The sequence below is a fragment of the Phlebotomus papatasi genome, chromosome 3 (assembly GCF_024763615.1).
Source record: "Phlebotomus papatasi isolate M1 chromosome 3, Ppap_2.1, whole genome shotgun sequence".
Taxonomy (NCBI): Eukaryota; Metazoa; Arthropoda; class Insecta; order Diptera; family Psychodidae; genus Phlebotomus; species Phlebotomus papatasi.
Window position 1 is genome coordinate 76,493,580 of NC_077224.1, and position 60,948 is coordinate 76,554,527.

The following is a 60,948-nucleotide window of genomic DNA, read 5'->3' on the forward strand; positions in this document are numbered from 1 at the left end:
CTTAAATTTTCTTCAAGAAGAAAATGGAAATTCAGTAGCAAATTTTATATAAGTTGGGCCCGGGGTCTTCCGATAATTGAGTCGAAAATTCGGAAGCCCATTTTTACTGAAAAAAATTCACCGGATACAAAAAATTGCACATCAATATTTAGATAGAGCTCTAATCTATCTGCTTAAATCGTTTGTACGACTGGGTATTAGTTTTAAAATCACTTTTATGTAATTTTTCTAAGCCATGTTTTTATGACATTAGGGCGCTAGCGAAAACCATTTTTTCACTTTCAGTCCATGAAAATGTCACTCTGCAACCTTAAAATTCAGGCAACAGGGTTGAAGGTTATGTCAATTGTCGATAAAATTGGCGGATTACAATAGATATAATTATGAAAGAATCACATCTAATGATTATTATTAATCGTATCGAGACACTTTATTTGGTATTACAATGTAATCATTACAAGGTGCCTCGTGTTGGAAGAATCTGCTGATCGTAGATCACCCAGGAACGCCTTCCCCGCTTTTTCCGTGCTTCTGAAGGTTTGTGGGCAGAGGCGGTGCATTTTATTACGTTTTATCACAGTGAAAAATGTCTTTTTCTCAACATTCAGTTGATTGCACCGGGCGGGACTCGAACTCACAACTTTGAGAGTCGAGTCAGAGATCTCGTCCGCCCAAGACCAGCTGTCTTGCCTATTGCACCACTGAGATCCCCACATCTAATGTTGCCACATTAAAATTATCATTCATGAACCCTTTATAAAATATAGGATGGGCACAGGTAGAATTTATGAATTTGTCACCACCCACAAAAACAGTGTCCCCAAGTAAAAATATTTTTACATAAATATTAATACTGTTGAACCCTCTATGTGCCTATGATAGTAGTTTACGTGAACAGCGACATTAATTAAGAAATACTTATGAAATATCATGTATCGAAATTACAGTTTTGGACCTATTTTTGATTTTTGCTTTATGAAACAAGGAAAAAAGAGCTAGGATCCTATTTTTTTTTTAGAAAATGTGAGGCTTAGCACCAGCTATTCAAATATATTGCGATGAGTCATAACTATTGATTAACGTAGAAAAAAATAGTTATTATTAAGCTTGGATCGTATCATGCATGGCCACTTTCTCCTACACTTCAATATCAAGATTTTAAAGTCCATTATGAATCGGTTAAAATCGGTTTAAAAATGTTTGTTTGTGGAATAAGTGCAAACTGATTGAGCTTTTGAATACGTTAAAGGGGACTGGGAACTGGGGCACAGTTACCCAAGGTTAAAATTAAGCTGGCTATACACTAGGACTAGATAAATTATGCCCATAAAACAGTTTTTTCTACAAAAGCGTAGGGAATTTGTTTCGATATGGACATAATTTTTTCTAGTGTGGAGAGGCCATAACATTGAAATGAAATTTTTAGTGTTTAAATCAATTTTAACTTTAGTCTGCGGTCTTTAATGGGCTATAAGCCAATAAGACCTTATAGGTAAGGTGGGGAAAAAAAATCAATTTTAACTTAATTAGAAAAATGGCATGGAAAAGATATTTGAAGTTCTTTCCTTTAAATTTGAGGTTTGAGCGGTTTGAGAATCATAACATTCCTGTAGGGGAATTCTATAATATTCTCCCAATGCCATATGACAAATTGCATACGAATCTCAAGAGAGGTTTTTTCGAAAATGCAATTCTGTAGCCGTGATATTGCCATTTCTGCTCACGTATCGTTGTCAGAAATAATATATTTGAGATTTCTGTCAATTCAAATTGCAATTAGTTTTATTAAAGAAATCAAACAAGACGGATTGTATTTGCGTAATATCAGTGAGTAAAGAGATTTGATTAAAAAAATCAATTAATTGTGTGGTACCTATGCTACAAAGCTATATCTTCTAATTCCAAGGAATAATTACAAACAAGCATTATCCTTTGAACTATTTATTTCACTTATGCTCTTATTGTTGTTACATTAATAAACTTCTCAAATTCCCCTGCTGTTATATTATATATAATTTAACTGACTCTTTTTAACAACTTTGGCTTGATATTTCATACATTTTTCTGAATCTGTACAAGACGCTCCTTGGAAATTACAAGGGGCCTACTCAATCTGAGCCATTTTTCAGGAGTCAGCATGAAAGATTCAACTTTGTATAAATAATTATCTCAATTAAGTATGTTAATAAAAATAATTTAATTCTTTTCTATTTGTATGAGCATTATTATAAACATGGAAACATACATATTTTTACCTTTCAAAATATGTTTTTTATGAGTTAGCTCTTTGTCATTCTAAATTATGTGCAAATTTTGCTAAAATTAGAATGACAAGGGATCAACTTGCTTGAGTTTGTCCCATGTTTCATAAAAAATTGAACGATAAATCTATTTTGTGCCCCTTGACTTCAAACAAAATCGCGCAAGCAATCATAAAGAGTGAAATTTTGAAAAAATTTCTAATAACGAAATTTATTGACTCATATCATCCGAAATTTTATTAAATTCTCTGTCTGCGTGCATTAAAACCTTAAAATCGCCAAAAAGTGAGTTGGCCCCTTGTAATTTCCAAGGAGCGAAGAGTTCTTTTTGAAAATTCGATATTAAGTTTGAATTTTCGAACATCATGGACATTTTGTGCCAATAGAGTTCAATTTGTTCTTTAACCAACTTTTGGAGAATCAGGGTGTAGTTATAGTTGCGAATAAACGGAGTGATACTATAAATTCCCGCTTGAAGGTTAATATTATATTTATGTTGTGTTAACCGTTAAAATTGAAATATCCAGCACTCGATATGTGAAATGATTATCCCTAATTGGGTGACCCTGGATGCTTGGCTCTTTTTTATCCTCCACCTTCTTTGGGGGGTTTCAGGAAAATTCTGGCGCTCTCAATTCAACACGAGGAGAAATTTGAATTTCTGGGATTTTTTTCTGTGGTGATTGTTCGCCATAAATTAAAATTGTACCGTGCCAGAAGGCTGGATAGCTGAGCATGGGAGACGACGAATATGCTGCCAGAGGGTATTCTGGCGTAATGTGGTGTGAGATGGGTGAGGAAATTTTGCAAGCAACTCGACGCTATTGCCACTCAAAGTGCCTCATCCTACCACGACTTGGACGGAAGTCCGCATTAAAAAATGTTTGCTCATACAGCCAGACGCCACTTCTCAGCACTGAGGCCAAGCCACACACAGAAAAAAAAACCCGGAGCCAGGGCAGTAGATTCCAGAGTGAAGTCTGGTGGTGTGTCCTTTCCCACCCACTTTTCTCTGCACACTGTCCACCCGCAATTTTTTTCCCGCATCAAACTTCCTCCTCTGACCACTCGTGTGCTAACCCAGAGGAATCGATTTATTGTACCACTCGGAGAGTGCCATTCGTCTCGTGAAAAGCGAGTTTCTTTCCAGCTTTGAGGGTTTGGGAATCCATGGCAGAGGAGAGCCAATCTTTCTCCCTTTGTCGCTTTTGTTGCTCACTCCGGATGGATCTATTTTCGCATGCCACGTCCTTCCACAGAACGGCTTCTGTGACAACAACACGCTTTGAGAGTCAGTAGCAGTGAAAAAAATCCCTAGACGTGCTACTCCATCCATTGTGTTCTGAAATTTGAGGGATAAAATTCTAGAAAGTTTCCGTAGAAAATTTCCTTTTAGGCTTTGCTCAAACTTTTGTTAGGAATACGTTGCTCATTTATTCTGATGATCGCGAAATGAAATTCAGGTTCAGTTAAGGTATTTGGATATTGACAATAATTCTGAATTTGGTTTAGTTAATTTCAATAGTCCAATTTATCAATAATAAACAGGCAAATGATTTATTCCTAACGCTCACAGCCAGAGTCTCTCTAAAAAAACATAGGGGAAACTGGAGCACCATCAAACACGGGGTACCACCAAACACTAATTTTTATTTCTAAACTACTTGGACTATCTCTACCATTCCTTCAGTGAACAAGCATCCCTATAGTGCCTATAAATTCCTATCGGTCTTATCCTCTGATATCCAATATCCGATTAAAAAATCGCAGTGTTTGGTGGTACCCCGTGTTTGGTGGTGCCCCAGTTTCCCCTACATTTGAAGATCGGGTTCCAAAGTCAAAGATTAAAAGACATTTTTAATTCACGTGTCGTCCACGTAGTGACTAAAGCAGACCTGTGCTCGTTAAAAGTTGTGTAATATCGGAAATTATGTGTTGATAATTGTAATGGAAATTACAGATAGCCATACTAACACTAATCCGCTCATTCACGGTGCCACGATAAATATTTTTGCGCCAAAAAGACATAACTGACATAAAAACTCATATAGAAAAACATTGCCTTCTTGACATATTTGTCGGAAGACGGATAGCTGTTCACTACACACCCTTTTAATTGAATCTTGAAGACATACAAAGAAATTAAGTGCAAATATCACTTCAAATGGAAAGTTCTTAAATCGCGCGCAATTCAGCTGTGAAGGAGAGATAGAGACACAAATAACTCACTTGACAAACGTCTAGCGGTGCTGCGGTTGCAAAAAATCTCTGAAATGCGACAAAATATTTTCTTCTCCATTTTATCCTTATTAGCAGGTCGTGTCCCTTCTTGTAATATGTACTTTTGCATTCCTTATTAACCAAAATAGTGTTGTACAAAAGGGTTTTTCTCAAACCTATCCTGAATTTTGGGACAGCTCAAAAGAATATGAGTCTTCCAGCTCAAAATTTCATCCCAATGTTTTTGTTGTAATATCGACAATTATTCACAAATAACTCAAATAACTGTATTCAACTAAATTATTAAAAGGATTTTCTTGTGAAAATGACTTAACTCTAAGGAATTAAACAATCTTCACATTAAAAAACCTTTCATTTTCTCTACGAGAATTTTCGCGGCATTTCGAAGAATGCCAACAGGCACCACCAAATTCAATTCGGCTTTTCCTTTAGCTCAGGCCTGGACTAAAGCGTTTAATATTCAAATTTCTAAATGTCTCGAGTGTCAACGTGGCTCGCAATATTTTTATCTCAATATTAAATTTCTTTATTCACTCTTTCCATTAACAGCTGCAGTTTGATTCCTCAGTAATGCCTTGGATAAAATGTAAATGAAACTCTATTTGAAGAAAAAACCGTTGATGTTCGAAAGTTTCAAATTTTCAAAACCAAATTTTTCGCACATGGTTTAGAAAATTTATAAAATAACACTAAGAAGGCCTCAAAACTAATATTATTCAGGGATTATGAGAGAAATTATAATGAAATAATCCTTGTTGCTTTGATTTTTCTCGCACAACAAGACTAAAAACAGATATATTTTGACTATCGAAATACTTTGAAATTATAACATTAAGAACTTCGGCCACCAACCGGAAAATACGAGAAGTAAAAGCTGAGATTTACGTTGAATTGCATCCAGTGAGCTTCACTACACTTGATTCCACGGGCATAGGACTGACAACCTCATCCCGTACAAGAAAAAATAATAATGCATGTCTAGAAATCCCCTTGTGGAAAGACCTAGTTCCTTCATGGAATGTTGTGCCAACATTATTATTATATTATTATTATTAAAAGCTGAGATTGTAAAAAATCTCAGGTAAAAATGTGAAGAAAGTAGGGGAGACCGGGGTACAATTAGCCAGGGGTAGAATTAGACCGTGGATTTTTCTCATTTCCCTTAAAATGTACATTAAAACAAAGTATTTTTTAATGAAAGCAGGAACATATCCCCATATTCCCAGAAATATTTATAAGTCTGATCCTATTATCCTACAATTTAGAAGCATTTTTATAAAATAGTTATAAAATTGTAATTTTGATACAATTTTTGGCCCAGCATTTGATTTTCTAAGTTGTTAGTCAAGATCTCATAGTTTTACCATGTTTCTGGTTTAATAAAGTTAATTTAGAGATATTTTTCACTTGGATAATAATTATCTCTTTTTTATAAACACTGAAACATCCCTCGTAGGCCCATAAGTGACCCATGCCATTAGCTATTAGGACATTAGCTATAAGTGACCCAGGCCGGGTCACTTATAGCTAATGTGTCATACTTTTTTCATTATCCTCTCTAGAAAAAGTCAAGAACTTTAGAGCTTTGAACTAAACTGTTTCATACCGCCATTATCCTAATGCTACTTATGAAACATAAAAACATTAGACAAACCTTATCATTTTTTCACAAATCATACGCGAAAGAAAAGCTTCATTTGCTGGCTCAAAGTACCCCGGTCTCCCCTATCTGAATATCTCCTTCCATAGGTTTTCTTACTCGGTTCGTAATAAATTTCTATTATAGAAAGATATTAACTTTTTAGCCGAGACACTTATAGAGTATTAAACTTCGGCTATGAGCGCCAACGATTATCTAAAATTCAATTGTAATATTTTCACTTATTTATGGACAGACTTTGGTAGACCTTTTTCACATTTCACCTGAAAAGTTTAAATTTCAAGCAGTTTTTTTTTTAAGTAATAAATTTCACGAAATAATCCATCATAAAATAAATCGGGCATTGCAACGAAGAAAGAGTCCCTCGGATGAGCATCGTCGAGCACTTTGGCTTCCTACGGGGTTCTTTCTGTTTGTTCCTCATGTGTTTGTGTTTGACTGCAAACAGAGAACCCATCCTCTTGAGGGTGGCAATGGAAATTGCTCGATTCTGCTCTATCTCTTGGTCTTTCTTTTTTTTTCCTGCCCCAGCACCCTCCATAGTGGCAATTTATGGCCATTGCACTGGAGAAAGTATAAATTTATACACAAGCCAGAGTGGTGAGAAAAAAAATTGCGCGAATTTTGAGCTAATTCACTTGGGTATTAATAAATTTCTCCAGCAATTTATGCTGCGAGGAGGACGCTAAAGTCTGCACACGAAAAAAGAAGAAGTCTCTTTAGGAAATCCCGCGCGAAATTAGTGTCAGGAATTATTAATCGTCCTCTACAGGATGAGGGAGGTTTTCATACTTCGTCGCAAAATGGTCAACTCCTCTCAGTATATTCAGACACTTTATGTGGGTCGATTAAGGACAAGGAAGTTGCAGATTATAATTTGCGGACCCCTTTTAACTTAGGAAGTAATGTTTCCTTCTGGGTAATCTCCTAATTTTTCATTTCCTGATAAGGTAAAAGGTGTCCTTTGTTGGTATCCTTTTCATTTTAAAATATTTCGCTCCTTTTAAAAGTTGAATAAATATCATTCCTCTAGCTTATGTATATCAATTGAACAATTAGATAAAAATCTATTTCTATTATCTTTATAGATTCAAAAAATCAGAAAACATTGCGATTTATTTTCAAAGAATCCATTTAAGTCCTGTCTTAAATCTACTCACCTATTTTAATTTAATGAACAATAGAAGTAAAGGAATAAAACCTAGCCCCCTTTTATTTAAATATTGACAAATCTATTATTTTAAATCAATTAAAATAATAATAATAAATAATAATTTTGAAATTAACTCCTAAACTCTATGGGCACGAGTGAAACTTGAGAAATCTCCTTTTCGTATTTTATTAGTTTATAATCCACCCAAAAATGTCTTGGATAAAATAGAAAACTACAGTAGAGTTATGCCTTAGACACACTTACGACTTAAGCCGAGAGACGACTTAGTGGAAAATGATGGAAATGATGTTTAATCATTATTTCAAATATAATTACGCTAAACCATCTCTCGGCTAATCCTTAGGTCTGTCAAGGCCCTTACTTAAATCTAAATCACGGTTATGTTGAAAAATTCGTATTGTGAATGATCGAAAATCATATTTCTCTGTGCTTCCTGAATATTTACTGAATATTTATTTAATGTAATATGATATAAAATAAAAGGTAAATAAGTTACCACGAAAATTTGTGAGGAAGTACAGGCACATGACTTAAAGTAAAATTTAATCTCACATAATTTCCGTTAGTTTTGATAACATAGTTCCAATTTGGGGTGATACCCTCGGTGATACACCCAGGGCCCCAAGCGTTCAAATTTAGAATATGCTAAGATTTTTATTTAAAATAAAAGAAATTGTAGGAGCCGTTTTCGAGAAAAACAAAAAAAACATGGTTTTAGAGGCGTTGTTGGGGGTGGGGTAAAAATGAAAATCATAGTAATGTTCCTTAGGTTGACTGATGGGGGGAGGAGTTCTCCGAAGATCGGAAGTTCGTATCTTTTACCGTTTCGCCTCTAGATGGGTAACAAGTTTACGGACAGAGAATAAAAATATTTAAAAACGTTTGGTCATTTACGAGTACTTCACCGGTTCAATACCGATTTTGACCGACGTAATCGGGTTGGAAATTCCAAGACCCTTCCGAAAAATCCAAATTTAACCAAATCGGTTGAAAAAATAGACACTCCAAAGTAGTAAAAACTTTTTCTTTCAGAAATTCAAGATGGGTTTTTTCTAGGTCATGTATACCTCTAGAACGTATCCAAAAATAAAATAAAACGGGGGAGCCGTTATCGAGAAAAAACAAAGAAACATGGTTTTGGAGGGGTTGGAAGGGGGTTCGCTTTGTCCGCAGGTGACTTAAGTATTTCCTTTTCTTATTTCAAAATATCTATAGTATTAATGTGCGTCAGTTAGTAATATTCCTGTAACATAATTCCCTTCATAATTGGTAATTAACCTAGTAATTGTTTTAACTCTTTAACAACGATAGGGTCAAAAACTGGTGAAAAATAACTTTTTCTGACATCTTAAAGCAAAACAAAACTTTAGAAGGCGATAGTAAAAAAATGTTTAGGACACCGGTGTCTCTATTGTCCTTAAAGGGTTAATAGCTTCATTAATGCTGTAATTCACAAATTTATTGTGAGAGTGTTGAGCAGACTTTTGTTCGCTTGGTACGTAATCCCAAGAAATTTTTGTGTTTGTACACAGAGAGGCGACAATCAGAACTATTGATTCCCAACTCACAAATTTAACCCAAATAGAGACAGGAAAAAAATCCTGCGTCCACCCAGGATTGAACAGGGGGCCTTTCGCTGTCTAGGCGAATGCTCTACCCGCTCTACCATATGTGAGATATGGGGGCACTGTCTCTAATTGGCTTTGTCACTGATCTTAACCAATTGCCATGTGCACTTCAAATCTTTTTTGACTCACTACGAGCCTTAAGAAGCGGTATCATCATGTGTACAATTGAACCAGCAGCCCATGTTTTCCATGGAGAAATAATTTATTGTGAGAGTATTGTTATTATGATTCATAAATTGTCCCAACCTTGTGGGAACAGGTCCCGGTCAAAATCCCGAAAGCCAAAATCCCGAAAGCCAAAATACCGAAAGGGCCAAAATCCCGAAAGCCAAAATCCCGAATTCTTAAAAGTGTTATAGCTACTCCCACGATTGTACCCGCGCTTGCTGGAGGCAAAGGGAAATCTTCTGTGTCTTGGGAAATTATTCTAAACATTTTCCTTCATATAATTTCATTCCTATCAGGATTTTGAACATTCGGGATTTTGGCTTTCGGGATTTTGGCTTTCGGGATTTTGGCCTTTTCGGGATTTTGGCGTTCGGGATTTTGGCGTTCGGGATTTTGGCTTTCGGGATTTTGGCTGCCACCGGTGGGAACATTTAGTTTGAAAATTCGAAATTGAGTTTGAGTTCTTGAAACATTTGTACATGATTATTTACCTTTTAATAGAGACACTTCTAAAGAATTAAACTCCGGCTGTGAGCGCATCAATTACGGTCTCACTATTCTAGGAAGCCCTCATTAACCCTGAAAAGAAAAATATCCACTTGTAACGAAAATGTCTAAATAAAATATAATCAAAAAGAAATTTAAAAAGATTTAAAAATATTTTTAAAGAAAAAATTAAAAAAAATGCTTCCGGAAAGAAGGAATAAAAATCAGAGTAATTTTCATAAATTCATTTATATTCATAAGTTGATTTGAAAACTGAAATTTGATATTTGACACAGTTTGGCCTCTAAGTCTGGAAAATATAAATAAATAAAGAAAAAAACTAGGTTTATAAAATTATATTAAAACCGAAATTTTTGTATTTTTTAATGCTACATTAAAAAAAATGTAATTTAGCGTTGACTTACCTTACTAAATTTGTAAGTCTGAAAAGATTTAAAGGTTATAAATTTAAAATTACGAGGTCGGTTTTGGAGAACCATGAAGTGATTTCGATTGCACTTCAAGAACCTTTCTTTTCCCTCTTGCATTTCCTAAAACTCATGGGAGATATGAAGAGACTGAGACGAAAATGTGAGGCACCGAATCCCAATTTATAGTGCATAACAATTCCCAGGAATGGTGAGGAAAAATGGGAGCAAACTCTTCCACAGTTGAATGTCTCACACCAACCTTCCGACGACAATCATCATGGTTTTCGGAGCGAAAGCGAGAAGCACCCAACGAGTCAGGGCAACAAAAAGTGACGCCGGGGTGCGAGGGTGTGAGACAAATTGTGCAGAGAACGACGCTTGAATAAATGAACGGATGACGACCACCGCCACAATCCCGTACCCCCTTGAATGCTTGCTGGAGAAATGCTCCACTTCTTGCACTCCATGCCAATGCAGACATGCCATGTGGCCCCGGTTTCTGCCATCTCACACCACCCTTTGATGGAGTCTCGAGATTTCACCCAGGAGAGTCGGGAATCGATCTTTCAGACAACTTTCCCACCCATTCGTCCTTTTCTGCCATCCCGAGGGAACTCGGGATTGTGAGTGGTTGATTGCAATTGTTGCCACTTCCTGATGAATTGGACCCCTTTTCAACTTTAAGCACCCAATTGTCTCTGTTTGATGCTTCTGAGTGATTTTTCGAGGGGATAATTGATCACTCCTCAATATCAATTGTTTTCAATCATGAACAATTCAAATAAATTTAAAGAATGCCCTCCATAAACCTTAGGGGTTATTTTGTAAAAGTCCGGAAGCCGATCGAAATAAAACGGACTTTTTGAACTTTTTTATTTGAAACTCTTAATATAAAATGAAATGGAGCAGCTTCACTAAAAAAATTTTTTTAATTGTAAGTCGGATTAATAATGAAGGTAATACACAACTTCATTTATCAAATATTACTGATATTATTGGTAGTACTCTGGTCCATCTCTCTAAAAAGGACAATACGAAACACCAAACTCCAAAATTCGAACTTGAAACTACTCTTATCCTTCCCTACTCATCAACGAGGCCCTTCTCAATTGATGTTTTAATTATAAAAATTCACTCAATTTATAGGAAAATCGGGAAAATCCCTTATTTTGTTGACAAAACTCAAACCCTCCCTAAACTCACCTTCTCGAGATGTGATCCATTTGCCGATAGAGTTAAATTTATTCACCCCTCGACCCGCACGATTGTTCGATTTTGATAAACTTTTAATTATTTTGCGGGACATTTTTCCCTTGGGCATTAATACTTAACCCCCTTGAAAAATTATTTCGCTGTTATGCCATGAAGGCATTCGATTTGTCCTTGTGGATTTTTTTAATCTGACCCTTCAGACGGGTTCAGGACCTTTTGTGTCCCTTTTTCATCTGACAAAAAATGTTCTAACACCCATCCCTCTATACACTCCCATATTTTGGGTATACGAAGAGTGTCTACAGCGTATAATATGGCCACACATCCATAAAACATCCTCGACATAGTTGTCAGGAGCTGGGAAAGTTTGAGGATGGGGATGACCTCCCTTGCTGCTGACAATTTAGTCAGGTGCAGGGTGAGAGAGGACGGAGCTGTAAGAGTGTCGAGACACAAATTGCACAAACCCTATGGGGGCCGAAGAGTCAGCCAGAGAGAAAGTTGGGTGAGATCTGAAGGAATGAGAAGCGTGTGTGTTAAAACCAAGGGGTGAACCTCTCTGCCACAAACCTGTCGCTTTTCATTAGACTCACAACTACGATGTGTCTGAATTAAATGATGCTTTTCACAACCTCACAAGTTAATTCCATTTAAAGATTTTCTTAAATTTGGGTATTAGAATTGAGTTAATTTAAATAAACGAAATAGTCTTATATATAACGTTTTAGTCTCAATATGAGACGCTAAGGACATCCATCTGTCTGAATAACAGAAGTCAGACCGTAGGACATCAGAGAACGTATTGTTAAAGTGTATTTTTAATACGAAAAAAAGTGTGGTAATAAAGCGTTCCCAATAGAGTGTCTTAATGGGCACAGGGGCAACTAAGTGAATTGGACCACTAAAGAATTTTAAGACAGGAGGAACTAAGGCAGTAGTAAACATGAGATAGTTCCAAACACTGATTTTTAAATCTACCCTACAAGGATTTATGTCGACTATATCCTAAGCGGACAAGGATTCCTATGGAATCTATGAATTCATAGTAAGGTGCGATGACTGGATCATTTTCCGTAGAGTGTTACTTAAACTCTTGTTTTTGGACTGATGAAATTAAGGGTATTACGTTGTTGAGTATCGCCTATAAGATATTCTCCTCTATTCTGCTTGGTCGAATAGCCCCATTCGCTCGGACCATTATTGGTCCATACCAATGTGGTTTCACTCCAGGCAAATCAACAACAGACCAGATCTTTTCCCTTCGGCTGTCTATGGAGAAGATGAGAGAGAGAGAGCATGACCAAGCACTTCACCAACTCTTCATCGATTTCAAAGCAGCCTACGATAGCATAGTCAGGGTAAAACTGTACGAAGCCATGGGAGAATTCGGCATCCCGAACAAACTGATTATACTGACTAGGATGACCATGACCGATGTGAGGAGCAAAGTAAAGGCGAACGGATCACTGTCACGAGAGTTTTGCGTAAACAACGGACTCAGACAGGGGGACGGACTATCGTGCGTCCTCTTTAACCTGGCACTGGAGAAAGCGATCCGTGATTCCGGCGTGAGCATGAGGGGGGTCATACTCAATAAGTCCACGCAGCTCCTAGCCTATGCTGACGATATTGATATTATGGGACGCAATCCCAGAGCTGTACAAGAGGCCTTCATCCAGATTGAACATGCGGCACGAAATCTGGGGCTACAGACAAATGAAGGCAAAACGAAGTACATGGTGGCCTCGTCAGCAGCAACTCCGGCAACATCTACGGAGAGCATTGGTCAAACAGGGTTCCCGATGGGAGACTACAACTTTGAAGTTGTCAACTCCTTCGTGTACCTTAGGTCATCAATCACAGCCAACAACAACATCTCAACAGAAGTCCGCGCACGGCTGCTGAAAGCCAACAAAGCCTATTTTAGTCTATCAAGAGTTTTTCGGTCCAGAACATTAAGCATAAAGACTAAGTTACTACTGTATAGGACTATGATCCTGCCAGTCCTCACGTATTCGTCTGAGACGTGGGTCCTCAGCAAACAGAATTGCGAACTCTTAGCCGCGTTTGAGAGGAGGATCCTACGACGGATTTTTGGCCCCATATGTGAGGAGGGACGATTCCGGAGCCTATACAACCATGAGGTGTATGAGCGCTAACGAGAGGTAACTGTCGTCAAGTAAATACGCCTCAATAGGCTCCGGTGGGCTGGTCATCTGGTTCGCAAGGATGAGGACGACCCAGCCTGGAAAGTCTTTAGGGGCGGACTCTATGCTACGAGAAGGCGAGGCCGACCCAGCCTCAGATGGACCGACGGCGTGGACCAGGACGCCAGCTCATTAGGGGTGCGGAATTGGAAAACAGTGGAGCGTAACAGGCTCGAGTGGCGACGGGTCCTGAGTCAGGCCAAGACCAGTAATTGGTTGTAGCGCCGGATAAGTAAGTAAGTAAGTGGCTCAATTCATGAAGAAAAACAGAGTTTACAAATTCAAGGATTTCGCAAAGTTTTTCCTGTTATTGGGATCCCTAATATCCCGGAATCCCGAATGTTTTTTGGTGTCGAAATCCTTAAAATTGAGATCAAGAAAATTAAGATCATGTTAATGGTTCTTGGAACGAAACACACTTGATGTCAGAAAATCGTATTTGCGTCTACCGCCATCTCAGCATTTTGGTGGTCTACCTCTCAAACAAAACGATGCACTGAGAGAAATCCGAAAAAGTTATAATAACATTCCGGAAATGTTTATTTTCCCCTACAGTATTGATCCGAAATCGGTGTAAATATTACCCTTTTTAGGTTATTATAGGTTAAAGTTGCCCTTATTTCATGTTGATTTTACCCTTAAAAGGTGGAAAATTAACATTAAAAAATGTTGATATATTTTTACACCCAAAAAATGTTAAAGTTATGAGGAAAAAAAGTTAATTGCACCCCCTTTTTTTCTCAGTGTGGGCAAGATCATTCACCGATTAATCCTGAGCTTCCTCCAATGCAATTATCTTCAATCTTATAGGCATTTTTGGCTGTTCATTTAGAGACAGTGACCCCTTGGTGCTGAGAATTGGATCGTGTGTGCCTCTAGCAACACACTCCCTGCTGTATGCTTTGAATCCAGCAACTTTCCTTCAGCAGGCAAACTCGCTGCCCCCATGAGGCTTCCCATGGAATTTCAGGGTGTTTTATGCGCATCATGAACGTGTCGTCTCCCACGTTTCACATGAAACTCTCTCTCTTCTCTTGATATCGTCAGCAACCCATTGATAAAGGTGTGCGAGACGAAGAACTTCTCCCTCAAATTCGTTTGCTTGCTACCCATTTCGCATGTGGGGGTGGAAATTACGACAACGAACACGACAAAGGTGGACGGTTGGATAATTCCTTTTTTATTTCTCTCGCTCCCTGATTTGGACGTGATGGACTGGAACACATTTCCATCTGTGGTAATTCCCAAACAGAAAAAGTCCCCAGCATATAAATATGCTATGAGGAAAGGGGTTGCTTGCTCCGGATTTCTTAGAATATTTCTTTCATTTCTTAGATGACTGAAGGGATTACTCCTTGTTGTTCACTCTTGAGAAGCTGGTTTGCTTTTTTCTTTTATTTTATTGCAAAGAAATTTTAATCGAGAATTTGGATTATCCGGGGATTGTAAATCAAGAATTGCAATGCCAAAAATGTTACGCCATGTATCTCGGTGATGGCTGATAAGTCCCCCGGGAAGCCCTCAGTGTTTCCATTGGAAGCAATGAGGAACAGCAATGAAGCGTCAGGAGTCCATAGTGACACCCTCTCAGATTTGCCTCCATGAGAAAAAAATCCCTCCAATTTCATGTTACAGCAAACTTCTGAGCTGCCACTTTGCCCAAATTGAACTTGATGTGATTTGATTAATTATTTCGAAGACGTATCGGTTGAATAATTAAATCTTATCTCCAAGCTTCCATTTTTTTGCCCCATCCACATTTATTGCTCGAACTCAATGGGAGAGCATATGTAATTCCCCTATTACAATTCACATCCACTTATAGGGTAAGTGTACCAAATTTCGGCATAGTTGCTTGCAAGCACCAAAGTCTTAAGCTTGAAATGCAATATTTTCAATACGAATTGATTTTTTTGTCACTTGATTTTAAGGAATGTTACTTGGAATCTTGCAGAAAGTTTATCGTCTTTATTTTCTTTAAAATCATTCTTAATGCATTTTTAAATGAATAAAAATGTAGACATAGCTTTGGTGCCCTATTTCGGCCACCTTCATTCTCATAGTTCCGTACTCTTCCGGAATTCTTCCAAAATATTTTTTACATAATCTCGATCGTAGAATGGATATTTTTTGCTATTATTTTGCATTGTATATTCTGTAAAATTCGCAAAAACTAAAAATTCATGGAATTTTGAGGAACAAATGACGTGGCCGAAATTGCAAGCTGGCCGAAATTTGATGCACTTACCCTAACTCCATTTCTCAGGAACTTAATTGTGCAAATCGCAACTTTTGTGAAAAATGGCATAGTTTGTCCATTAAATCACAAAACTTGAAACTGTAAGTGTTTGAGATTTGGGGTTTTTCAGAAGTTTTCCACACTTTTGTAGTCTTTAAAATACTTTTCCCAATTTCAATTACTTTAAATTTTTTAATATCGAAATTTAAATATAAATGTTTTTGCGAACTGATTTAAATAAAATTTGATATGCATTTTTGGAATGCTAAATAAATTTGAAATTAATAAAAACTAGAATCTCTTAATATTTGGAGTTTTAGAGTAAATTATTTAGAGTTTATTAATTATTTTATGTAATTATTAAAAAATTTAGAGTAAATTAACAAAAAATTATTCTTGCTTCGGCAGAACATATGTAATGAGCATGAATTTCCTCAAATTCGAGCACTCTGCGAATAATCCTTCGTTATTGTTTCTCACCGCATTCGTTTTATTGTTACCACATGAAGCAAAAAGAAGTGAAAACTTGTCCAAATGGGCACCTCTTGCATCGTGAAATAACGCCTGAGGCGATCACATCGTTTGCCATCATTAGTTTGGAGCTACTTAGTGCACAAATTTGCCAATTTTGTCAATCACACTCAATGTCGACCAATTATAGGGTTGATCGCCAATTTTTAATGTAATTTCATGTAAACGATCCTTGTTATGAATTGTCCGTCGCTGCAACATCACAGGCGCGAGAAAAGTAACAGAAAGGTAAGCAGTTTTGTAGGAAGCGAACCACTTTAGTGGATTAAAAAATGATTCATAATATTCTATGCAAAAATTCATAAGTCGTCATGAATGTGAATGATCGCGGACTGCGATTATGTTTGTACTTAATTATTTTAATACTCAAAATAATTAAACAATCGAAGATCGGTTTTGAAAATCTAGAAAATCCTTTTTTTATTTTTCGTTTCATCCGTGTGGTGTCTGAAGTAGAGGGAAATGGGGCTTCTTTGAATAGGGGCAGCTTGTAAATTGGGATTTTTCTCCTATTTTAAAATGGAATTGAGCCTTATCACAATGTCATTTAGCTTCACAACCAGTTTGTAGAGCTTAATTAAATTTTTGAACTCAAGTCACTGAAGTCGCTGAAGTCAATTAATTCAAACAGTTCAGCATAACTGAAATTTTAAATTTTTAAAATTTGCAAAACGTTTTGGAATTAAGGTACCAATTAAAGTTTTGTGCAATTCACAAAAAATAGGGACAATCTGAAAATTGATTTAAGGTACCTCTATTATGGTCTTATATGCAACCTAAGCATCTATAAACTAATATTATTATTATATTACTATTATTGCTTTACACGAGTATAACTAGATTTTATTAGTTTTCACGACATTTTATGAAGTTTTTGGAAACATTCTTTTTTCGCGATACGCTTCCCATTTTCAAGATTTTTTCATCAAAAATAAAATTTGGCATTCCGGGCAACGCTAAATTGCTATTCAACCAATATAAATTACTGATTACTCTCTTAAAATTTAATTTAAAAAATCAATAAAAAAATTTTCAAAGTTATATTCTAGAATTACATACAGTGCCCGCTTCGTAATCCGGATGATTGGGAGACAATTTGACAGATGACCGCTTCGTAATCCGGATGGATTTTTTGAATTTGTTCAACGTCTTGAAAATATAATACAAGGTTTTTTTCCGAGAATTAGAATAAAAGTTTTAAAGAAGTTTAAAAGAACAAAATTAGAGAATTCTATGCTATTATACTTCATTTATTGAACAAAAACTTCACAGGATAATTCATTCTCATTGCTGAACACACATGCATACATAACCTCAAAATGATTTTAAAGGTAACCGTCGATAACTCGTCCGGATTACGGCGATCCGGATTAGAGAGCGGGCACTGTAATCGTTTTTTTCAAATGATTTATGATTTATCAAAGTCTGAACTGTCAAATTGACTTGTCCGAAACTTCATGCTGTCCGAAATTTCAAATTTTAGAAATTTTAATTTAAGTATACCTTTTGCAAATTTTTCTTAATATTTAAAAATAATAATTTCAGAAGTTCAAATTCGATTTTTTACTTTTTCTTAGTTAATTTTAAATTTTATTTTAGTAACTGTAGAAATCATAACTTCCTAGGGATCTTAAAAAGACCTAAAATCATGTGTATGCAGGTGGGGTCCTCATCAAAATCTCGAAAACCAAAATCCCGAAAGCCAAAACCCGAAAACCAAAATCCCGAAAACCAAAATCCGAACGCCAAGATCCCGAAAGCCAAAATCCGGAATGGCCCAAAATCTCGAAAGCCAAAATCTCGAATACCTTAAAGTGTCATATCTACTCCCACGATTGTTTCCGCACTTGCTTTAGACAAAGGAACATTTTCGGTGGCTTGGGAAATTATTCTACACATTATCCTCCATATAATTTCATCCCTTTCAGGATTTTGAACATTCGGAATTTTGGCCCTTTCGGGATTTTGGCTTTGGGGATTTTGGCTTTTGGGATTTTAGCCTTCGGTATTTTGGCTGCCACCGTACATGTAACCTACCTTAAATCTAAAAAAAAAGAATTAACTAAAACAATTAGTACACACTCTACAATTTTTTAATTTGGTTTTCCAGATTCATTTCAAGTATAAAAGAGCTAGCGGTTTGATTTCCCACCACATAATGTCTAAGGACCTGAAAGATATAACTGTTCAAAAAATACTAAATTGTATTTCCTTTGTAATTTCAGTCTTTTTTCTGAAAGTTAATGACTTCGAAAAATCGTGCAAAGCATTCAAAATAACCAGAAAAAACTTGCTACCAATAACGTGAAAATATATTTTGAGGAACAAAACTCAATGTCACAAACTGGACTCTCTGCAAAAGGACCCGGGCGAAACGCCTCGCGCAAGTTAAGTAGATTGAAAAAGACACGAAACATCCCGCCACTTGATACTCTTCTTTAGCCGCTGAGTTATTAAATTGCAATCAAAAACCCTAATGGATCGTAATGGATGAGCCTTCGCTCAGTATTGGGGTCTAATTACTGGGTGTGTGGCGTGTTCTTGGAGATGCCGCAGCACTAACAAGCCGTGATCGGGAGACCCCCGAATTTTTCGTATGGACGACACAGTGCAGTGCAAATCAGCCTCAGTGAGAGCATCCTCCCAATTGTATCTTCAGGCCCATCCAATATCATTAGCAATAGCCACAAATTTGCCCCCATATCTCGTCAGTGGGCAATCTTTGTGCCATGCCGCCAAATACACGCGAATTGCCGAGATGCAGCTTCCAGCTCTTTGGGGTTTTGCATGAGGTCCAATTGAGCCTTCAGCCTTGGCAAAAACGCCAAAATTTCACACCACACTCGAGGAAGCGAAAATTGCAGCGATCTCCGAGTGAGAATGACCGCGAGAGCTATGCATCAAGTACTCGTGAGCACTTTTTGCCTTGTTAACATTCTGGCATGCGCTTTTTTGTCCATCCCAAGCATCTCTGCCATCTCCACGATTTCTGAGCAATTACATGATAATAAACTCATTAACAAAAAAAGCCTCATATAAAATGCCAGGAGGTGAATCTGCATCTGGTTTTTGTCATTTCAAAAGAAGTCTGAATATTTAAAATTCGGAATAATTGTTGGATACAAGAGTCTTCATCATAAGCTCCCAGTAAAACTAACGAATAAACACAAAGTCATAAAAAATATCATTAAGAAGTAATAACTCATCAAATGTAAATTTTGTGAAATAAAGCAATTTTAGAAGCTCTTATTTTAGTAATTGTTTAACGATTGAATTTTGTGCAATTCTCAAAAATTAAGGACAATCTGAAAATTGGTTTTGTACTGCTTGTTAGAATATTTAAGTAAAATCATTTGTAGTATCGAAGTAACGAGTTATAGTAGGTAATTTGTGGAATTATTCAACCCCAATTTACATTTATCTCTTTTAAGGGGTTTCGTGGGTCATGAAGACTAAAAGACAATATATTTTCCCTATTTTCTCAGTCTAATAAAAAATTTAAGCTCATAAGATTACAGGATTTACACTGTATTTTCGAAATTTTCTGATTTCATTAAAAATGTCAGCTGTTGGGACCTGATTTTAATAGACATGCCCGGCGGGACCAAACTACGTATAAACTGTGTATATACGTTGTACGAATACTCAGTATCATCATACGCCCATACATTTTACTCAGTACTATTTGCACCAAATGAGACCCGAAGTGTGCTTTTGTGTGAGTGTGTCCGTGTGAAGTATTATCTCTTACAGAGTAAATACGTAGTATTACATACATCGTAAATATAATAAACCCCGTATGACAGAAAATGCTGTTGGCAGGCGTGTTGTCAGCTGTTTTGACAACGGGAAATATTTTCCATTGGAATATTCTGTTTACAAATTATGTGTTACAATTATTAGTAATTTCAGTGATTATAATAATATAATAATTATGCGACGCTGTGTTATCTGTAGAAAACAGTGAAGTGATAATACTAAAGAAGTTGCAAACCTAAAATACGCGATTTTTTTTCCATTCTGTGAGTGTTTTTGGAAAATATTTTTTTAACATGATACTTTGTGATTATCTAATTTGTTCACTCGTTATCTCTGGTTGAAAAAAATATATTAAAATCCTTGTGACTTCTATAATTTCGTCAATATTTGGAAATAAAAACGGCAGGTGCATGTGACAAGTTTGTTTGGTCGCCATTTGGTCGTGTGCGTCTGTATGTGTGTGTTGAAAGTTATTTTGCAGTTACAAGTACGTAGTTTATACTGTGTATGTGAATGAATTTGTATTTTTGAATGACAAGTCCTCATCAAATACATAATACATGTGTAACTATGTATTTTTCCTCCAAGAATAAGTCGTAAATACATTGTATGTCATGTGAACTGTGTATTTTGGTCCCGCCGGGTGTTTCAAGTTGTTGGAAAGATCTTGGAATTTCTTAGAAGTCCAGGCGAACCAGTATTTATTATTCGAAATTCAATTGTACTACATCAAAGCTAATTTGGACGAACTTTCGAATAATTTATAAGTCGGTTTAAATCGATTGTGTACCAAATAACAAGGAGATCCCATAGCAGTGTACATGTACATTTTTGTACAAAATCGCGAACGGTCGTTCAAGGGGAAAAATAATGTTGCACGATGAAGTTATGACTCTTCAAGAGTGCAAATTGAATCAAGAGTCTAAAATCACAATAATTAAGCTTATAATTTGTTCAGATTCAGAATAATTAATTAAAATAAAAAAATAATTTGGCCAAAAGCTCCAATGCAATGGTCAAAGAGGTTGATCATGGTAAATGATAGGAAAGTACTTCTGAAGTTTCACATAGCATGGAAAACTTTGCCTCCCCTTTTGTATAAAACCTCAAATTTTCTATATTCCTATTTTATTTAAAATAGGATACTTACCCCAGTATATAAATATGGGTAAGATGAGTCACATTTATTGAAAAATAATAGGAATGATTTAGTCATTATGAATCTTGGAACCGTGCAAAGCATGGGCACTTTTCCCTACAAGCTGCCGATTTTTCGTCAATCAGAGAGTGATCCGATGACGAACTGTATTGAATTATGGTGCTATTCCAATGAAAAAATGAGCATGTTTTTTTTAGCACATTACTGTTTTCAAGTACTAAAAAACATCATGACTGTTCCCATGTTATTTCAACGAATGTCAATGGCATTGTGATCGGGTGAAGGCTTGCTCGGTGGTGGAAATATTCGAATACGGATTTCGGTTGGAAAATCGACAACATTAATTTAATATTTTTATTCTCATAGTGTTTTTTACATTTCCTTTATCATGAGGGACATGATGATAGGTTCTTCTCTCCATACAAAATCTTCATATTTTCCACAGTCCACGTCTTTTGTATGCATATTTTTATTCATTTTTATTGAAAACACTTCAATACACAAGTTATTAATCAAAACGATTGCTTTTTTTTTGAAACTTTAGCACAAATTTTTCTTTGTGAAATAACATGTGGGAACAGTTATGGTCTGTTTTAGTACTTGAGAACAGTAATACGCTCATTTTTTTTTCATTAGAATAGCACCATTACTCATTAGTCTGTAATTTTCTTTTTTTTTTAATTTTTAATTACTTTAAATATGTATACCTACACTCAGCTCTTTGTTATCCAGATGATTAATCAATTAAATTGAACTGATTGGAAGACAAAATGACATAATGATTTTGGAATCTGATTACAAGTTTTTATTTTTGTGCTGTGTGGATTTATTGTCTGTCACAGAATAACAGAATTTTCTTAATAGTGTGTTTACGTTTCATTTAGTATCGCAATTATATATCAATTTTATAAAAATTTTGATAATAAGAAAGTATCAATTTAATAGCTGAAGGAACTGCTAAAAAAATGAATTCATCAACCACCGGTATTTGACAGCTGTCAGTTGGATATCGAAATGCCGGTAATCGGTAATTTGAATTTTGAATTGAATTTATTTCATCTCATTCTTGATCTTTCCCACCCCCCATGCGGCTACCGCCGTCTTAGCGTTGATTCCAACCTCCAGGACTAAACGGTGGAAATGTCCTTTCTCTGGTTGTATGTTACGGATTTTACAATATGTTTTACATTTCATTGGGGATGAGCCAGTCAAAAAGAGAGAGCAAGATTGCCAAGCTAATCTAGTCAGCTGTATGGCAATTTATTTTCAGCCTAATTGCATACCTTAAAAAAAAATGACGAGAAACAACTAGTTTTTGGCGTCCTAATACAGGCTTCCCCCTTAATTAAAATTCATGTAACAAATACTAAGCTAGACAGAAAATTAACAAAATACTAAGAAAATATTTTGTTTAGGTTGAAGATAAAATTTCAGGTCCCATACGATTTAATTAAACCGATTTTTAATTAAATTCAATTAATAAAAAAATGTTTGTTTTTTGGGAAAAGAAAATACATAGGAGTCAACCAAATTTTCATGGTAGCATGATATTTTGTTTGCAATAAAAAAAAATGTTTTGAAAAAATAATTTTCACAAGTCAAAGATTTTTAAGGACACCTTAGCAATAAATAAAAACATATGTTTAAAAATATCCTAAATTTTGCTAAGACAATATTAAATGACTTTTGACTGAAAAATTAATCAAGATCATTTTTAAGTTTCGTATAAAGCATTCTCTTAAGGGCCCCAAAAAGCATTTTCTCTCAATATTGTTTTGTACAATTCTCTAAGTAAAGCATTAAGAATTAAAATTCTTCTTATAGTGTGCTTATAGCAATTTTGGTTCCTTCACTGTGACTACTAAAAGTAAAGTGACGCACTCTTAATGGGCTTACAGGAATTTAAGCCTTTCTAGCACTGAGAGAAATCCGAAAAAAGTTAAAATAATATTCCGGAAATGTTTATTTTACCCTGCAGATATTGATCCGAAATCGGTATAAATATTACCCTTTTTAGGTGTATAAGGGGTTAAAGTTACCCTTTTTCATGTTAATTTGACCCTTAAAAAGGTGTAAAATTAATATTAAAAAATGTTGATATAGTTTTACACCTAAAAGGTGTTAAAGTCATGGGTAAAAAAAGTCAATCGCATCCCTGTTTTTTCTCAGTGAAGATACTTTAAAATATTTATCAAAATTTTGGTTCTAGACGTCAGCTAATTTGCATCTTGGGGAGAACCTTAATTAGCTATTCTTTAAAAATATAGACCACGCCCCTATTGTCTTTTATAATTACTCTATAGAAAATCAAATTATATAAAATTTCACACAGTGTTATAACTCGTAAGTCGAGGCCAAAGACAAAATTGAAATGCCATTGTGATACACATTAAAACCTTTATTTTTGTATTTTTTGTGTCTTGAAGACAAATGCATTTACATTTTATAAAATTAAGTTAGACAAAATTGACAAGGAAGGGATCAATACTCAAATATTTTTTTATATATTGTTTATATTTATTCCTTCTTCGTATCCTTTTTACCCCTTTGGAGCTCTGTTAGCCTAAAAGATATCTAATTTTGAAGTGTATTCAAAATTAAAAAAATACATAAATAAAACAAAAATAAAACGAGCAATTTAATTCATTTTGTGCAAGTATCAAGTTTTGAAAAAAAAGGAATTAGTTTTCAGCAAGTTCAAAAGATTCAGTTTACAATTTATTCGTAATGCCCAGCGCACAATAACTTTTATTTTGTAAACATGTTTTTGACATTGCAATGAGAGTGAGTGAGATCTAGATCTAGTCATCTTGCTCACTCCTATAGAAAATTTTCAAAACATGTTTACAAACAAAATTTATTGTGCGTTGGGCATAAAGGTACTTTTTGAGAGACAAATGAATTAATTATTAAACAAAATATGCAAAATGAACTACTGAAAACTTGCGAATATCTTAAAGGCATCTGCCATACAATCATGAAAGGAATTACGGGAATTACCCTATTTCGCGCGTCGCGGCGCAAAAGGAGTCTAAAAGAGTACACTTGAGACTTCGTACGAAATAATGGTGAGCTCTTTTGGGAATGTGATCCCTTCTTGTCGGAGGAACATGCAAAGTTTCCAGAGCAACTGGATGGAATTTCTTTGAGGCACCCCTTTGCAAAAAAAGAAGTAGCTTAACCCTCCTCCTGGAAAGTTTCCTGCATTTGCCAATAGGAATGAAAATTGGCGAGTAAAGGTTCATCTGGTGGAATTGACTGCACTTTTTTTCTGTCGCAAATGGGATTGTAAATCAATTTCTGGGGACAACTTGCCAAATGGGAACTGAAAAAGGGGTTCCAAACAGAAGGTGCCTCTTTGCAATGTCATTTCCTTTGAGGGAGGATTTTTTGGATGATTTCCCACTGTAATTCGTTTCTTCTTGAGGATAAATCCGAAGCCAGACTATTGATGCTGATTTTCAATTAATCGAACACTAATCTGTTCATGTAGAACAATTTTATTTTTCTTGATTTGTTTACAAAATTGATTCTTTTATCAATGGATACTTCCCGGAGAAATGCGGTGAAGCTAATAAAATTTGCTGAGAGAACGCGTGGATGATTCCGTTGCTTTTTGAAAAAGTCGCAAAGAGTACCTCTTCCTCACACTCTCTTACAGCTAAAAGAGCTCGCGGTGGCGGCAGTGGCAGAAGAAGATGAAGCACAGACAAATTTGTGTGGATGCGAGGAATACGAGGAATTACACGCGCGTCATCCCTCTCTTGGCTTGGCGTGGCACGGCGAAAATTGATGGTTCCCCATGCTGCGCGCACTTCAGCTCCCTCCACGGACCCATTATTATTATCATTTTCGCGTTCGCGGAGCAGCTACAGTGAGAATGGAGTTGAGCTCTGGCAGGGGGAGCAAATCCTCAGCTTTGAATACCACAACTCTCTGCGGCAGTCAACATAATTTTGGAGCAGACAAATCAAATTCAGGGGTCATTCATTCTTCTGCAAGTTAAACATCTTTTCACTACAGTAATGCATTTAGTGCATTTAGTCAAAAATAGTATTAAAAGATATATTTAATAAATTATACAGATTATACAAAAATTGTTGATATACGTACCGAGTAAGTTACGATAATTGCTGATCCAAGTGACAAAATAGGGCTCACAGTTTAACCTTTAACTCTTTCGCGTCCATAGCGTAATGTCATGACTCGGGGAAAAAAGTTTTTTTTGGGTATTTACATTAATTGAAATCTATCTGTTCGTGCACGACATCATAATAGAAGGTTGTAAGATTCTTGGCTCATTTTCTCAAGACTCCAGTTAGATTTCAATTAATGTAAATAGCCAAAAAGAAACTTTTTTCCCCGGGTCATATATGACCCTATGGACGCGAAAGAGTTAAAAGAAGTCTTCTAATTTAAATAAATTAAATTAAATTTTAAATTCTCTAAAATTTAATTTTTTTTCCTTTTCTCAGTTTAAGATCCATTGTGAGGCTTCTTTATAAAGGTTTAACAATAAGCACTTACATCGTCACTTGGATCAGCAATTTTCGTAATATACTCGTCAAGAAAATAAGCAATTCTTGCATAATCTGTATATTAACATAATGCTAGAACAATTTCTGATACAAGCGACGATGTACAATACAAGGGGTGACTCATAAGGAGAAATATTTGTCAATTGTCTGAGAAATATTTCACGAAATCGAAGAAGCTCTAAAATATTTCGAGAATTCTAAAAAAAAAACCTACAAATATGTGGATACATCTGGATACAAGAATGTGTATCCAGAACCCAAAATTGTTTATCTATTTTCGAATTGTTTTTTTTTATCAGGTTGCATATTAGATTTAGGAAAGTCAGAACAGCCTTTCACACTTCTCTATATTTCACCAATTTAGAAAGGTTTTTCGTTTCCCATCAATATAAGTTACCACCTCCATAACTATTTTCTGACATTTAAAAAACACAAAAAAAAACGATTGGCACTTATTGGAAATCTTAAGATTTTCTCCTGACACCAAACTAACACATCTTTTCCAAATCGGTGTCCAATTATTATGCTTTATATTTTATAGTGAAGTTCATATTTAGCCTTATGTATATACTTACTTAAGTGGTTGCAACATTCCTTTAAGAGACCGAGTCTCTCGGACTAACCTAAATATTCGCTTAAGAACTCATAAAATTGATCCTGTGAGAATTATGAATAGTTTCAAAGATAATTTCACATGATGATGGAGTAAATATAAGATATTAGAGGAACTGGGTCCAAATAAGAAACTTTCAAAGGTAGGGTCGAAGCGGTCGAAGGAACACCTGTTCGACAGGAAACACATATTGGCAATTTCGTCGAAATATTAATATTCATTCTTAATGTACTTATATAATAAAATGCAAGTCATATGACGTGTTGCATTAATGGTATATGGTCAATCAAATTGTATGAAATAGATGGCCATAGGTGCTGATACGAGCTGTTTTTTTTTTTAGATTTAGATTTCAGTTTATTTCCTGCCTTTTGGATCCAACGATCCTTTCATAAGACTATATGTACAATATAGTCATATACACACATATACATATATGTTAAAGTACCAAAATCAAAAAAGTCACAAAATAGCGAACTATTGAGCAGTTTAGTGAAGCACCTTGTCAAAGCAGTTCCTAATTGGCGGGAATTGTACAATTTGTAATACTAATCTGGTCTGGTTATTACAATTTTAAAAAAAAATCGTAATTTTCACAACTGTATTTCATAGTTAAATTAAGAAAAACCGAAAAATATCTTGAAATCGCAAAATTTTTCAGGTGTTTTTAACATGAATTTTTGATCAAAAGTTAGACTTTAATCTACTTTAACTTGTTGTAGAAGATAGAAAAATAGGTTTACATCAATCCTTTTAGTTTAACTAGAAGGAAATTAGTTACTGAAGAGAATGAGCTTGTATTCGTTTAATGCGGTCAATAATTTAGCTGAGATTTTTTACAATCTCAGCTTTTTTCTCTTATGGTGTCTACCGAGTCTACGCACTAGAAGCAATTTTCGTCAAAAATTGATTTTTAAAAAAAAAATTCTGACGTTTCTGCCTGCAAGGATAGGGGAAATTTTCTTTAAAAAGGCATTTTTAAAGAAATTTCTACTAGTGTGTAGGTGTAGATGTAGAGGCACTTTCCTGCCAATTTGAAGGAATTGTAAATATGACAAATATGGGAAGTAAGTGAAAATACGCTTCAAAATTTTGAGTATTCGCCCTAACGCCTGCAAATCTACTGAACGCTCCATTGCTTACCCCTTAGAAAGCTTATCTATCAATTTAAAACACTAAAAAGACTAAAAATATAAACCACTTTTGAACTTGCAATTAAGGACACGAGCGTAACCCTTTAACGACGAGACAGTTTTCGCTGACCGAAAATTAGCAATAAAAATTAAATCGATAAACAAAACTTGTGAAGCGTTTTACATCTAAACTTTCAAAGCCAACAGAGTCTGATTTGGTGTATTTTTTGTCTCTATGAACGAAAGGACAAAAATAGCTCAAAAATTTAAATAATTTTTGGTAATTTACACTTCGTTATTTTTGAGCTTAAAAATTTACTATATAGCAAATAGTTATAGACTTGCAAAAAATATCCTAGATTCCTTCAACCTTCTACTTTGCAATTACATGCAAATATAAGAAAAAATAACTTTAGGTAGTCAGGAAAAATTATTTTCTTTATGGGACACCGGTGTTCCAATTGTCCTTAAAGGGTTAATCTCGATAGTACTTTCTCATCATTTATCGATTACAGAACGCACACAATCAATTTGAACCGATTCAAATAGCCAAACTGTCCAAATTGGTTCAAATAGCTTAGGTGTAATAAAATTGAAAATCAGATTAAAATTACTTATCGGTTCAAAACAAGGGGTAACTCATTCCCATTTTTTCTGACAAGGGTTTCTAGTTTCTCAGGTTTCACGATGAAATTTTTGGGTTTCGCGATGCAATTCTTGGGTTTCTCGGGTTTCGCGATGCAGACACTGGGTTTCTCGGGTTTCGGGATTCAAATTCTTGGGTTTCTCGGGTTTCGCGATGCAGACACTGGGTTTCTCGGGTTTCGCGATGCAGACACTGGGTTTCTCGGGTTTCGCGATGCAGGCACTGGGTTTCTCGGGTTTCGCGATACAATTCTTGGGTTTCTCGGGTTTCACGATGAAGACACTTGGTTTCTCGGGTTTCGCGATGCAATTCTTGGGTTTCTCGGGTTTCGCGATGCAATTCTTGGTTTTCTCGGATTTCGCGATGCAATTCTTGGGTTTCTCGGGTTTCGCGATGCAAAAGGTGGGTTTCGCGAAGCGTTTCTCTGACAGTTGAAGAGGGTTCCTCAATATTAGTGACCCCTTGGTTCAAAACCCTTTCAACGATCTCAAATATAATCCCATTCTGTTGATATGCTCTCTAGTCTAGAGTCTAGTCTAGATTCTCTAGAAAGATCCATTATGGGCATTATGGCCTTAACCTTGAAAACCGTTATTATAGGAAGGATTCAACCGATTCAACACTCCTAAAAAAAATAAATACCACAAATTAATCTAGAAAATTCCCAAAAGACAACCACATTATTCAATAAATAATATAAATATTATTATTGTGACGTTTTTTTTATTTATTTAGTTATTTAAAGAATTTGTACATGAAAATTTATAATGACAATCCCTCTGATTGTTCTTTCTTCCCTTTTTTACAACTTCTTTTGAGCGTCGTGTGCTCCGAGGCCAAAAATCTCCCGCGGCACGAAGAAACGGCAAAAAAAAAGGAAGACACTGTCGCAGATACGAAAAACAAGATGAATGGGAATTGGAAGCTTCACTCTGACCGCACATCCAGCTTCAGAAATTAATTATCTGAGCAATTATAATTCGAATATCTCTGTTAAGACCAAAAATTTCCATATCCTGAAGGGATTTAAATCCCTCTGCCTTTTGATTCACATGCTGCTAATTTATTCACGTGCCGTTTCGAATCATCTCTGGACCACATGAGATTAATTTACACATTAAAGAATTTTTAAGGGCAGCTTGTTTGGGCGGATGATTGATTAAATTTCCAACACAGAGACAAAAGCATTTGGACCAAGGATAAATTAGGGATTTGTTTGCAGCGAGCTAAAGGAAAAGCGGAAAAGCTAAAGGAATTATAGAGAGTTCCAAAAGCAAATGTCTTAAATTTATTCACGAGATACAACTCCAAGTTAATTCTCCAGAAATGAGACAAAGTCCGTGAGCTTCTGCAGTTGATCTTCACAAGTTGTAACGGCCATTTTTTCCACTGGGGGTTTCTTGGGGATGATGAGTCGCGGGTAGGGCCCATCGATTACCTCCCAGTTGAGACTTTTGCAGGTTTCTGTGACAGTATCCGGGCTGTAATTTGTCATTTCCACAAAAACATTCTCGAAAATCGAGCTGTATGCTCGTCCTATGAGATTTATCGTCTCTGCCTGGACTTTTTCCTTCAGTTCACCCATGATTTTAGCAATTGGCTTGGACCACTCGTATGTGATAGCCTTGTAGAACTCAAAATTCTTATTGGACCACAGGCATTGTAGCACTGTAAACATTCGCTCAAGTTCAGCATTTCCGGATTTGATATTCTGTGGGATTCGCTTCCAGAGAAACCTCGCTTGACTCCTGGATATAAGAAACATAGTTAAGTTTTTGAAATGAGTGAGGGAGATTCAAAAGAAAGTCTTACAATTCATTTTTAAACAGATAAGCCGCAAATAGTTCTGTGTAGAGTTGAAGAGAAGCCACTCCATTGGGAGCCTGAAAATCACACAAAAATCCTCAATAAAACTCAAAGAACAGCAAAATCTGATGCACCTACCTCTAATTCCTGTTTCTCCAGAGCCATAATTTGCTGATCAATATTTTCCGGCAGCATTATAAGAATTTTCCAAGGTGTTTTTCTTCTGCAAAAATTACTCCAAAAATAATGAAAACAATTAATTTGTGAGGTTATGTTGAGCTTGACATTTCCGGAACGGCATACTCCGAAAAAATCTGCAGATTCCGTCGAAGCTGTCAACCCGGAAAAATGTCAAAAAATGTCAAAATAAGAAAAGCGTTCCCCGTCAGTGTCCACAAAATTGCAGTTTTCCCCCCGAAATAGGCGTAAAGTTGTGTAAATTGTGCGTAAAATCGTGTCTTGGTGATCTGTAGCAGTGTTTGGTGGAAAAATTGTGTTGGCTGTGTGTGATTTTGACGAGAAAAATGACCATCAATTGTTCCGGCACATTACAACAACAAAAACAATAGTGTGGGGCACTTTTTTTTTGTACACTCGCGAACCCGAATGATTTATGAATGAAATAATATAGGACATTGCTGAAAATCAATCGTCGGTAGCTTGTAGATTTGCAAAAGTACGAAGGAATGTCCACGAAAGGTGATGAAGAGACAGAGAAAGACGCCGAAAAACATGACAGCGACATTGGCGAGGAGGACGAGGTTAGAGTGGGGCGCTTTGTGTGGAAATCCCAAGAGGGATTTTTTTTTCTTACACGGAACCACGCTAACCACAAATATTTTTTTCACTTCTGTGTTGCAGACAAATGAGACACACTCAATTGTGCCATTTAGTAACAGCAATGGTGCCGTTTTGGGACGCACAGTCACACTTCAGATGCTCCTGGCTGCCAAGATGCTGCAGCCCGGAAAATCCACAATGACCATTGAGTACCTGGTGAGTGCCTCAAGTCTTTTCACCATTTCAATAACTTCCGGAAAACTTATAACACATTGATATTTAGGGTCAAAAATTTGTGGGAGACTTGCTTCCGGATGGCAAGATAAAGTCACAGGAAACGGAGACGGTATTCTGTTCTCCGAGTGCCTGGGCCATCCACTGCAAGAGGATTATAAATCCAGATAAGAAATCAGGGTGCGGGTGGGCGTCTGTGAAGTATAAAGGGAAGAAACTGGACGCCTACAAGGCGGCCTGGGTGAGGAAATGTCAATTAAAGAGAGGCACTTCGCCCTGTCCAGGTAAGTCTCATTTATTTTTCTCCTTTTTTTTTGCTATTGGAGGGTGGGAAAGTTCAAGAGAGAAAAGTTGGGAAAAATCCAATTCGTCAGCAATTGTACATCTCTTTGTGTTATTTGGGTGGAAATTGAACAAAAAGAGAATAAATGCGATGATCAATTTTATTTGCAATTCCTCACAATTTCTGTTGCATATTTTCTTTTAGTTGCTATAAGTGTGAAAAGAAAGTAAAAGGATTTTAAAATATTAATAAAGAATAATAAACACAATAATAAAATTACATAAAAATGTTTTGAAAGTGATTTATTTCGCATAATAAATAGAAAGATGTTTTTTTTAATAATTACACTAAGAGAAATCCGAAAAAGTTAAAATAACATTCCGGAAATGTTAATTTTACCCTAATTGATCCGAAATCGGTGTAAATATTATGCTTTTTATGTGTATTAGGGGTTAAAGTAATTGTTTTTCATGTTAATTTTACCCTTAAAAAGGTGTAAAATTTACATTAAAAAATGTTGATATATTTTTACACCTAAAAAGTCTTAAAGTTATGAGGAAAAATATCATTTTCTGAAACAGCTAACTTCGCTCTTAATTTAGGATTAAAACTAGATTATTTAAATCGTAATATTTTAATAAAAATCTTCAGTGAAAATTAAATCTAAAATTCTAAATGATACTATTTTAATGCTGAAAATCAGTAATTTTTTGGGGTTAAAGGAAATTCTTAACAATCTCAATTATAATTTTAAAGTGATTTCTTATCTATTTCACGTTATTTTCTAGTCAAATCTATTTATTCCATTAAATAAAAGATGTTTATTGCAAAAAACAGATTCATAAGAACAATTTTCAATCGATTTTTTTATTTTACACGAAAAGGGATGGTGATTTTATCAATTATAACTTTTCTGAGTATGCGAAGTATGTGTAGCCGCCGTCAATGGCGCTCATGTCGCAATTTCTGAAGAGCTCAATGTAAAACTTTTTCTAAAAAAAATTAATGTAGGGAACACTAACTGCAATTGCAAGAATAGTATCATTGAAAATAATGTAGAACAATTTCTTCCAATCATTAGAATTGTTCGAAAATCGATGCCAAAATCCCGAAAAGCTAATGCCCCAGAAACACTACGACTTCAACCGAGAGACGGCTTAAGGGGTTACGTGGGTCACGCAGACTAAAAAAAACAGCATATTTCCTTGGCATCTGTTTTCAACATAATAAGGATAATATTTAAATCGAGCTTTTAAGCATATAAAGATACAAATATTTTAACTATACAGTAGATTCTCGATGAAAAATTCGATGGTGAAAAGGTACACTTTCAATTTTTCTGAGAAATTAACAAATTAAAATTTGTGAATATGAATACATTTTCGCTTTATTTGGAGCAAAATTAACTAAATAATGAAACTGTTGTATAGAAAATATATAAATATAATAATTCAGTACTGTATTTATCATGAAAACAATGACGTTTTCATTTGCAATAGAGAAAAATTTCCATTTGGAGGAGGTTTTGAATTAGCTTAATTTACCCCATTTACCCTATTTTCTAAAATTTTCATTTCAAATTTTAAAAATTTAGCCTTTGTGACCTGATTTTTAGAGACGGTTTTTTGAAGAAAAAAAAAACACAGGTACTTTTGGGTGAACAAGATTTAGAGTATATCCATCTGTCGTCAAAAAAAACTAAATATTTCCTGTTAGGTGATAAGTTAAACCGTTAAACTCGTACTTGCACGCTAGAATTTTTTTATCTTGATTTTAACTGATTTTACAAAACAAAACGTGATGTAAAATACTCCGAAAATTGATGTATTTTATGTAAAACTCTGTCTAAAATCCAAATTTCTATTTTTTTTTTAATGTACCGCCCACGTATGAGTTTAACTCATCAGCTAGTAGGTTAATATTTAGTTTTTTGACAACAGTTGAATACTCTGAGAAATCTTGTCCACCGAAAAGTATATTTTTTCAAAAAAGGTCTCAGAAAATCAGGTTCCAGCGGCTGAATTTTTAAGATTTTTAAATGAAAATATCAGAAAATATATAGTAAGGTGGGATAACTGGATCGTTTTCCGAAGAGTGCTACTTAAAACTTAAACGCTTTTTTACTTCTTCTAAATCCATAGAATTATTCACTGTTTCATTCAGAAACATAATATAAAAAATGATCAAAAATATTAAAGAAAATTTAAAAAATAATGATAATACTGAAATAAGTCAGCATGCACTAACTGGGTCGCCTATTCGCTACCTCACTTTTAATTAAACCTTTCGATTTAAAATACTTTTTCACAAGGAAAAAACAATAAATGTTTTCAATCAACCAGCTGTCATTAGCGAAAATATCTGAAAGAAAGTTTTTAGTACAGAATCTAGGCGGCACAAGTTTGAAATGAGTCGATTACACTCACTTATATAATGGATAAAATTATTATTTTTGCTTTTTCTCAAAGTTGAATAGCTATATTATGTTACTGTATAGTGACTATATTACGGAAATAAAAATAAAAATTTTATTTTAAGTGGATTAGTCATAAACGATCCAGATAGCGAAGCGCCCGGATTAGCACACTTGATTATAGTTAAATGTTGTGCTTTTATATTCTTAAGAACTTAAATTAAAACAAAAATTATTATGTTGAAAAGATAGAAAACATGGCGTTTTGCAGTTTTTCGACCCAGGTAACCCCTTAACTTAATTATAATCAAAATTATTTGATAAATTAAGTCAAATTAGTTTGATGAGAAATACGTTAAGCCGTCTTTCAGCTTAAGTCGAAAGTGTGTCTAACTAAGGCATAAGATTCCAAAAGACAAAATCCCGAGTTGGTAAAATATTGAAAGGGACGAAATTAGGGTGAAAGGAACACCTATTAACATTTTAAGCACTCGTGTCAGGACCTTATTGACCTACTCTCTACCCTTTGGAATACGAAATTTGAGCACTTATCTTTATCTAAAAATGACGATTATTGAATTAACGTCATATTACTTAGATTTTAGTAGATGCATTAAATTAATTTCAATATTATGGCAAAAGTGTCAATAGGGATTCCCGTCGAAGAGGTGTTCCTTCGACCCTATATACGGAAAATAATGTGTGAAATAATATACTAAAGCACAGAAAATTAATTTTTGCCTCCAGCAAAAATGAGGTGCAATCGTGGGAATAGCTATGGCAGGCTTTAGAAATTCGGCATTTTGGTTTTGAAGATTTCAACCCATTCGAGATTTTGTCGCTTGTCGATATCCCTTTCCGTTCTCTCTCCAGATATTTTTTACTTAGTCTTTTGCTGTCAAATTTTACAGATATTTAAAGATATGATATCCTAACAATTATTGTACTTTTTGTCTAAGTAAAATGAAATTTTGTGCAAAAGGTTTGCCCAAAAGATTTTGCTCTTAATATTCAAAAACTTTCTCATTTCAGTAACAGATTATATTAAAATGTGAGGTTATGTTGAAGATTTCTAAAAGAAATATATTGTACATAATAAAAATTCTTATGTTTTTACGTGGTCAAAATTCCAGAATTTAAAACCTTTCAAAATTTGTATAAGTTGTTCAGTTCCTTCCTTTTATTTTTCATAAAGAATATTTGAGATATATATTTATATTATATATTTTTTTTATTTAAGAACCTGGTTCTTAGGTTAAGTTTAACACAACCTCACTTTTTTATTTATATCTTTTTATTCAAATTAAATATTTCGTATTTCAAATTTACTAAAGAACTTCTATAAATTGTCAGAATATAAGTTGAACAACTAGATTTTTTATTAATGGCCTCTACACATTGGGAGCGATTTTCGTCAAAAATTGCTTTCTTGAAAGAAGACGTCTGCACTGCAGTAGGTGCAAACGTCAAAATTCTATCACAAATGTCATTTTTGAAGAAAATTGTTCCCAGTGTGTAGAGGCCTTAAGAAAAAAATCGTTTTATCCGCATTTTGGATACTTCTTTATACCCTCTACTTTACCTGTGAATATTATACTTGAAAGATAATTATTTTCAAAGTTATAGTGATTTAAATTCTCAAAAATCCTATACTCTGCGTGTAAAATCTCAGGTTCAAATTGCTCTCCTGTAAAATTTGACTATTGCGAGTTATTCGTTTTTTATTCTGAGCGGTCGAAATAGTGGACAAATTCGAAATAGGGGGAAGTGAGGCACCTTTGAATGTGGGGCAGCTTTGAAATTGGTATTTTTCTCCTATGTTAAAATGGAACTGAGCAATATCATAATATAGTTTAACTTTTCAATCTGTTTTTGCAGTTATAAATTATATCATGATAAAATAGGTAAAAAATTCCAATTTCAAAGTTGCCCCACATTTAAAAGTGCTCTACTTTCGCCTAAGATATTTCTATTTTAAACAGAATTTACAAATTATTTTTAAAATGACTTAAAAAATAATGCGAACCCAAAAGAAAACAATATAAAATTTCCATAATTCCATTTATATTTTATTTGCTCTGCAATTTCAGCAATTTTCAGAGGGAATACTTCCTCTTGTAATTCATCTGCAACTCATTTAAACTTGTATACATATTTTTTTAAACATTACAGTATTCGCAAATGCATAAAATAGCTGAGGAGAAAAACAATTGCAGTATAATGAGCGAATCACAAGAAAAAGTCACCTCAATAAAAAAAACTCTCAAGTTTCATTATCCATAACTTCACAGAGCGATTAATTGAATAATCACAGTGTTTAGTGAATTGTCGTATTAATTCACTTTGAAACTTCAATGCAATGCAATTTACTGATAAATTACCCTATCATGTGACTTGTAAGGGAAAAATTAAAATGCTCAGTGGAAAGAAATCAGTTGAAAATGAGTTGTAGATTATCTTGGTATTAAGTCAAATTCCTGTTGAGTAAAAATTTATTTGGGTTCTCAATATAAATTCTTGAAAACTCAATAATCTTTATAAATCGCATTTGGTGGACGTTTTGAGTCTTCTTTGTTTTTTTTTTTTTGCTTTTATTTGTGGAAGTGGAAGAAAGTGCGATTTTAAGACACGATGAAGAACGAAAATTTCACTGGGTGTGTTTATTTATGTAATTATGAGTGTCTTCATAAAAATTTTCGGGCATGAAAGGTGAATACACAACTGGGAATGAGCATGGAGGAAAAGAATGTAATCATTCATGTGGATAATTTGTGTGAGCTAAATCATTTTGCCAATTTTTAATCCAATATGTTGAATTTTTAAGTCTTTGTGTTTTTTGTTTTATACTCTTGTGAATTTACATTCGAATGTATAGTCACATTTTAAGTCCAAGCTTAAAATCTAGAAACATGAGTGATATTTTATCAGTACCAATATAAAGTAGGGGAATCTTGGTATGGTTCGCACAGAGTGAACCTTCAAACAACACAAATTTTCTCTTTATTTGCAAAGAGCTAGTTCGTCATTTATTAGCCATAAGATAGATCATTATTAAGTTCATGAAATGAGATGAGAAATGGTAGGTCAGGTCTTTGCAAACAAAGAGAAAATTCGAATCGTTTGAAGGTTCACTCTGTGCGAACCATGCCTACATTCCCCTAAAATTATTTCCAAGAAGCATATCAAGTTTTATAAGAACCTACGCGACTAAATACATTAATTGCTAACTAAGTATTTAATTAGTTTTTAACTCAACGACTTAATTTTAAGAAGTTGTAGAACATCCAACTATTTAAAAATTAGACAAAGGTCAGCGCCTTGTAGTGAATAGCGGAACCTAAAATGACATGAGCGTTCGAAAAAGTTCTTAATTAAGCAGTTTGTATTAAAGACATGAGAAGTAGGGTGGAAGGAACACTTTAAGAACTCGTGTCAGGACCTATTGACACCCTACTCAATACCATTTGGAATACGAAATTTGAACACTTATCTTTATCGAACAACTTACATTAATGAGAAAACGCCATAATACTTACATTTTATTAGATATATTAAATAAATTTCAACATTTTGACAAAAGTGTCAATAGGGGTTCCCTGTCGAAGGGGTGTTCACTGGACCCTACTTTCACTACACTGAGAGAAATCCAAAAAAGTTAAAATAACATTCCGGAAATGTTGATTTTACCCTGCATTATTTATCCGAAATCTGTGTAAATATTACCCTTTTTAGGTGTATTGAGGGTTAAAATTACCCTTTTTCATGTTAATTTTACCCTTAAAAAGGTGTAAAATTAACATTAAAAAAATGTTGATGTAATTATACACCTAAAAAGTGTTAAAGTTATGAGGAGAAAAAGTTAATCGCACCCCTGTTTTTTTTCTCTGGGATGTTCTTCCAATATCAAAAGGGATCCAAAGGATGTTCTTCCATACAAATTATGGAAAAGTTTTGCAAATCGGCGGCCAACAAACTCTTGTTAAATTATATGGATATTTTCCTATTTTTATGCAATAAAATTTTTATTATTCCCTTTTTAAATTGTTTCGATAGTAGATTCAGCCAAATTTAGTTTTTTTTATTTAATTTATTAATATGAATAATGGATTTTCAATTTATCTGGAGCGCAAAGACTCAAATAATCAGATTGTGGCATAGGTAATATATAAATAGAAATTAAATATTGTGTTTATCAAGAAAAAAAATCTGTATTCTCAAACGAAGTTGTAAAAGAATCTCCCAATTGGATCAGTTTCCGAATTAGGCTATCTACACCGTACCCTATATCAAATTTAATTTGGCTCAAATTGAATTATTTTCTCTGCAGTCATTACTATAATGAATTTGTAAATAAGCATGTAATTTCATTAAATACTGATACATTTACACTAAAACAGAAATTGCTTGATAATTTTCAAAATATTTTAAATAGATTTTGTTAGCTTTGCCTAACCAGAGCTTTTGCCTATCGATTTTCCATTAAACATTGTAATTTTTTATAATACGAATAATATACAGCGCTATTTTGTACTTAAAATTTTACAATGACGTGAATTTTTTTAAAAAAAAATTACTGACTTTAAATTAATGAAGTTCTTACTAAGTAAAATTTATACTAAATTTTTAAAGTTTTTACTAGAATTTTACTCAATCGGTAGCGAACTATTTTGTTTATAGGTTTTAAAAATTAAGAGCTTTATGGCTCGGGCACACCTTTTAGATCAGGAAAATTTCATGAAGTCGAAATTCAAAACCCTTTCTTTCTCACATGTTTTGCATATGACTATCTCATTATTCATACCAAATTCGATTGAGCTAAATTGAATTTGGAGTGATGTTTAAGAGAAGAAGAAGAAGAGTGCGAGAGAATGAGATAGACATATGCAAAACATGCGAGAAAGAAAGGGATCCGAATTTCAACTTCATGAAATTTTCCTGATCTAAAAGGAGTGCCCGAGTCCTCAAAATTTATCTTAAAATTAAGGACCTTAATTGAATGTAAATAATATAAAAGAGCAACTTATCAATTTTAGATGTTTGAAAATTTCAACTTTATGCATTTAATTATGTTTTATGATTGTGGGTCTTAGTGATTGACAAAAGAGGATTTAATGAATATAATTTAGTGTGTGAATTTACGTCGAATTAGTAGTTTTACCGGCAAACAATGCACAGAAAATTACAAACTCTAATTCCAGTATTTAGTTAGAGGAATATTTTGAGACTGGAGCATCGTAAATGCTAATTTGATATTGAAAATAATTAGTGTGGCGGAAAATGAATGTATAGAACAATTATTTGGGTCAAAGTCTGTCTAAATTTATTCCCAGCAATTGATTGCAATGAATGGGGCGTGAATGATTCTCTGATTGTAATTTTATGTGAATAAAGGCACAATACAACAAATCACATCCAAGTTATTCCACCAAACAGATAGATGTCATTTTGTTCTTTTGCTCGGTTGCAGAAGAAAAAAAAATACCTTGGCAGTATTCTGTGGTTTCATTTTAAAACTCTTGAGCAAAAAAGACGTACAGAAAAAAAGTTAATCGTTTTGATTCTTTGCGCATTTTTTTTTGCTACCTTCTTCCAATTTTGAAGAGAGAAAAACTTTTGTGGGTGACAAGAGAAAAACGTCTTGGAAAGTTGTCAAGCAGCAACTTTGAACATAATTTCCATTTGCAGTATTTGAAGTTATATATATATATTTTTTGTGTGTTTTTGTCTTTGTTACAGCAGAACCCGATCCAGAGCCAGAGAAGAAGGAGGAAGCGCCAGAACCGATAAAAAGAATCCCAGTTACATTCAATACAATAAGTGATCGAAATATTGCACAGTAAGTTACCTGATTTTTTTTTCGTACATACCTTTCAGAGTTGAATTGGCATTTTTCTAGATTAGAGATGATATTTGATAGCAATTTAGAAAGATGTTTACTTTCAGTTAAGTTTTAAAATAATTAAATGGTTGATTTTAAATGATATTTTGGTATAAATTAGTAAGTAAACCCAGTCCAACAATTTATTAGAAATATACCGGATATTACACTGTTCATAAATTCGATTAAGCATCTTGCAAAAAAAAATCTATTAAGTAAATAATAATTAAATTCTTTACATTAAATAATTACAAAATACAATTTATACATTCGTCGCATTTATTGTTTATGATTATTTAATTCACATTAATAGAGTCATCGTGCTATCACACTAGGAGTTTTTCAATTTGTAAATTCATTTTAATTTTCAGATGAATTGTTCCTATGCGTTAATTTGCATTAAAAATCATTTGAATTAATAGATTTTCGATTATTGATTGAATATAAACTAATACTTAGCCTACAAGAACATGTTTAAATATGCTAAAGTAGCAAATAGTGTTCAAACAATAGTGCTCAAGTAGTAGCAGTAGTGCTCAAATTAATTTTAACTCAGCAAATTAAAATTGTTAAAATTTCTCAAAAATTAAAATCAAGAAATAGAATAAATAAAATATTATCAAAATCGACCCAATGACAAACTTAGAATGACTTTCTAAGAAGCGAAAGAGCAATAATAGGGGGAAGTACTCTCCCTTCGAATGTTCATGCCTTCGAATAATGTGAATTTTCTTTAAGTTATCCTAAGATACTTAAACATTTCTATTAAATATTAGTTAGCTTACAATCAATTATTGATAATTATGTGAAAATCATGTGGAAATCTCTTAGGAAAAGTAGAAAAAAATTATATTCGAAGGCATGAACATGCGAAGAAAGAGTACTTTCCCCTATGTATTTCTTCTGGCGGTCTATTTTTCATAAGTACGTGGGACTTTTTCACGAATGTCGTTATAAGGTATCCCTTAGCCTACCTCCACCATTATTGTTTACTTTTCTGTATGTACTGAAAAGATTATATGGGAAAGTGTTCTTCCTTCGAACGTTGATGCTTTCGAATAACGAGAATGTTTTTCGTAAGAGATTTACACTAAATTATCACGGAATTATCAACAATTGATGATAAGCCAATTAATATTTAATAGAAATGTGTAAGTCTCTATGGAAAACTAAAAGAAAATTCACATTATTCGAAGGCATGCACGTTCGAAGGGAAAGTACTTTCCCCTAGTGTCTTATATCCCTTTAATTCAAAGTAGGGGGAAGTGGGGCACATTTAAAAGTGTGGAACCTTTGAAATTGGGCTTTTTCACCTATTTTTGAATAAAATTTAGCCTTATTGTGATATAATTTAGCTGCACAAACAGATTGAAAAGCTAAATAACATAATGATATGGCTCAGTTCCACTTAAACATAGGAGAAAAATACCAATTTTAAAGTTACCCCACTTTCAAAGGTGTCCCACTTCCCCCTATCCTTCAAATAAGTCGATGTGTCCTTAAGAGGGAAAATAAGGAACAAAAAGGTGAATTTGATCAACTCTATTTTAAACGATCTCTAACGAAAATTTGTGGTTAATAATTGAAGAGCTTATTATGCCCTAGATCATTTATGCCTTAAGTCGAGAGACGGCTTATTGGAAAATGATAGAAATGCGGTTTAACCATTATTTCGGATATAATTACGCTAAGTCGTCTCTTGGCTAATCCTCAAGTCTGTCGAGGCCCTTAAGATATTGGAAAGTAATAATTCGACCGTATTCCGCTACTTAGAAAAGCTTGGATATATTTGAAAGCTAAATTCATGGATACCACATCTTTTCATTGAAAGGAATAAGGGGAACTGTATGAATGTAGCCATTTCCTTCCTGATATCTTGCAATAAAGAACACCTTTTACAAGAAGAAACAGATCCTGGAAAAAAAACAAACTTATTGCAAAAGCTGATTTGCATTCATTTGAAATTGTTTCTGTATATTTGATGTGATTTCAGAGAAATTACTCATTTTGAGCTGCTCGAATGTGATGAAACAATCATAGAACACAAGCACTGTAACTAATTCATTAGATTCAATGCGGTTTTTTTTAATAAGAATGTACGATTTTGTCCTAAAGAAAGGACATAATTTTCTAAGATGACAACACTAAATCCTGTGTCGAACAACAGACGCTGCCAAAATTACAAAATTTACAATGGAAAATTCTCCAGAACTTAGAATATTCTTCAGATATTGACCCTTCAAGTTATCATTTGTTCTAATCCCTGCTGAATAGTTTGGTGTACAAAAATTTGGCCTCCTCTGTCGCTGTTTAAAACGATCTTGCAAACTTCTTTAGAGGCGACATGATAACTTATTTTCGATACTATCGACTGTCGATTCTGAAAAATTTAAACGATGTTTGCGATTTCTGTAACTGATATAGATATTTATCGACAGTCGCATTCTTTTAAGACTATCACAATGAATGGCCCAATTATACGTATAAAGTGAGTATGCAATTAATTTAACAGATATAGATTTATCGATACAATCGATCCGATAGTGTCGAAAAGTTATCATTCCACCCCAGGTTTTTCCTTGAAAATAGAATTAATAAACTCATATATCTCTGGAGAACAATTATTAAGATCAATGGAGTGGAGACAATATCTTTGATTAAACAAATTATACTTCTAAAAAATATATATATATGTTCACATTATCTTTGGAAGTCCCACGAACTTATATAATCATCCAATATCTAAAAATTTCCTGCAGAAATTCGAAATTAAATTGAGCAGTTATAAATTAACCAAAATCGTCCTCAGGGCGTCATAGGATTATGCATATTTTTGGTAATGAAAAAATATTGCGCGAAATGGCATTATGCACTCAGGATATTTGCATACTCGCTGGAAATTTATTTTAAATAAAAGTGACAGAAACACCGTAAGAGGCTAAAATTTTTGGCTTCAAAATTTTTTGCCAATTTTCAGCAGTGACTGTTTCCATTTATTTCAACAGTATCTCTGGACGATTTCCTATCTTTTAACTTTTTGTAATTTGCCATTTTTAACCTAAATTATAAATTATCAAATACAGTAGAGTCTCGCTATAGTCCATATTTGGTTCCAGATTTGATATTTGGGTCGCACTATAGTCCATGTCATTTTTTAAAATTATCAACGACTTTTAGTATTGAAATTGCTCGACGGCTTCCACTTTCTTTGCGATTGTGGTACTTGCCCTCGCTCTCTTCATTATGGATCACAATTATCACAATTACTCAATAAAGTTTGTCAAAAATATTAAAATAATTATGACAACATTGCATGTCGCGTACTAAAAATCATAACCTAACTTAAAATCAGTATTTTGATTGAAATCAACTGTCGATAAATTGTGGACTATAGAGCGATGGCCTATAGCGGGGTTCTACTGTAATTATAAATAATCAAATTTCTAAATTTGTCAACCATGGACAAATTTAGAAATGTGCTAACCCACCATTTGCCTCTCAAATGACATAAATTCGAAATGTAACCGATTTACATTAAGTTGGTAGTATGTTTTGACCATTTTTAATTTGTTTTTTTTTTTTTTTAATTAGGCAAAAAAATTTTGACGAATCTAAAATGATCAACTTTTGGAAAACAATTATTTTTGATATGAAAATTATTTTCTTTTTTTGAAAAATATAAATTTACGAATTACAGGGAACTCATCTGCAAAAAAATTTGAAAATTAATTTTTTCTATCATTATTTTCACTTGTTTTCTCAAATATGCATTAGGCAACAAACTATTGACACTCACTGTAAGTAGCACAGGATCTCTGACGAAAATGTCACGGGTTCGAATCTGGCCTTGCGCATTTTAATTCTTTTTTATTATCGCAAATCCTTTTTTTTTTAATCGGACAGTGATCGTATTTTATTCACTCAATGAGAGAAATCCGAAAAAGTTAAAATAACATTCCGGAAATGTTAATTTTATCCTTAAAAAGGTGTAAAATTGACATTAAAAAATGTTGATATATTTTTACACCTGAAAAGTGTTAATATTATGAGGAAAAAAGTTAATCGCACCCTCTTTTTTTCTCAAACAGTATTATCTTGTAACTGTAATATAACCTTTTGCATAATAATAGCAAAAAAATGTGAACAAGGGATAGCTATACAAAAATTTCTTATTAATATTTTTTTTATTTCTCTAATTTCAAAATTATATTAAATTAGATTTTAGTTTGGTTTAGAAGTAATTCGAAAGTCATTTCAACAGGAATTAAATCTTTTATCTAGAATTCTTCAAATTTTATCAACTCGATTTAGGAAACTTCTAAATAATTTTTGTTATTTGAACCCTCTAGCGATGGCAATACTCTGGTGGAAGTATCCTCATTCTCCACGCTCGGACGCCCACAGCCCTTTTTGGTGTCCGTGGCGACGTCCGCAGTGCTCCTGCTGGACTTCCACTGTCACCTGACTGGGCGTGAAGTTTGTGGGTACTTGGGCGGTTCCTGGGATGCTCAGGCTCAGCGTCTCTCTATCACGCACACCTTTCCATGTCGAAATTCACGGCATGATCGGGAAAAGGCTGGGGATGTTGAGGTGGGAATCCAGAAGGCGATGCTGGAGAAGAAAGTAAGCCTGGTTGGATGGTATCATTCGCATCCAAAGTGTGGACCTCATCCAACTCTGAGAGACTGTGACGCCCAAATGGACTATGAGATTCGCATGAGGGGCCCCACGGATGCTTCCTACGCTCCCATAATTGGCATTATATGCGGTAAGTTTTTTGTTTTTGTTTTGGAATAAAGGAACTTTTATTGCTCAAACTCCACAGGGGTCATATTTTGGTAAAATTTTGGATATGTGAAGTTTTGAATTTTTTGACGTCACGCTGTTTGTCCGTCCGGTCGTTACGACGCTTACAGACAGATCTTTTGGGATTTTCTTCTGTATCTTGTCAAGAACATCCAAAATACCCAAGTTGGTCAGAAAATTTTTCCTGATTCCTTCAGTAAATTACAGATCTTCTGGGATTTTGTTGTATCTTTTGTCAAGTACGCCTGGAATACTCATGTTCCTCCATGAATATTCCGGGTCCTGGTTCCTCAAGGACCAACTTGGGTAACTTGGGTCTTCTTAACAAAATACAGAAGAAAATCCCAGAAGATCTATGATTTCCTGGAGAAATCAACGGAAATATTCTGACCAACTTTGGTATTCTGGGTGTATTTGACCAAGTGCACAATAAAATTCCAGAGTAACTGTGATTTGCTGGAGGAAGCAAATGAGGAGTGCTAACCAAGCTGGATTCTTGGGAAGATTTTACAAAATGTACAGCGAAATTCCAAGAATCTGGGATTTTCTGGATGAATTTGATATTTAGAATTTCTTTGAAATTTTATTTCAATGTGACTTTAAAAATTTTTATTTACCTTATTTGGCCTAGTGTGTAGCTATTCAAAATAATGAAATAAAATATTGAAGAAAAATGCTCCATATTGAAAAAAATATTGCAATAATTAACTACACACTGAAACTGGACAATTTTCTTCAATATTAAAACTTTTATGTCAACTTAATCTTTGCAATGTGGAGGCAATCCTTGTCAATATTGGATAGTGAAAAGATATTACAATAAATTTTGTCGAGTGTATAGCCAGCTTAAGTCACGAGTTCGAGCACTTTATAAAGCCTCTGGAACGTTTTGCCACCCCTTTTGTAAGAGGTGGAACTTTTATTCAGTCTTTTTATAAATAGGGTAAAGGCTCATTATTTTGGACAGTCTTCTTATAAGCATCGATGTTCCAAGTGTGAAGTGCGATATTTTCAATACTAATTGATTTTTTTTGTTACGCTCTTTTCAAAAGGGTTGTTTAGAAGCTTGGCAAGCTATTTATCATCTAATTTTTACTAAAATTAGTTTTAATACGTTTAAAAATGAATTGATAAGTAGAGGTGACCTTGGCTCTTATTTTGGACAACTTGGTTATTAATTTGGACAACATGGCTGTAAATTTGGACAGCTAATCCGCTTCAACAGGATGCCCATTGCTCTTCATTTCATGAACCAATCTTACCAAGTCCTCCTTCTGTTTATGTAAGGGAAACGGAGAATGTCACAGAAGCCCGGAAACTTTCCATATCATTCATTAAAGTGAGTTGACTTCGATACTCCAAGTACGTGCAGATTCGCTCATTCCTTGACCTTTCCGGGAGCCTTTCAAGGCTTTTCTCGCTACATCTTTTTCATAGAGATGATGCTCCTTTGTTTCTCCAGGCATTTATCCAACCTAGTCATCACAAAATCAAATTGTGATAAATCAAATTGTGATCAAATTGATTCATAAATCACAAAAGCATTCCAAAATCAAAAAATCGGTACTTATCTGTTTTATTACCGATGAAGACCGATGCAGCCGGGTTCTAATTTGCAATACTTTTCAAAAAAATCCAAATTTAACCAACAAGAAAAATGAGCCTTCCAAAGTATTTGACCTTTGACCTTCAATAATACAAAATGGCGAATTTTCCGGTCATAGATATGTTTGGGCGAAAAATTCGCCTGGACCAGCTCTAAAACATATCCAAAAATTATTGAAAAAGCTTGGGCCAATTTTGAGAAAAATTGGAAAAACATTATTTTTAGAGAATATTATTGGGGATTTAAAATTATTCAAAAATCGGTACTTAACCGGTTCATTACCGATGAAGACCGATGCAGCCGGGTTTGAAATTGCAATACTTTTGAAAAAAAAACAAATTTAACTAAATCGGTTGAAAAATGAGCCTTCCAAAGTGGTTGGCCTTTGACCTTCAATAATTCAAAGTGGCGAATTTTCCGGTCATAGGTATCTTGAGCTAAATGTTCGCCAGGACCACCTCTAAAACATATCCAAAAATCATTGAAAAAGCTTGGGCCAATTTTTTGCAAAATTGGAAAAACTTAATTTTTGACATATTTTTGAGGGATTGGGAACGTACGAAAGGGAAGGGGTAGGGGAAAGTAAAGAGGTTGGGTACGAGATAAGGTCATTTGAGGAGGGGTCATCGAAGACCGGAAGTCGATATCTCTTACCGTTTAAGCTCCAGAACAGTGAGAAGTTGAATAAAGTCGATTATATAACTGCTCTCTCTTGAGTTCCAGCAGTAAAAAAAGCGAAGAAACGTTGTTAGTACTTCATCACAGCTAAATAAGACTGAAGTAAACACAAAGTTCTGTCATATTTCTCGTAAGCAATTGCTCACACTGAAGTTTCAACAAAGCAATTTTAGCTCAGATCATATTCAAAATTTAATGTATTTATTGTTAAAATCTTCCAAAAAGAACAAATATTAGATAGAATTCATCATTCATCAAATATTGGAATAAAAATCCATAATTTTAATCAATTTATTTTTAGTGTCCAATTTTATCCTCAAAGTGTCCAAAATAAGAAACTGGACAAAATTATTTGCTATTTTAATTTGATTTTTCTATTTTCCTTTTTTAAATTTTATTTAGCTCCCTACAACGAAGACAATCCCACAATGGAATCCTCCATTGTGATGTATTGGGTGATTCCGCCGCCGGAGAATAAACCGACGGAATACGGAAGGCCCATGCAGATGTCATACTCAGTGGTGCAGGATGAGGAGCTGGGCGAAGAGGTGAAGGGTGAGATGGTGCAGTGTATTGAGTATTATAAGCAGTTTGACAATGAATTGATACGATTTGGGGAGGTTTATCGGGATGATGTGACGTATATTGAGAAGATGAAGGTGACGCTGTATCCGAAATTTGCACGAAAGCAGGACAATCGTGAATTCTGGAATTGGGTAAGGAGGCAGGTTGGACTGGAGGATGAGGAGGAATTTACGGTGCCGAAGACGGTGATTGATCAAATGCTGGAAAAGCATCAGGAAATGCTGAGGAATGAGCAATTACGGAGGGAGGCTGAGGCCAAGGCAAAGGATGACAGTGGAATTGATAAGAATTCTCTTCATGAAGATGCAGATGGGGAGAGAGATGATGGTGGGCAGCAGCAGCAGATGGGTCAAAATGCCACAGATAAGACTGAATTGGATGCCAAGGGGGGGGAGTCAAAGGCTGAGGATAAGCAGACACCGCTTCTGTCACAAATTTCGAGTTTGCAGGAACAATTGGCACTACCGAGTGGCCTAAATATGAATCCATCGGCTCTGGCCACGACACTGGTGATTCCCCATGTTGTGTCCAATAGCAACATGTCCAGTAATGCCAGTTCGGCCACAAATACCAATTCATCACCACGCGATAGTCCCATTACGATCCCATCGAGTTCAGCCAGTCCGGCTAAATTTGAGATTCCCATCAGGGCAAGTCCGTCTCCGGCCAAGTCTGATGCTTCATCCTCACGCACGAGAAATTCACCGGCACAGAGTCCGGCTAAGTTCAATGTCAATGATGTTTTGAGAAATAGTCCATGTCGGACGCCAAATAATCAGCAGGTGCCTCCAGTGCCAGCTGCATCAGCGTCATCCACGAGGCACGATAATCCGCCACAGGGAACAAGTTCCCTCAAATACGATGGTGGAAGTCCTGCAGCAGCAGCAGCAAATATGAATGAATTATTTGCTGCGAGTTTGGCACAGTTGGCCAAGACACTGCCTCCGGGATTGTTGACCAATGACTATGCGGCTCTCTTCCAGAATACTCCGGCCAAAATGGCCAATGATTACTACTCAATGGCAGCTGCAGCTGCTGCAGCGGCTACACTGGGCAATGGGAAGGGCAGTGGTAGCTCGAGGAGCAATAGCAATCTCAAGGATTTGATGCAGCAATTCAATAAGAATGATCTCAGCTACATGATGCAATCGCAGTACAATCCCATGCTGGGCATGACACCACCGAGACAGGATACAAAAGCAGCCTCAGCTGCTTCAACGACATCCTCCAGGAGCAATAGTAAATCCTCCAGGTCGAGTTCATCGTCGGCCAGAACGAGCAAGTATATGGACTCACAGGTAAGGGTAAGCATTTCAATTTTTTTTCAACATACTTTCCTTCTAAAATTTACTTTCATCGTGAGATTCTCAAGTGTATTAAATTGAATTTACATTTTTTAGCGTAAATTAAGCTAATTCAAAACCTGCTCTAAATGGAAATTTTTCGCTACTCTAAATGGAAACGTCATTGTTTTCATGAAAAATACAATACTAAATTACTATATTTATGTATTTTCTATACCACAGTTTCATTATTTAGTTAATTTTGTTCCAAATAGAGCGAAAATCCATTCATATTCACAAATTTTAATTTGTTAATTTCTCAGTAAAGTAAAATTAAAAGTGTACCTTTTCACCATCGAATTTTTCATCGATCGACCATGTTTTCCAATGAAAAACACAGGGGCATGACATTTCCTATATTTCCCATATGTTTCTAGCGCGCCGAAAAAACTTTTGAGTTTATTAGCTGTTTTCTGTTACTGTAGAATGAATTAGCAAAAAAATACTAATACAAAATAAAAGTCAATTTAATAAGAAAGAGGCAACCGAAAATCCCAAATTGGCAATCTACGTAGTTTTGAAGATATCTCGTGAAATATGTACGAAAACAGGAAAAACTTTACACTAAAACTGGAAAAACACAATGAGATGACTGTTGTGTATTCATTTTGTTTAACATTTACCTATGTCATATTTCTGGCTACTTTTAGTTTAATTAAATGCTAATCTTTATTGTTAACGGTACGTGAAGTTTTCAAATGAAATAATTACCTATTTCGTGAACAAAAAGGGTTTTTCTGAAGTGTGTGCAAATGCTTTAATAGGAAACCCCGAAAATTAGATTTTTGGAGAGATTTTTTTTAGTGTTTTAGATGGGAAAAAAGAAAAGACCAGAAATAAGAACAAATCCTGCACTCTGGAGCAATTTTGGAAGCTTTTCGTCGCGGTTTCACTTACACTGTTTGTCTCCAATTAGAAAATTTCCCTTGTCTCCATTTGGATTAATATGTATCCAATAGCAGCATTTTACACTCGCGTATTTTTCTTATATTTAAGAAGTTTTCAAATGACATCTAAAGAATTTTCACTAAATAGTAACATTCTAGAAGAGCTAAGGAGCAAATTTATGTAATTCTCTTCAGAAAAAATATGAACTTAATGTGTTGAACCTTCTGTCAAAGTTAAATCGTCTGGAAACGGTTTTGAATTAGGACATTTACCCTATATTAGTTTCCGAGATTATTGCAATTTGAAGCAAAAAAGATTTTTCAAAAATTTTCTGTTTCTTTAATTTTTCGTAAAAATAAACTAAAAAGCTAATTGAATAAACCAATTAAAAAAATCCATAATGCCTCCGCTCCGACACACCTTTTAAATCGGTAAAATTTAATGAAATCAAAATTCGCGTCCCTTTCTTTCTCAAAATATTTGCATAAGTCTATCCTACTCTTTCGACCCCAAATTGGACTGAACTAAATTTAATTTGATGTGATGTTCAAAAGAAGAAGACTGCATAAGAGTAGAGTAGACACTAAACTTTTAAGAAAGGGATGTGAATTTCGATTTTATGAAATTTTCCTGATCTAAAAGATGTGCCATAGCCATAAGGGCACCATAAGAGACGCTGGTCTAGAAGGGAGGCATTACGTCTTGAATATTTTGGGTTGACTTTAGCAGAGCATTTATTGTTAATAGGCGCGAAATTTAAGAGCTAAACTTGGTTGAAATATTAGTGTAAATATTATGTTAAGTATACTATGTACTCGAGGAATTCTTTGCGGATCTTTGGAAAACTCACGGACTCTCGTGAAATTATTCGCGCATCTTTGCGGACTGTAGGTTTTTGGTTATAGAATTTTCCTTATTCTCAAGGGGAATTACGCATATCATAAGACCGTCTTTAGACTAGAGCTTTAGCCTAGTTTTCGAAGATCTCAAAATCCTAAATAGCAACCAATTTAATTTGTTCCTTTGATTCAAATAGATTACTTTCCCTTAATAGTCCATTTCTAAGTCAAAGTTTTCCAAAACTTTTCGACTAATAAGAAATTAGAGAAGTTAACTCTTTCGCGTCCATAGGGTCATATATGACCCGGGGAAAAAAGTTTCTTTTTGGCTATTTACATTAATTGAAATCTAACTGGAGTCTTGAGAAAATGAGCCAAGAATCTTACATCCTTCTATTATGATGTCGTGCACGAACAGATAGATTTCAATTAATGTAAATACCCAAAAAAACTTTTTTCCCCGAGTCATGGCATTACCCTATGGACGCGAAAGAGTTAAGCCTTATGGCTAAGCCTTAGGTCTGGAACCCATATAATCATAAAGGGTGCTTCAAACGGATGTAAAGTTCTAGGCCTCTAGGGTAAGTGTGCCAAATTTCGGCATAGTTGCATGCAAGCGTCAAAGTCTCAAGTTTCAAATGTAATATTTTAAATTCAAATTGATTTTTTTTATTCTTTCTTTTTAAAGAGTGTTGCTTGGAACCTTGTACAGAGTTTACCGTCTTTATTTACTCTATAATCATTTTTAAGACATTTTAAAATGAATAAAAATGTAGACATAGCTTTGGTGCCCTATTTCGGCCACCTTCATTCTCATAGTTCCTTGCCCTTCAGGAATTCTTCCAATATCTTTTACACGTCATCTCATTTGTCGCATCTACATTTTTTGTTATTCTTTTGCATTGTATAATCTCTAGAGTACGTAAAATCTAAAAGTTCATGAAAATTCGAGAAACAAAAAAGGTGGCCGAAATTGCAAGCTGGCCGGAATTTGGCACACTTACCCTATCTCTTATGGTTTCCGACAAAATTGACTACATATAAAATTCATCGTATAACACTGTGTAATAATGTTTTCTCGTGTTCTTTCAAAGGACTGATATTTACCTCTCCTTATTCTTAGAGCGCTCTAAATTTAAATATCATAATTTTTAATTGCCCTTAATTTTTTGCGTTAGTTTTTTTTTCTAATTTCCTGGTTGCCTAGGAGCTCTAATTTTCTAAGTGTGTATTTTTTAAAGCGTGTTGATTTTATAACTTTTTTAATTTTTTAAGCCTTTAAATTTTTTTGGTTGCCTTACGGCGCCCCTTATGTTTACAGCGCCCGGGGCGATCACCCCCTTCGCCCTCGCCACGGTACGCCTATGCCAGTTGTAGATCCCGGTTGCAGGAACAACATATCTCTCGGAGTAATAAAAGGCTAAGTCGATTTAGCATAGTATGGAATGGAGCCGTCGAAATGTGTTACTTCTAAGCTCTTTCCAAAGCGTGCACTGGGAGAAATCCGAAAAAGTTAAAATAACATTCCGGAAATTTTAATTTTACCCTAATTGATCCGAAATCGGTGTAAATATTATGCTTTTTAGGTGTATTAGGGGTTAAAGTTACCCTTTTTCATGTTAATTTTACCCTCAAAAGGTGTAAAATTAACATTAAAAAATGTTGATATATTTTTACACCTAAAAAGTGTTACAGGTTATGAGGAAAAAAGTTAATCGCACCCTCTTTTTTTTCTCAGTGTGGGACTCTGCCATCCCTTTTTACATTTAAGAATCTCACCTGTCAGTTTGTGTCAGTTTTTTTTACATCGTACAAACTTTTCTTGTTTCTTGGGGGTATTTCTTGCAGTCTCTGCAGGCATCCAGCAAGAGTCAACAGCAACAGCAGCAACGTCTGGCGGCTGGGTATGAGACACTACGAGCTGCAGAAGCCAATCGTCAATTGGCGGACTTTATGAAGTCCACTGAATATGCATCGCTATTGCTGCAGCAATCCGGAGCGCTGGGCTTCAATCCGGCCCCAACACCAGCAGCTAGTAGTGGTGCAGGGAAGAAATCACGTTCGAAGTCTCATGCCCAATCCACAGCTGCTCAAATGCCATCAATGGCAGATCTCAGTACACTGCTGCAGGCCACTAGTAAAATTCCCGATTTGAGTAGTTTCTTTGGTGGTGCTGCAGCTGCGACGGGAAAACAGCCGGACTTTTCGCAATTCCTGCAGCAGACAGTTATGCCACCGGTGACATCCATGGCCAGTAGTTCGGCGGCAAGTCGAAAAGCTGCGGCGGATTTGAGTAGTTTCTATGGGAGCAAATTGCCGGATCTCACAACGATAACGCCAGTGTCAATGCCTACTACGAGTACGGCAAATAGTCTCACGAATATTCCGCATTTGCCGTCAATGGCGGACTTTTCGGCACTTTTTGCGCCAGTTTTGGGCGGCGGAGGAAGCGGAGGAGGCGGAGGAGGCAGTGGGAGTGGGAAGAAGAGTTCAAATAATTCTCTGCCGACAAATGATATGCTGGGAACTCTGTTGCAAGCAGGAAAGATGAATGATATCAATTCATTGTTGTTTCCGAGCAATGGAAGTGGAGGAAAAATGCAGAATTTACCCAATTTATCCAGTTACTTTTCCACACCAATGGGTGCTGGAAAGTCCGATGCCATGAGTCTGTATCCTAATATCTCAGCCACGGCAACAACATCGACAGCCTCGAGTTCATCGAGGCGACAGAAGCAGCAGCAGCAGCAGGAACAGAGGCAGCAACAGGAACAGCGACAGCAGGAACAAGATTTGGCAGCACTGTATCAACATATGAAATATCCAGGATTGCCGGATCCATTGTCCAAGAGTACATTGGCGGCCAATAATATGTACATGAGTCCATCGGCGGCACTGCTGAAGATGCAACAGGAAGCTCTGAGTGCCATGATGATGAAACCACCGAAGAGTACATCGGCATCATCGAGTACATCATCGTCGGCGGCTACATCGAGAACACCGGATATCCTGAGTATTCCACCATCAATGTCACCCATTCCTGAGCGTCTTCTAACACCGTCCAAGTCTTCGGCATCATCATCATCAAGTCGCGGCAACAGTCCACTGATGCCGCCCAATCCCACCAAGTACAATTTTAGTGCCGTGGATTTGGCCATATCGGCTGTGCCGTCACCATCGTCACAGCAACAATCCCTGAGAACACCACCATCATCGTCGCCACTTGTGGCTACAGATCTGTCAGCCAAGAAACTCTACAGTCCCGCCAATTCCTACGCTGCTGGAGCTGGAGCTGCATCTAGTGCTCCGGCTAAGAAACGCATGGAGTTCTCTTCAATTGCTGACCTCGTAGCGCCACCGCCGACAAAGATGCAGAAGCTAGATGATGCTGGATTGGCGGAAGCAGATGACTCGGGCATTCTCAATTTGTCCAGCAACTGTAAGTGAATCTGAATTATTGAATTGCAAAAAAAAAAAGTAACACTCTGTAGAACATTTTCTCAGACACTTTTGCTATACAAAGACTTTTCAATAATTCCTTCTTTTATTTTTTTTATTTTTTAAATATTATTCATTAAAAAAAAACACAATTTATAACTAAAAATAATAATAGTTGTGGAGGAAAATTTTTAAAGCGCTTGAAACTTATCGATTTATAACCGATTAGACTTACCCGAGCGAAGGCGCAGTTTCAAATAAACAACCGTTGAAAACTTAAATTACCGGTTCATTATCGATTTATTACCGGTTTAAACTTAAACCAATTAAGACTAAAGAGATCTTTAGACTAGGTTTAGCCTAGATCCCGAAGATCTCAAAATCCTAAATAAACCAATTAAATTGATAATTCGTAGTCTAATTTGCCTTTAAAATTCCAATATTAAGTCAAAGTTTTCCAGAAAATCTTGCCCAATAAGAAGCTATTTAGAAAAGTTAAGCCATATGGCTACCTTCGGTCTGAAGCCCGTATAATTGACAATTTGTCAAAACCTTACAAAACAATACAAACTGGAATAAAATCGGTGAAGAAATAATCAATATAGAAACATTTGACCTTGAATGATTTTTAGAAGAAATATATAGAGGTCTTTTATTATATCGTGTGAAGAAAACCTCGGCCCGAACAACCTGAAAAGCAAATTCGAAAAGTTTACCTTCTTTTGCCTGAACGTCGTCTGACTCTCTAAACTCCCTATCAATCTTGCAATGTAGAGTTAAAAACCCTCTAACGTTCCTACATAAAGGGGTGGCAAAGCGTCCCAAGCTTTGCGAAAGCTCGAACTTTCGCATAATTTACCATTTACCGGTTCTCTACCGATTTGAATCGTTTCATAAATCATTCAAAACATCCTCCTAAATTGTTTCAAAAGTAATAGAATTGATTTTCATTTAACAATTAGTTATCGGCTATGAACCGATTCACTACCAGTTCATAACTGTTTGAAACCGGTTCAGTTTTATAGGAAATTCCAAGACCTTTTAACTGAGCCCAAATATGACCCCATTCGTTTGATAAATACGCTTTATAGAGCCTTTTTAACCTCTGACCTTGAAAAACTGTTAATAGGAATGACTCAATGGTATTTTCGGACATGGTTGAATGTCCGCCTGGGTAATCTATAAAACATATTCAAAAATGGAAAATCGTAAGAAGCGTTTTCGAGCAATACAAAAAAAAACATGATTTTGGAGGGGAAGGTAGGCCCTTGAGTTAACATACAGGGGTCCATCGAAGGTGCCAATTCTCTTATATCTAACGGTTTGGTCTCTAGAGCAGTGACGAAAATAAAAACTCGAAACTCCAGATTTTCGAGATTTTCAAAATTGAGCAATAAAATAACCTTATTTATCATTAGTCTTTTGAGATAAATAAAAAAAGCCTTTTTTAAACCGATTCACAACCTGTTTTTCAGAAAAGTTATAAAAGCAAAAATTTCGTAATAAAAAATTATTAGTTTATTATATAAAGATATCTCTTTCCAAACCGGAGGTATTGCATAGTACGCAGCTGGCCGTAACTCTGTGTAACGGCTGTTCGTTTTCGGACTCAAGAACGTTTCTAAACTAAACATTATCCTCCATATAATTTCATCCCTTTCAGGATTTTGAACATTCGGGATTTTGGCTTTCGATATTTAGGCTGCCTCCGAATAAATCATACCTGACAGTTATTCACAATCGATTAGTAAATAAAGTTATTATATAAATCGATCTAAGTTCCATATCCTATATAACTGGAATTTGGGAAAACCGGAAGAAAATGCGATCTAACGTTGGAAGGGTATAAAATTCGCCTACAACGTACTTTTTTTTTCAAATTAAAAATGAGGATTTCAAAATATTCGAAAGGAGAAGTTTCTAAAATGAATTTTAGATCGTTAGAATTTTTAACGATGAACGTATTTAATTCTTATATACTGAACAGGTAAATCATTTAACAAGAACTTTTATATGCGTAATCTAAAATCAATTTTTGACCATTTAAAAAGGGAGTTATGGGTACTTCAATATTTATTTTAAAACATTCAATATTTCAAGTCTGAGGATCGGATAGGGTTAAAGTTTTTTTTATTGAAAAAATATAAGGCTAGACTACAATTTTGTCCCTCTGTCAAAAAAATGTCGCACGTTTGGGTGAAGTTTTAGGATTATAAAATGATTTCTTGGAATTATTTTGTTATTATTAAAAATCTTAAATATGTTCAGTCATTAGGCATTTCTTTTGCAATGATTTTATCCGATAAAACAAATTTTCTCGGAATAAAAATTCGTTTCAAATGTACAACTTTTTTGGAACAGTAGGGAGAATTAAATATTGAACTATCCGAATAGAGAATTCCAAAAGTCGTCCGCAAATATCATTCGCTCTAACTCTTAACGGAGTTATCACACTAGAAAATTTCACATTAAAGTTAAAGTGAAAAGTTGCTCATTAAAACTACTAGAACCACTCGAAATCACTGATTTAGTCAGGACACATTGCTAGAATTGCTCAATGTCACGATGGCACACGGGTTGTCAGATGAGTGTTTTTGTTTTTGAAGCATTTCAGTCGTTTGAGCGAAAATGTGCGATTTTAGTTAAAAAGAGGAAGTTTTCCTCCTGTACACTACTTTTATGTCGTGCAAAAGGACCCGCTAAGCGAGAAGAAAATTATTAGCACTACTTATCACAATTTAATTACGAATAAATTGGTGAGAAAATTGTGGCACGGAAACTACCCGAATGACTGCAATAAAGTAGTATCTGATGAAAATTTATTGAGCAAATTTTGCTCATAAATTTGCTCAATTCTCATTTATTTGCTCATTAATTATCAATCGTATTTATGTTATTTTAATCTATTTAAACCAATTTTTGTGACTCGAGTCCACTTTTTTATCACTAAATGAATCGATTTCTAAAAGCTCTTGACGAAAATTACACATTAGGACACATATGAGCAACAATTAATGTGAATCACATTAGAATTTTAATGTGAAATTCTCTAGTGTGATACCACGGTTAGTGATATTCTTCTGAAGGTTTGAACTCACTTTAACTCTTCGTTTCATTGCTATCCCCCCAAATTTGTGTGACATGTCAGGAAAAAAGTAGGAAATTTTTTTGTGCAAAAAATCTAATTTCCAAATTTAAAAAAAAACGATTTAAAGTATAATCTAACTGAAAAAATGAAAAACAATAATAATTGTATTCCAAAATGGGTTAAAGTAATGGAGTTGGCACATTTTGTCGTCGACCAGATATTTAACTTTAGCCGAAAATGCCGAAAACCATAAGTCGATATCTCGTACCGTGCTCTCTCTGTAGAGGCAGTTGTAGAATGAACGGAGCTTCACGATTTTTTCCGGGTATTATATTCGTAGTAAGAGTAGAAACGTACTCTATAAAAATTTGGATCTAATCTGACAAGGTTGGATTATACCTCGGACCACTGAAGCTGAGACTGTAATGAATCTCAGCCAAAATTTGTTTTTTAATTTAATCCAAACTGGTTGAGAAATTTTCCCTCATCCGAATTTTCTTAAAAAACGAAATCCGAAAGCGATATCTTTTACAAGAAGGACAAAAATAAGGTAAGATGGGGTAATTTGGAATCATGTCTAATTCGAAACTTTGAGATTTCCTAACAGTTTTAGGTGGCAAAAGGAAAAAACAACGAAAAAGTACTCGCGAATGCTAAGTTTTGTATTTCTTCGTTCTGTTTTCTTTTTCTTTTTAACCCATTCAGTCAATGTACCAGAAATACTTGAGTTAGAATGTTCATATTTTGGGATTAGCTTCCTATAAATTAATAGATGAATTTTTTGAAAAGAAAAAAAATTATCCATTATGGGGGCGCGGGGAGCCTCTGTCAAACACACGTCTTAACGGTCACTGAATTTAAATTCTGTGCATTAATTCATTACAAACTCTATTGGTTTAGATAGAGTAACTATCCAAGAAAACACATTGGCAATTAGAATTCAAATCAGGAAAGAGGAAAGAGGCCAATTTTAACAAATTCGACGGGGTGTCGTATTTTCCGTTCGCCATTTTGAGCAAAAATTTTGCATGGCCTTCCGTCAAGCAAGAAAGCAATAACAAAATGTATTTTCATCTCTGTCGGACTATTCTTCTCAAGTAATTGAATAACTAACGTTACTAAAAATCCATTCCCGACAGCAATTCGGATAAAAATTGCCCAGGAATAAATCATATAAAATCACTCAATTTGCGTATGATGTATAATACCATGGTAAGGAACGGGTTAACCATCTGAAACAGTGAGGAAATTTCTAAATTCCTAAATAGAGATGATTGAGAATTATCTCATCTTACCCTATTTTGAAGTCTAGCTTTTGGAGCGCTTTTTCTTATCTAAGTCAAAATAGAGTATTTCCTTCAAAAGACTGCCAGCAATCTTCCTAAAAAAAATAGTAAATGCAAGTCTAAACATTCACATTGCCATTGCAAAGTGTCACGAGGAATGTTCTGTGGAGTGTACAGAGAGAAATTATAAATTAAATGCATGAATATCAGTTTGCAAAGTATTATTCGACAGGAAATATTGACAGGATTAATGAGACAACTGAAAAGATTGATGTGAAAGCCTAATTAAGATCGAGACAGTATGATTTTTTTTTTTAATTGAAAATTCAACTAACTTTTTTTTTAGATTTTAATTCCTATATATTTTTTATTTAACACGACAAGTAAAAACGAAAAAAAATAGTGAGAAAGAGTAACTTTTTTTACGACATTGTGTTTGAGAAACGATTAATTGTGATTTTTTTGTATAATTTTTTTTTGCTTTTTTTAGATTAGTATTAACACATTTTTCCTATTTTTTTTTTAAATAGAAATGACTTAGAATCAAATGGATTTTTTTTTTGAAAAAAAAGTGAGACAAATAGTTTGAATAAAAACGGATGAAACCTAGCACAAGAATAGTAAAGTGACTGCAAATGAAACTGATGAAAAAGAAACTGCATTAATTTAGTCTGACAATTTTTAGAAATAAATTAACTGAGATAGAATATTAAAAAAAAAAGAAAATAAATAGTTTTATTGAAAGATAGAGAAAAAAACCTTTGCCATAACCCACAAAATGAGGAAATGAAATGAAAAACACGGATTTAATGCGAAGAAAAATATTTTTAAAATATGGATTTATTTCCTATCTTAAGTTTTTTATTTAATTTGAAAAGGAAAGGAAATTGTTAGAATCTTTATTATCACAAAGATTTCACATTTTTCTGTGAAATTACTTTCGATAGATAATTAAAAAAAATAAATAAATAAAAGCCTGCAATGATGATCTTAAAGAAAGGATCTCTAATTTATTGACTTTAAAAAAAAAGAGAAAAAATATTAATTTGACAATGAAAATTAAGAAAAAATATAGAATTTGCATTGCAATTTAATAAGTTAGTGAAAAAAATCAAGAAAAAATTCAAGACAAATACCAGAAAATGGTTTAAAATGCAGCTCTTGGGTAAAATGAAAAAAAAACTTTGATAATTAAGAAGAAAAGAAAAGTAATAAGAAACAAATATATAAAAAAAAACAAAATATACATTTTAATGTGTGTATTAGAGAAGAATTTGCATCTAAAATGGAGCAAATTTATTAGAAATCATAAAATCGTTATGGAGTAAGATTCAATCTATCTTAAAATAATGCATATAAATTTAATTAATTTGAATATGAAAAAATACACATTAGAAAAGTATGTAAAAAAAATGGAATAAAGATAGAAGCTGAAAGTTGAGGTAAAAAAAAATGCTCTAGAATTAAAAATGACAAAAAAAACTCCAACTAATAATAAACAGAAAACATAAATAGGAGCATAAATTAGTTTAAAACAAAAATAATATACTAGTTCATATATGAAAAGGATTGAAAAAAAACAGAGTGAAACTGACGAAACAGAATTTAAAAAAAAAAAAGTAGAATATTCATTGACGTTTCTTTAAGAAGATTGAGTGAAGAAAAAAAAAGAAAGAGACTCAAAAAGATTGGACGAAAATGACAAGAACATTAAGAAAACAAAAATGTCTGAGAAATTTTATTTATTGATGACTGTATGTAAACGATAGTATATAATGTATACTGAATGTAATCTTTTTTTATTATATTTTATTTTATATGGAGAAATGTCGAGAAATTAACTACATATTTATGTAATATATTTATATTGGCACCCTCAATAAATCACAAAAAAAAAATAATTTTCCTAAACACAAAAAAACGCCCAGTGATAAATATTTCAGCATTTTTTTTTAAATTCCAATAATCGACTTTAATAATTTAGAGAAAAAAAATATTAAAAAAAAACATAAATGCCAATCTGCTTGAAAACAGAAATAAATAGTGTTACAAAATGAAGCAACAATAAAAATGGAGAATTTTTTTCTCATATAGAAAAATCACATAACATTTATTTGCAAAAGAAAAAAAGAAATAATAGGAAAATTTTCTTTCCTTTGAGACACATTTTTGTAGCAGAAGAAATCAAATAGGAAAGAAATAAATAAAAACTTATGGTGAAGAAAATGAAACATTTTTATCATGAAGAATATTTACGAATAATTAAATTTATTTTTTGTAAACATGTATTGATTGATTGATATTATTATTATTGAAATATATAATTATCAATAATTAATATGAAGCAAAATATTACGGAATTTTATTACTCAAGTTTAATATAAAAAAGAGTGGCAAAGCGTCCCAGGCTTTGCGAAATGCTCGAACTCGTGATTAAGATGCTATACCTCAAAAGTACTTTCGCATCATTTACCGTTTACAGGTACTCAACCGATTTGAATCGATTCATAAATCACTCAACACTGAGAGAAATCCGAAAAAGTTAAATAACATTCCGGAAATATTTATTTTACCCTGCAGTATTGATCCGAAATCGGTGTAAATATTACCCTTTTTATGTATATTGGGGGTTAAAGTTACCCTCTTTTCATGTTGATTTTACCCTTACAAGGGTGTAAAATTAACATTAAACAATGTTAGTATATTTTTACACCTAAAAAGTGTTAAAGTTATGAGGAAAAAAAGTTAATCGAACCCCCGTTTTTTTCTCAGTGAATAGATTCCACAAAATAGTTTAAAAAGTAATAAAAATAGTATTCGAACAAAAATTACTTATCGGTAAATAAACGGTTCGTTACCGGTTCACAAGCGATTTGAACCGACTTATAAATCACTCAAAATATTTCTCAAA

General features: G+C 34.4%; 2 protein-coding genes across 14 annotated transcripts; one reads left to right on the plus strand and one right to left on the minus strand.

Moving 5' to 3' along the window:
• Positions 1–29,347: 29,347 nt before the first annotated feature.
• LOC129805830 (COP9 signalosome complex subunit 8) lies at positions 29,348–30,161 on the minus strand. The gene is made up of 3 exons (XM_055854021.1): positions 30,031–30,161; positions 29,899–29,969; positions 29,348–29,834 (listed from the first exon to the last, which is right to left on the minus strand). The coding sequence occupies exons 1-3, from the start codon at positions 30,085–30,087 to the stop codon at positions 29,399–29,401; spliced, it is 564 nt and encodes a 187-aa protein (XP_055709996.1). The 5' UTR covers positions 30,088–30,161; the 3' UTR covers positions 29,348–29,398.
• A 65-nt stretch (positions 30,162–30,226) lies between these two features.
• LOC129805801 (MPN domain-containing protein CG4751) lies at positions 30,227–59,736 on the plus strand. 13 transcript variants are annotated; one of them, XM_055853965.1, is made up of 8 exons: positions 30,227–30,653; positions 30,754–30,888; positions 30,956–31,190; positions 39,339–39,438; positions 43,830–44,248; positions 46,973–48,459; positions 52,074–53,664; positions 58,283–59,736. In XM_055853965.1, coding segments are annotated over exons 1-8 (4,044 nt in total). In that variant the 5' UTR covers positions 30,227–30,578; the 3' UTR covers positions 58,285–59,736. The 13 variants fall into 13 exon arrangements, with proteins under 13 accessions (XP_055709940.1, XP_055709937.1, XP_055709939.1 ...); XM_055853962.1 differs by having other exon boundaries at positions 58,528–59,736; XM_055853964.1 differs by having other exon boundaries at positions 58,568–59,736.
• The last annotated feature ends 1,212 nt before the right edge of the window (positions 59,737–60,948 follow it).

Coding starts and splice junctions, on each gene's coding strand:
- LOC129805830 (XM_055854021.1), bottom strand. CDS start 30,087: ATGCTGCCGGAAAATATTGATCAGCAAATTATGGCTCTGGAGAAACAG. Junction 29,970..30,030: donor TGGAGAAACAGGAATTAGAG/GTAGGTGCATCA, acceptor TGTGATTTTCAG/GCTCCCAATGGAGTGGCTTC. Junction 29,835..29,898: donor TATCTGTTTAAAAATGAATT/GTAAGACTTTCT, acceptor TCTTATATCCAG/GAGTCAAGCGAGGTTTCTCT.
- LOC129805801 (XM_055853957.1), top strand. CDS start 30,579: ATGTCCACGAAAGGTGATGAAGAGACAGAGAAAGACGCCGAAAAACAT. Junction 44,249..46,972: donor CATAATTGGCATTATATGCG/GTAAGTTTTTTG, acceptor AATTTTATTTAG/CTCCCTACAACGAAGACAAT. Junction 48,460..52,073: donor ATATGGACTCACAGGTAAGG/GTAAGCATTTCA, acceptor TATTTCTTGCAG/TCTCTGCAGGCATCCAGCAA.